This window comes from Lithobates pipiens, unplaced genomic scaffold, assembly GCF_037356315.1.
Source record: "Lithobates pipiens isolate NorthernLeopardFrog02 unplaced genomic scaffold, aLitPip1_a1.2 Scaffold_18, whole genome shotgun sequence".
Taxonomy (NCBI): Eukaryota; Metazoa; Chordata; class Amphibia; order Anura; family Ranidae; genus Lithobates; species Lithobates pipiens.
The window spans coordinates 407,697,596-407,769,684 of NW_027507758.1; positions in this window are offsets into that span (position 1 = coordinate 407,697,596).

Consider the following 72,089-nt stretch of genomic DNA (forward strand, 5'->3'; position numbering starts at 1 on the left):
CCCTCAGTCTACAGAAGAGGAAAGGGGGCATCCTTGACGTGTGCCATTAGCAATGGAGAAGGCATTTCACAGTCATCCGTTTACTTTGATCCTGGCAGTAGGGGAAGAGTACAGGCCCATGATCATTTGTATGCAGCGTGCAGGAAGTCCCATTGCTTGTAATGCAGCAGACATATAGTTCCAGGCTACCCTGTTGAACGCCTTCTCCATGTCCAGTGAGAGAAAGAAACCCTTAGTGTTAGTTGAGGTTAGCCAATGGTGTATATTGATGGCCTTTGTGGAGTTATCCCTTGCTTCCCTGCCAGGGATAAAGCCGACTTGGTCAATCGAGATCAATTTGGGGAGCAAATTGATTAAGTAGAGAAATGGGGTGATAATTTGCAAGTACTGTGGCGTCTTTACCTGGTTTCATGATTAGTGTAATGTGAGCTTCCAATATATCTTTATTATTTGAAGGGGATGTGAGAAAATCATTGAAAGCTGTTACAAATTGAGGTATCAATATGTCAGATAACGTTTTATATTAGCTTGTCGTAAGGCCATCTGGGCTCCGACTTTTGCCTGCCCTCAACTGTTTCAGTGCCTTGAGAGCCTCCTCCATAGAGATAGGTAAGTCTAGAGTTGACACATCATATGGGTTAAGTGGATATGGGCTGTATTCTGTCTTTCGTGTGTACTTTGGGTATATAATTCATTTTGGAGAAATAGGTCACAAAGTGGCTTGCAATCTCTTCTGAATTGGCTATACTAGTTCCAGATGGGGATTTAATTGAATGTATGGTACCAATTGATTTTTTTCTTTTGTAGGGCTCTTGCCAGTAGTTTACCCGCTTTATTGCAAAATTTGTAAAATAATTTATTAATTAGGGCGTATTTACGTTTTAATGTCTTCTGCAATTCTTCTAATAATTCTTCCCTGGCTTTCAGCAGGTCAGCCAGTGAGTTATTGGCTAAGGGCCAGTTCACACCAGACGCAGTTCCATTCAGTTCTGTGTGCTTTTTTTCTGCACTAAAAATGCATGCACAGTGTTTTCCATGTATTCCAATGGCTCTAGTTCACACCATGCAGTCAGTTTCTGGTCAGTTTCTGTTGCAGCGGGAGCTCTCAGCTCAAGCATCCATCTTCCTGCTCGGTCAGGCCACGCCCCCCTCCACTGTGTACAAAATTAGTAACAGTTCATATAACTTCTTCTGGTGTATCTAGTGCCCACCACCTCCAGATAAAGTGCCTGCTCACCACCAAAACCTGACCCCACTACAGAGTCATATTGGCCTTAATACACCCTACTCTGGCATAGCAAAACTCCTTCTACTCCCATCAAAATTTGGGCTGAAACCTGACCTGAAACTGTGAACCAGGACGCACCTGACCCCTGATGTGAGCTGCATGTGGCTCATATGTGAACCCATCCTTAAACATGTTCAAGGTAACCACGCATGCAGTTATAACCGGTTCTGACTGCTTTGTTTATTAGGCGGAATCACAGTCTTGTTATTTTAAAGACTTCCCTCCTAAATCATTTCACATGGAGAACATATGCATTGAATGTTATGTCTGTTATGAAGAAATATACAACTTTCACTTGTAAGGAAAAGGAACTCCTGGAATAATTGAGATCATCTCCATTTTTATCATCAACTAATAGGCTTGGAATGTGTGTCTATAACTACCAAAAGCTTAGTCTTGGACATGAGCCCCATACAGGAATACAGTTTTGTTACTTCCCATTGGGAAGGCCATGTATTATTCATAGCACTGAATTATTCTTCAAGATGCTAATTAAGCTATACTGCCTTTCAATATCGTCATTCCATGCTAGTTTGTGACTGTGAGATCCTTAAGCTTGTGCTTCAGGCACTGTGTGATTAAAGGTCAATAACTGTTCTTGGAATTGGCTAACTAATTGGGTAATTCTACTGTTGTAGATCAAGTTTGTAGAAAAAATTGAATTATTTAGGCTGTTAGTCCTGTATTTCTTCTTTTAGGGATTTCATTAAAGATATTGAATGTCATGCTTTTGTGCTTTGCTGTTCTTGTCATGTCAGTAAAATGTGGTGCAAAAGTGTCCTGTCTGGTTGCTGAAGTTAATTTTCTACTGAACATGTGCACTGCTGAAATTTTCTTTTTCGTTTAGTCTTTGTTTAATTAGTTAATTAAATTAGTTTTGTCATATTCATTATGTTGAACAGATCAATTTTTGTGATTTATTTAGTATCCTCCTTATTTGTTTTGTATATTAATTTGTATCGAATTTGTTTGAATCTATGAAGTATAGCTAGTTGTAAAGAAGCGGGCATCTGCCATGTAACAACCATGCTATCATTAAGAATCAACTAACTGTGTGGGAGTCAACTCCCCAATCATACCAAGCCCTTGGGGTCTTTTATGGATTTTAAGTGGGACCTCAAGCTATACCAGACCCTTATGCAAGCAACAAAACAAAAAAAAAGAAAAGAAAGGTCAGCATGCAACACTTGCCTCCTGGTGACTGACAAGTCTGCTTTTCACCAACAGTAAATAAACATAGCTTAATTCTTAACTAAAACAATGTACATTTTAGGACATCCTTAAAGAGGGAGTCCACCTAAAAAAATTTTTTATTAAAAGCCAGCAGCTACAAATACTGCAGCTGCTGACTTTTAATAAATGGACACTTACCTTTCCAGGAGTCCAGCGATGTCGGCAGCCATAGTCGAGCAATCGCTCAACTCTCGGCTGCTCCCGGCACCATTCTCGGTGAGGGAAATTAAGCGTTGCAGCTTCACTTCCCGGTTCCCTACTGTGCATGTGCGAGTCACGCTGCACGTCGTAAGTGGTCCCCGCTATCTCCTGGGTGTGTTTCCCAGGAGACAGCGGGGGTGCGGGAAAGGGCTGACTCCTGTGGGAGTCTATTCCCGGAAGTGGGTACTCCTCCCCCCTAAAAGGTGCCAATTGTGGTACCGAAGGGGGTAGGAATCAGATGAGTGGAAGTTCCACTTTTGGGTGACTCTGCTTTAATATTCATCTGTTTTCTATATCAATCTTTTAGGGAGCTAGTGAAACAAGTGCTTTCCCTGACATCTGTTTTGCATATATTTGAAACTACTGATATAATATTATGAAGAAATAACAGATAAATTACAGGTTTTTACCCATTTTTTTGTGAACATAACTAGGGTTTTACTTGAAGTAATATCAAGGCAAGAGGAAGATGAGTCATATATAAGGTACAGCCAACCTGACAGGGCCCCCTTCCCCCGGCCGAACGTGCCTGAGGACATAGATTTATCAGTCTCTCTCTCTCTCTCTCTCTCTCTCTCTCTCTGTAGTCTCAGCTGTGCAGTAGAATTAACAGAAAACACTCTGAGGCTTCCTGCTCATTCACAAACTGAAGCATAGTGAACACAGTTTACTATGCTTCGGTGTTAAATGGACACATGGGTGATTGCCACCAATCGCTTACTGTGTTCATTCAGGAATGGAAGGGACCAATAAATTACATATTTACCAGCCCCTTCCCCTGCTCTCCATACTGAAACATCGCCCTGTGTACCCGCAGTAGCTTTCGGCAGGAGAGGAGTGAAGCCGGCAGCACTGCAGGGAGACCCGAGTAGCAGGTGGAAGGATGTGACAGAGATAGTAGTGACATCATGAACCAAATTTGGCTATGGCCATAATTGGTCAACATCACACCTTTTCTACAGTTTATATGATGCATGACTTCCACCAAACGGGGCCAAACAAGCTAAAGTGTGAGTATTCATCCTAGGTTTGCACCGAACTGTCAGCACATCCCTAATCTTCAGCTTGTTAACAATGGAAAATTGTGACACTCACTTTGCTAAATTACTGTAAGGCGGCGTACACACGGGCGGACTGTCTGCCGAAACTAAGTTTGTCAAACAGTCCGCTCAAACTTTTGAATGAACGAACTTGCCCACACACGGCACTTTTTGAGCGGACAAATACGGCAAACTAAGTTCGTCGTACTAAGTCCGCGCAACTTTTGAAATGAACGGACTCGCCCACACACGAGTGAACAGTCCGCTCATTTCGAGCGCGTCTCCAGGTAGGCGGGGTCCGCGACGGAGACGTCGCGGGCTCCACCGCCTGGAATGAACTTAAAGGGGAACCCCAACGCCGAAAAAATCGGCGTGGGGGTCCCCCAAAGTCCACAACAGACCCTTGTCCGAGCACGCTACCCGGCCGGCCAGGCCGTGTGCCCTCAACATGGGGGGTGCCTTGGGGAAGGGGGGGCCGCGCGGCCCCCCCACCCCAAAGCACCTTGTCCCCATGTTGATGAGGACAAGGGCCTCTTCCCGACAACCCTGGCCGTTGGTTGTCGGGGTCTGCGGGAGGGGGGCTTATCGGAATCCGGGAGCCCCCTTATCGGATACCGGCCCCCCACCCTATGTGAATGAGTATGGGGTACAATGTACCCCTACCCATTCACCTGTAAAATAAAAGTACCCCAAAAAAAACACAACACACGAGATAAAATATTTTATTGCACAGCTCCGGGGGTCTTCCGTCTTCGGGGGTCTTCTCGCCGGACTCCTCCGCTATCTTCTTGTAGCTCTTTTGCTAGCGGAGGAGTCCGGCTTTCTTCCTCCCCGCCGCCGGCCTCTTCTCACGACTTCGGGGGTCTTGTCCCCCTCTTCGGTTCTTCTGCCGGGCCACTGCGCCTTCTTATAGCTCTTTTACAGGCGGTGGCCCGGTCTTCTGTCGCCGCTGTCGCCGTCGTCGCCGCCGCCTTCCGTTCTTCTTCTTCTTCTTCATCTTCTTCTTCTTCTTCTTCTCCAGGAGATGTTGACACGTCGCTCTCTCCGGCCAGAATGGCAGAGCCGCGCTGCGCGGCCACTTATATAGTGACAATGGGGCGGTGTCACATGGTATATGTCACATGGGTTGGTCACATGGTGACCCCGCCCCCTTACGATGTCATAGTCCCCATGTGACATCAACCCATGTGACCAACCCATGTGACATATACCATGTGACACCGCCCCATTGTCACTATATAAGTGGCCGCACAGCGCGGCTCTGGCATTCCGGCCGGAGAGAGCGACGTGTCAACATCTCCTGAAGAAGAAGAAGAAGAAGAACGGAAGGCGGCGGCGACGACGGCGACAGCGGCGACAGAAGACCGGGCCACCGCCTGTAAAAGAGCTATAAGAAGGCGCGGTGGCCCGGCAGAAGAACCGAAGAGGGGGACAAGACCCCCGAAGTCGGGAGAAGAGGCCGGCGGCGGGGAGGAAGAAAGCCGGACTCCTCCGCTAGCAAAAGAGCTACAAGAAGATAGCGGAGGAGTCCGGCGAGAAGACCCCCGAAGACGGAAGACCCCCGGAGCTGTGCAATAAAATATTTTATCTCGTGTGTTGTGTTTTTTTTTTGGGTACTTTTATTTTACAGGTGAATGGGTAGGGGTACATTGTACCCCATACTCATTCACATAGGGTGGGGGGCCGGTATCCCCCGATTCCGATAAGCCCCCCGCCCGCAGACCCCGACAACCAACGGCCAGGGTTGTCGGGAAGAGGCCCTTGTCCTCATCAACATGGGGACAAGGTGCTTTGGGGTGGGGGGGCGCGCGGCCCCCCCTTCCCCAAGGCACCCCCCATGTTGAGGGCATGCGGCCTGGTACGGCTCAGGAGGGGGGGGGGGGCGCTCGCTCGCCCCCCTTTCCTGGCCGGCCGGGTAGCGTGCTCGGACAAGGGTCTGTTGTGGACTTTGGGGGGACCCCCACGCCGATTTTTTCGGCGTTGGGGTTCCCCTTTAAGTCCATTCCAGGCGGCGGAGCCCGCAACGTCTCCGTCGCGGGCCTCGCCCACCTTGACACGCGCTCGAAATGAGCAGACTTTTCTCCGGGCGGGAACAGTCCGCTCATTTTGAAAGTACAGCGGACTGGCCCACACACGGGCGGACTGTCCGCTCAAACCAACTTTCAGCGGACAGTTTTTCGGGATTTCCGAAAAACTTTGTTCGTCAAACTGTCCGCTGAAACTGTCCGCTGAAAGCCCACACACGAGCGGACTGTCCGCTGAAACACTGTTCAGCGGACAAAGTTGAGCGAACAGTCCCCGCTTGTGTACGCGGCCTAAGTCACTATGCCAGCTTTTCTTAATCTTTTTAGCCTAGAGGAACAATTACAATAATTTACAGGCCTCAGGGATAACCTGTACAATTATTCAGTTTACAGCTCTTGATACATTTAATTGTGGCACACCCAGAGTATTTGACCTCCCTAATCTACCATAAATTATTCTCAGTGATATTCATACGATGAAATGAACTCAGTGGCCAAAAAAGGACAGACAGTAAAAACTGTTTAGTTCTTGCAGGCTAGAGCTCATTGTAGTGTCCCTTATACCGCATACACACGATCAGACTATCCGGCGGACTTAGTCGGCGGCGAGATTGACACGTCGCTGGCCCCGTCACCTGGTATGGACTTAAAGGGGAAGCCCTACACCGAAAAAATCTCTTCTTGAGATGTTGACTTGTCACTGTCTCTGGCATTAATGACAGGGACGTGTTGCGCGGCGACTTATATAGGGACAATGGGTGGGGTCACTGGGTGATGTCCCCGCCCATTATGATGTCACAGTCCCAGAGGATGCTCCTTGGGACAGTACCGGAGGATGTCACAGCCCCAGCATCCCCTGCGACTGTGACATCATAATGGGCAGGGACATCACCCGGCGATGTCCCTGACTGGGACGCTTGCCACACGCCGTGTCCCAGTCATTGCAGCCAGAGATAGCGACGAGTCAACACCCCAAGGAAGAAGAAGAGAAGAACAAAAGAACAGAAGGTGGCCATAGAAGACCGGGCCACTGCTTGTAAAAGAGCTGGAAGAAGGCACAGAGGCCTGGCAAGAAGAACCGAAGAGGGGGACAAGACCCCCCAAGAGGGGAACAAGACCCCCGAAGTCGGAAGAAGAGGGCAGCGATGAGGAAGAAAGCTGGGCTCCGCTAGTAAAAGAGCTAGCAGAAGATAGCGGCGGAGTCCGGCAAAAAGACCCCCCCAAGACGGAAGAAGACCCCGGAGCTGTGCAATAAATTATTTTTAACCCTTGTTGTGTTTTATTTAATTTTTTTTTGACAGGTGAATGGGTAGGGGTAAATTGTAGCCCATACTCATTCACATAGGGTGGGGGGCCGGTATCCGGGGGCCCCCTTATTAAAGGGGGCTCCCGGATTCTGATAAGCCCCCTGCCCACAGACCCCAACAACCAATGGCCAGGGTTGTCGGGACGAGGCCCTTGTCCTCATCAACATGGGGACAAGGTGCTTTGGGGTGGGGGGCCGCACGGTCGTCCCTTCCCCAAAGCACCCCCCATGTTGAGGGCACACGGCCTGGTATGGCTCAGGGGGGGGGGGCGCTCGCTGGTCCCCACCCCCTTTCATGACCGGCTGGGTAGCATGCTCGGATAAGGGTCTGATATGGACCTAAGGGAGGACCCCATGCTGTTTTTTCAGCGTAGGGCTTCCCCTTTAAGTCCATACCAGGTGGCAGGGCCAGCAACATGTCAATCTCGCCACCGAAGGCGGCGACATTGACCTCCTTCGCTAGTCCCGGCTACCTGGAGCCGCGCTCAAAATGAACAGACTTTTTTTCATTGCGGGAAAAGTCCGTTCATTTCAAAAGTATGGTGGACTAACACACAAACGTCCGTATTGTCCGCTGGACTCACAAATTTTGATGCAAAGCTGCTTTCTAAGTCCACCGGAGCCCACACACGGGGGATTGTCAGGCGGACTCGAGTCTTTTCCACCGGATTGTTTGATCGTGTGTATGCGGCATTACACTGATGGTCAGTGGAAATCTGCTCCCTTAAGCTGGCCATAATAGCCAAGTAGTTTGGTTTTCTTTCAGCCAGTTTAACTTCCACCATCCAACTTGTCAGTTGGTCAGAAGTCAATCCAATGTTTGAATTCTGTCACGTGTGGATGGCTGCACACAGATCAATATATGGCTGGTACCTGCTGAACCAGCTGAATTTTGATCCATCTTTGGTCAGTTGTACACTGATGGTAGGAAGATTTTTTTTTTTCTAACATTGAAACAGTAGGATAGGCTTTGGATTCAGACTGAAATAGATTAAATGAGTTGTTTGCCTGTTTTGCTGAGAGCTGTAAACAAAGTGGTGGGGAAGGTGACTGACATCATTGAACAGATGTAGCCATGGCTATATTAGATCAACAGTTATGGCAATATTTGATCAATGGTTACAGGCACCATACCCACCTCTCTGTTTACTTAGTATATGTCATTAAGTCATTATGGCACTATGTATCCCTCATTGATTCAAGTAGGGGGTTTAGATTGTATCTAGGGGCTCTTTATTAAAGAGGGCTTACTAGATTCCATTAAGCCTGCTTCACGTAGACCCCATAACTACCGGATTGGGGAGGGGGTCCCTTGGTCTCAAACAAGGTGGTTTGCTAAGGGGGCTCCTATCTGACAAGGTATTCCCCCCTCCATGTTAAGGCATGTGGTCTGGTATATATTTGGGGGGTGTATACTCATTTCTCTTCTTACTGACCAGTCAGACTGCATGATCAGGTAAGGGATTTTGTGTGGTGGGGGAGAACATCTAATTTATTTTTTATTTTTCTGCATGGAGTACATCCTTTAAATCCATGCCAGATCCAAGAGTTTGATATGGATTTTAGGAGGGACTCAGTACTGTCTTTTTCTTGTTGTTGCGTGATGCCGCCCCCCCCCCCCCCCCTAAAGTCCATAAGAGACCTTCATCAAGGATATGCTGTAGGTTCTAGATTTGGCGGTGGGGGGGCTACTTTTATTTGCCATTGGAAATAATCATTTACATTTCCCTGACAGCTTTTTTTCTCTTGTTAAAAAATGGCCCCTAGTGGATGGCTTGTTGTTCAGAGAAGGTTGCTTGGTTTTGGGAGCTGGCCAGACTTTTGGGAGCTGGCCATTTGTGAATTTGAATATTTTGTTATAATACATTGTATACATCAGACAAGTATACTACTTCACATGTAGATGTAAGGCACCATACAAGCATGTTATTTAAAGGAATTGGACATTTCTAAAGTAGAATTCCACTGTAATTGACTTTGAATAGATATTTGGGGCCAAGCTGGCCCAAACAAACGATTTCCATTACATTATATAATTAGTGGAATGTATGGCTTCATTCAAAATGGTGTACTTAAGCATATGCCCGTGTGAGGGCCAGCTTGCACAGGATGCAAAGCTACACAGCAGCTGCTGCTCCCAATTTGACACCTGTATGGGTGTGTGTTGGTCAGGGGCGGATCCAGGGGGGGCAACAGGACAATTGCCCCCTCTGAGAATGCGGGTGGCTCCGCAGGTGATCGGGCAGACAGCTCCGTGGGTGACAGCCCGCGGGCGGTTCCGCGGGTGTCGTTCCAGGCGGGCGGCTCAATGGGTGACAGCCCGCGGGCAGTTCCGCGGGTGTTGTTCCGGGCGGGCGGCTCCGCGGGTGATAGCGTCGGCAGGTGAAGGGGGGCAGCTGGGCGGCTCAGTGTTTGAGCAAGGGAGCAGGGAGATGACATCATCTCTCACTGCCCTGCATCTCTGCAGTTCCACCCTCACTGTGTGGGAAGAAGTGGGCAGCAGAGAGGTTACACTCTCTGCTGCCTAATTTCACTCTGGGAACAATCTGCAACATGTGGCAGGCTAAGTGGCAAGTGACAATCCGCAACGTGTGGCAGGCTACGTGGCAAGTGACAATCCGCAATGTGTGGCAGGCTACGTGACAAGTGACAATCTGCAATGTGTGGCAGGCTACGTGGCAAGTGACAATCCGCAACATGTGGCAGGCTACGTGGCAAGTGACAGTCCGCAATTTGTGGCAGATGATGTGGCAAGTGACAATCCGCAATGTGTGGCAGGCGACGTGGCATGTAACAATCTGCAACTTGTGGCAAGTGACAATCCGTAATGTGTGGCAGCTGACGTGGAAAGTGACAATCCGCAATGTGTGCCAGGTGACGTGGCAAGTGACAATGCGCAGTGTGTGGCAAGTGACACCCTCAGGGCTCCCACCGATTCTGCATTATGGTGAGTTTAACCATTTATTTTTATATTACAATGTAATAATAGAAATAATGCGCTTCAATCATCCTGACACCATAACAACCATAGTGCCGTGATGATTGAAGAGCCAATACCAGCCATTTCCCCAATAAATTGCCCCCAAAAAAACATATTTTCTAGCAGTGCCCCTCCCGAGACTAGACTCTGGATCCGCCCCTGGTGTTGGTGTGTGTCCCCAAACTCACACTGTTTACATTCAGGGAAGCACACCTGCATGCACCTACACAGATGTCAAACCGAGAGCAGATTTTGTGTCCATGCAGTCATTGCGTGTCAAGTAAAAGAATGGGACTGCCTGTGCGTGGATGGACAAAACACCTGTGCTTTCCATGCAGGCAAGCATGACCCTCGTACAGGAGTACACGTAGGTACGCCCATGTAAATGGGGCCTATTTGCTGCATGTCGTATCCTCTTTAAAGGGAAATTTGTTTACTGAATTTTACCAGAAAGAAAACATTCTGGTATATTACTGTATGATCATTTGGTTTCCATAGCAATGCCCTGATTATGTGCTGGCACTTTATAGTCTTGAAAGCATACTCTGCATTATATACTTAAGTGAATTTACAGTAAAACGAAATATCTAAGCAAGGCTCTGTTTCAAAAAGACTTGAATAGCAGCAGATGTAGGAATGTGCTTTTTAATGTTGTAGTTTTTCTCCCATACCTGAGTTAGATTTTATGTATAAAGCACAGGGATTTTCTTCAGCAGGAATGCGGGGGAATGCAGCTCTGGCATCTCCAAGATTGAATATATGTACTGGCAAAGGGAGCTGGAGTCTGCCCCAGGATCTTTTGTTTCTGACTGCTGGAGAATCTATTACTGCTAGAGGGGATCTATGTTTATGGAGGAAGGGGGTCTATTGATGATAGGGAGGCCTGCTCTTGCTTGCGGGGGATCTTTTGTTGCTTGGAGTGGGCCTTATGTTGCTAGGGGGTCCGTCATTGCTGGGAGGAATCTGCTGGGGAATCTATTGTTGCTGGTGGGGATATACTTTAGTAGGGAGACTATTGTTGCTGGGGAGGTCTATTGTTGCTGGTTGGGGATCTATCGTTGCTGGGGGTGAGTCTTATGTTGCATGGGATCAATCATGGCTGGGAGGTATCTACTTTTGAGGGAGGGGTCTAATGTTGTTGGCTGCTGGAGGGTCTATTAACTCTGGCGGAGTCCATTGTTGCTAGATCTATGTTACTGCCTTTCTTTTTATCATTAACAATATTTCATACAATATACTTAGAACCACCACAAAATTATACTTGGTTCTGTATTCTATAAAAGGGGTGGTACTGGGAGGTAGATGAGGGTGGAACCAAGGATCGGCTGTCAGAGGTGGATTGGGGGCAGAGTCAAGGAGTGACTCAGAAGGGAGGAGTTCCTGCACCTAGTGTCTGAGAAAAAAAGCCCTGATAAAGCACATCCTGTATTTATTATGTGTTGTATGGGCAATGAACAAGTTACAATGTGACATATTCACTAGTTTGAAAAGACATGTGAAACTGGTTTCCTTCTCCTCTCAACTGGCCTGCCGCCTTTACCACTCCCCTGCTCAATAGAATGAACACCACCAGATTAGATTGTCACTGTGTGTATTAGAAAGAGATTGGTCAAATAAAGTAGATTCATCTCCATTGTGAACATCTTGACAGTTTTAAATATATTGAAGACAGACCCAAATAATGACACATATGGATCCATGGCAATACAAAAGAAAAAGGATGTAGTGATTTTAATTAAATCAGTGACCTCTTCAATTTTTTTATCTTTACAATAAATAAAGGGAATGATTATTATCCTTGTCAAGATTTTATTTCTGCCTGTGCTGTGTAGATATCTTCTTTATTTGTCTTGGTGACTAATATCACCAAGACAAAATGTGTTGAGAAATCCAAAATTTTACAGTTGACAATAGCACAAAAGATAAGATAAATCTCAGCTGGAATATCTGTTTTGGTGAAAAATGAAGGCTTATCATTCATCCCTGTTTCCCGAGGACAGTCCCTGATTTTATTGGTCTGCCCCCAGGAAACAAGAATCCCTGGCACTGGTGCAGTGTAAATAGTAAACTACACAGGCATTGGGGCTGAGTTGTAGAATCAAAAAAGTTGAGAAGGAAAGCCATTAATGTGCAATTGGCTACGGACTTCAGCAGTGCGGTGGCTAAGATGCCTGTTAGGGGCAAATTGGACTTCACCGCCAGGGACGAGAATCTAGGAGGACTTGATTTCAAATGCATTGAAAAAGTCAGTTTATTTAACTAATAGAATGCGGTTACCATTATGCATTGCAGAATTGTGAAAGAAGAACATGACCAAGGATGTTTAGATATAGTCATATAAATCTATACTTTTGTGCATTTCCATAACAGAAAATGCAGTTCTTCAAAGGATATATTATTTGGCTTACTTTACAATTGCCTTGTTCTTTCTCATTCAAGTTAACTGGCCCTTCATACATGTTAATTGTGCCTAAAAGCTGTATGCAATCTCCTATGGTGTGGATGTAGCCTTAGTTGTGCCACCTATTGTAATCACAATTCTGCATTATAATTATAATTGCCTATGTAATTTTCTTCTGAAGTCTTTACAAGATCTACACTGAGCAAAATTATAAAACGCAACACCTTTGTGTTTGCCCCTATCTATCATGAGCTGAATGCAAAGATCTATGACTTTTTCTATGTACACAAAAGGCTTATTTCTCTCAAATATTGTTCACAAATCTGTCTAAATCGGTGTTAGTGAGTACTTCTCATTTGCCGAGATAATCCATCCACCTCACAGGTATGGCATATCAAGATTAGACAGCATGATTATTGCACAGGTGTGCAATAAAAGGCCACTCTAAAATGTGCAGTTTTACTGTATTGAGGGGTCGGGGGGTCCAAAAAACAGCCAGTATCTGGTGTGACCAGTGCAGCACATCTCCTTCACATACAGTTGATCAGGTTGTTGATTGTGGCCTGTGGAATGTTGGTCCATTCCCCTTCAATGACTGTGCGAAGTTGCTGGATATTGGCAGGAACTGGAACACGCATTTGTATACTTCGATCCAGAGCATCCCAAACATGATCAATGGGTGACATACCTGTTGAGTATGCTGGCCATGCAAGAACTGGGATGTTTTCAGCTTCCAGGAATTGTGTACAGATCGTTGCAACATGGGGCTGTGCATTATCATGCTGCAACATAAGGTGATGGTCGTGGATGAATGGCACAACAATGAGCCTCAGGATCTTGTCACAGTATCTCTGTGCATTCAAAATGACATCAATAAAATGCACATGTATTTGTTGTCCATAGCATATGCCTGCCCATACCATAACCCCACCGCCGCCATGGGCCACTCGATCCACAACGTTGACATCAGCAAACCGCTCATTCCCACAATGCCATAAACGCTGTCTGCCATCTGCCCTGTACAGTGAGAACCGGGATTCATCCACAAAGAAAACACCTCTTGAAAGTGCCAGATGTCATTGAATATGAGAATTTGCCCACTCAAGTCAGTTACGATGAACTGCGGTCATGTCGAGACCCCGATGAGGACAACGAGCATGCAGATGAGCTTCCCTGAGACAGTTTGTGACAGTTTATGCAGAAATTCTTTGGTCATGCAAAGCAATAATTGCAGCAGCTGCCTGGGTGGCTGGTCTCAGACAATCTTGGAGGTGAAGATGCTGGATGTGGAGGTCCTGGGCTGGTGTGGTTTCAGGTGGTCTGCGGTTGTGAGGCCTGTTGGATGTACTGCCAAATTCTCTGAAATGCCTTTGGAGACGGCTTATGGTAGAGAAATGAATGTTTCATTCAAGGGCAACAGCTCTGGTGGACATTCCTGCAGTCAGCAAGCCAATTACATGCTCCCTCAAAACTTGCGACATCTGTGGTATTGTGCTGTGTGATAAAACTGCACATTTTAGAGTGGCCTTTTATTGTCGCCAGCCTAAGGCACACTTGTGCAATAATCATGCTGTCTAATTGACATCTTGAAATGCCACGCCTGTGAGGTGGATGGATTTTTTTTATTATTATTATTTCCAAATGATCGTAATTTGAGCCCAAAAAAATCTATGTGTACCAACATCAGAAATAGTGTAATGAGGGATAGGGGGAAGAACCCTCTCCTCCCCCAAAAAAATAGTTCCTGCTCTAAAGCTGAATTTCAGACCCTTACTTCAGGCCTGGCATAGATTTTAAGGGGAAATCAATGCCAAAATTTAAAAAACAAATGGCGTGGGCCTCCCCCCCAAAATCCATACCAGACCCTTATCTGAGCATGCAGCCTGGAGGTTAGGATGAGGGGGACGAGCGAACGCCCCCCTCCTGAAACGTACCGGGCCACATGCCCTCAACATGGGGGACAAGGGACTTTTCTCGACAACCCTGTCAAGTTTTTGACAAATCCTTTATTGTAAAAAAAGCTCTGAGCTGTCTTCTCCCTGCGCCATCTTCTCCTGCCACTGTCTCTTCCGCTGCCATCTTCTCCTTCGCTGTCTCTCCTGGTTCCATCTTTCTGGCCGCTGTCTCTCTCAAGCCATGGGTTTGAATCCCACTAACGATATCACCAACTGAAAACTTGCATTGTACTCTGCAGCATTTTCCAAAAATCATACACTAGTTAACGTGCAGGGCGTTAGTTTACTTTTTTTAGGTTTAATTTGCTTGTGCACTGGAAAAATCAACACAGCTACCTTAGGTGGGTGGTAAGTTGGCTGGGATTTGAATTCATAACCTGAGTCCTTTGTAGACATCAGTGTACACCCCCAAGCCATTGTGCTAAATACACTGAGACCTGCATAATAGTGTAATATACTGGTTACAATTGGCGGCACCTGGCTATTAAAAAATCCAGACCAAAAACAGCGTGCGGTCCCCCCCACCCCCAAAATACAGATGAGACCCTTATCCAAGCATGCAACCCAGCAGTGCAGGAAAGGGAGGGGACGAGTCAGCGCTCCCCTCCTGAACCATACCAGGCCGCATGCCCTCAACATGGAGGGGGGTGCTTTGGGGCAGGGGGGCCATGGTCGGTGGTTGTCAGAGTCTGTGGACAGGGGGCATATTGGAGTCTGTAAGCCCCTTTAACCACTTCCATACCGGGCCTATTCCGGCACTCCTCTCCTACATGTAAAAATCATTTTTTGTTGCTAGAAAATTACTCAGAACCTCCAAATATTATATATGTTTTTTAGCAGACACCCTAAGGAATAAAATTGAGCTCATTGCAACTTTTTATGTCACACAATATTTGTGCAACAATTTTTCAAACAATTAAAAAAAAAACTTTCATGAGTTAAAAAATAGCAAAACAGTAAAGTTAGCCCAATTTTTTGTATAATGTGAAAGATGATGTTACGCTGAGTAAATAGATACACAACATGTCACACTTTAAAATTGCTCACACTTGTGAAATGGCGCCAAACTTTGGTACTTAAAAATCTCCATAGGCGACACTTTACAATTTTTTATAGGCTACAAGTTTAGAGTTACAGAGAAGGTCTAGTGCTAGAATTGGTGCTCTTGCCCCAACACACGCAGCGATACCTCACATGTGTGGTTTGAATGGCGTTTACATATGCAGGCGCGACTTACATGTATTCGCTTTCTGTGCAAGAGCACATGGGACAGGGACCTGTTAAAAAAAAAAATAATTATTGTTTATTTTACTTACATTTTTTTTTTTTTACACTTTCTCTTTAAAAAATTGTGTCACTTTTATTCCTATTACAAGGAATGTAAACATCCCTTGCAATAGGATTGGTGCATGACAGGTACTCTTTATTGAAAGATGTGGGGGCTATAAGACCCCACATTTCTCCTCCAGGCTCAAAAGCATCCGATAAAAAAAATGAACGATCCAATGCTTTCCAGCCGAGATCTCGGCTTTCTGCATATCCGTGGCTCAGACGTGACGTCATAACATTGCACTCGGGCCTCCAGCAGTCACCGAAAATCTCTATGCTCTTCATCTGGCAGTGGCGGATTCTTTCTCTGGGTCCCCAATCGCACGGGAGAGCCCAGAGAAGCACCGGAGAGTGGTGGGAGGGGGAATGTCCCCTCCTGCCACCTGCAACAACGATCAAGCAGCTGCCACTATGATCATTCCTACAATGCACAGAATTGCCGGCTGAAAAAGAAGATATCTGAATGATGTCTGAAGCTGCAGTCATCAGTCAGATTTTCCCACTGAAAGTCAATCCCGTCTTATGATGTCCTTGAGCTGGAAGTGGTTAACAAGGGTACCCGCCATGTGAATGAGTATGTGAGTATGGGGTACATTGTAGCCTTACCCATTTACCAAAAAAAGTAGTGTAGTGTGTCAAAAGACAATAGCCAGTTTTTGACAAGTCCTTTATTAAGAATATCTTCTTCTTTCCCCGCTTCTTCCTTTGGTCTTCTTCTTCCTACAGTCTTCCTCCAGCTTCTTTCTTTGGTCGTCTCCTTCCCCTGCTTCTTCCTCCGGTCTTCTTCTTCTTAATTTTCCTCTGCCGCTGCTGCCCCCACAGACCCGCTGAAGATACAAAAATTACCCTCCTCCGACACTACAGCCTGCTGATCTGTCCACTTCCATGGTGGAAATTTCATATATAACTATGGGGCGTGGCCATCGGAGGGCCTCATCTGCAGACCCCACCCTCTTGTGACATCATAGACCCATCATGCCATGACGGTAAAGTCCCAAGGGGTGTGGTCTCCGAATTACGTCATCCGCCCCATCACAGCATCGGAGGAGGTTATTTAAAAAAAAATTCAGTGGGTCGGTGGGGGGAGGAAGAAGAAGAAGACCGGAGGAAGAAGCAGGGGAAGAAGAAGCCGGAGGAAGAAGAAGACTGGAGGAAGAAGCAGGGAAAGAAGAAGACATTTTAATTAAAGGACTTGTCAAAAACTGACTATTGTATTTTGTCACACTACACTACTTTTTTTGATAAATGGGTACCCCATACTTCCAGACTCCAATAAGCCCCCCGCCCTCAGACCCCGACAACCACCAGCCAGGGTTGTCGGGAAAAGACCCTTGTCCTCATCAACATGGGCATGCGGCCCGGTACAGTTCAGTAGGGGGGCCCTTGCTCATCCCCCTCTTTCCTGACCTCCAGGCTGCATGCTTGGACAAGGGTCTGGTATGCATTTTAAGCGGGACCCCGTACCCATTTAAAAAAAAAAATTACAGCTATATTGCTGGGAGCTGGCATTACATTACAGCCGCAAGCAAGTTTATATGACATTTTTTCCTTTAGAAATGTCATTATTGCTGAGGCATGTTCTACATATGCATGTCTACCCAGTTGAAGCCTTAATTGACTTTAATTGGGCATATTAAAAGTAGAGCGCCCATATTTCCAGAGAATCTTAGTAAATGAACGCCATAGTGTCTTTTTTAGCTTTGCAATGTCCATAACTAAATAACTTGAATGAAGACACTATCTTGAAGCAGTTAACCAATGTAAAACAGAGTTTTCTATACAAAAGGTAGCAACAGCTCTAAGCACAGGGGGGTTTCCTCTAAGGTACAGCCCTGACAGCAGGTCTGGAATGGTCTCTCTCACTCAGAATTTCTCTGTGGAAAACTCCCTGTGATCCTGGCAATCTGAAGGCCTTCTTTCAGCTTCAGTTGATGCTGGCATAAAGTATCACAGGAGGATTCCCTCTGGGTGTTGTCTTGGGTGTTCCTGTGGCTTTAGGGGTGATCCTTCAGTTCATTGGTGAGCTAGAATCATCAAGAACTTCTTAAGGCTCCTCCTAAGCCATAGAAGGTTTAACAGAACTTCCAGGCTGGGTCACTCTCCAGCAGGCAAAGAGCCCTGCTACTTACTGCTCTAGCCCTTAAATACACCCCTCAGCCCCATGCTGGCCATTTTCCCAAACAGGGATTGGCTGTATCTAGGGCTAGCTCATGCTCTACCCTCTCCACCCACTATGTTGCAAAGACTTCTGGAAAGACAGGGGGAGACAGGGAAGCCTGCAGCTGCAGAACCAGAATAGACATAAAGCAATCCACAAGCACTACTGGCTACAGCAGAGCATAAACAACAAAATTTACTTCTCAATACCATAATTAGCACCAGAGTAGGAGGGTGCTAGTATTTCATCCAAGGGCTTCTATTTTCAACTACAAATAGCTATATGATCTATGAAACCCTAGGTAATGTGGACAGTATTTCCTGACTCCACTCACTGTCCACTTGCTGTCTCTTAGAAAAGCATCCCATGTTCAAGCCTGCTGCTGCATAGTGTAGACACCTTTACCCAACTGCTGTCAGGTCCTCTCCACTATAATGATCTTCTAAACATCAGCCACTTTGAGTTATGCCCACCGCCTCCATTTCTATGCATTCTATGCATCAAGGAGAAAAACCTTCTGTGCTGCAGCTCCCCCCAGACCCCCCCCCCCTTATTTTTACCTGAGCCTGATCGGTTCCAGCGATGTGCATGAGCATAGCGGCCCTAGCCACTGTCAGCCTCCTCATTGGACAGATTGATAGCAGCGGGAGCCATTGGCTACAGCTGCTGCCAATCAAAAGCTGTGACATGGGAGCAGGGGGTGGGGTCAAGTCCAGCTCTTTGTGTCAATAGACGCAGCAGCTGGACTAGAGAGCAACCCCACACGGGTACTCCCATGGAAAGCGACTTTCCATGAGGGCACCCCAATGAAGAGGAGGGGCCTGAAGCACCGGCGGGGGACCCCAGAAGAAGAGGATTGGGGCTGTTCTGTGCAAAACCATTGCACAGAGAAGGTAAGTATAAGCATGTTTGTTTGTTTTGTTTTTTATCGAACGTTTACAACCACTTAAATGTTAATCGCGTTGTATGCTAAATTATGGTATTACCATTGCTAATCTATTTTATGGTAGCCTTGTTAACTATACTAAACTATATTAGGTGACAATATATTAAGTTTGCCTTTATTACCTGGCTTGGTGCCTGTTTTCTTTGACATAGTCTTACTATTGATTACTAAGTATTACTTTCAGTGATTGCCTGTGATATTGTATGTTTGTACACTCAGCCTGGGGTGTCAGAGGGACTGGGGTTCTTGAGGAGGTCAAAGCAAAGAACAAAGACCTAAGGCCTACTGGGCATTATCCAAAGTATTATTTTATTATTTCATTATGATGAGGTGTCATTACATTTGGTTGAGCAAGAGCCTAGTATCTACATTTATCCACATGGCACATGCTACATAAGCATTTGCATGACATTGCCATGTAAAGCAGAGTGCTACATGCAATGAACAGAGCAAATTATACTTCAAATCATTATGCAAAATGCAGTAATCCATGCAGCCAAATAGAAATGATCTTTCATTTTTCTGGATAATCCTAATTAAAAGAAAACAAATTGGCTATGGTAAATAACTAAGAATTATTTCTTAATGACACCACAAAGCAACTAATCCCCTCCCTGGTTATCTCTCACATCACCTATTGCAACTGTGTTCTTATTGGCCTACCCCTACTCAGCACACCACCTTCAGTCTATCATGAATGCTGCTGCCAGACTCATGTGCCTTACTAATCAATCTGTGGTTGACATGTCCCCCTGCCAATCCATCCAAAAGATTTTACTAGCCCAAAAAAAGTATGTTTGTTCTAAATTTCTTAAAGTGATTGTAAAGGCTTGTTTTTAATTTTTTTTAAATAGCAAACATATACTTACCTCCACTGCACAGCTCGTTTTGCACAGAGTGGCCCGATGGTCCATTTCTGGGATCTCCCGGCGGCTCTTGCTGCTCCTCCCCGCATCAGATAACCCCATAGGAGAAGCACTCTCCCGGGGGGGGGGGGGTTACCTTGCGTCCATAGACACAAATGCAGGACTTGCTCCCCCCCTGTGCCCGCACCATTGAATTTGATTGACAGCAGCGGGAGCCAATAGCTGCACTCCTATCAATCTATCCAATCAAGAGCCGAGACCCTGTGAAGAGAGGAAAATCATGTCCCGGCCATGGGAAATACGGGACTCAGGTAAATAAAACAGAGGGGCTAGTGGGATGGTCACTGCCAGGTGTTTTTTCACCTTAATTCATATAATGCATTAAGGTGAAAAAACTCAAGGCTTTACAACCTCTTTGAGCTCTTTTCAAGCTGACACCCAGTCATGTTTAAATCAACACTGTTAGCCAGCTGTTCCAAACTGCTGCCTTAAGAATTATTCCAATTATTTCCACTGTCAGCGTGACTTCCCTGCATTTCAGTCTAGCTTATATGCGCCTGTAATGCACTCACATTGATTTTTTCCCTTCTATCTGCTGACTGTACAGTCTGAATTAGAGTTACCCCAGAGTCAAGGTTAAGATTTTATTTCCTCAATAAACAAATAAGACAGCAAACAGGGAAAAACGAAGGGGTGAAATATATGTAGAAGAAATACCGGAGCAGAAGTATTTGTGCCCATTGGGCATACAGATAAAGTAACAAATAAACTTTGTTCTACTGAAAAGTTATTACAAACGCATTAAGTAGGGTATCAGGGATGGAGAACGAGAGGAAATGAATACAGTTTCCTCAGTGGAAATTGCATTTTTATTCTGAATTTAAATATATGTTAACATATTCAACACCTTTACACCTAATAACTCCCACACCATGGTATTTTCTTGTTGTTTATAGTATAATATAAAACAGAAACAGTACAGATTAACCAGTAGTACCAGGGAAGGTTCTATTAAATGAAGAGGCTTAAAAGAAGTGAAAACAAATGTACCGTATATACTTTTAACATATGAGAGTAACAATTGGACTATCACCTAGGACAAATAAATCAGTCAGTGTACCTGGCAACCCTGTAGGAGGACACACTGGGAGGTACATGTGTCATAATGCATATTATGGCAAGAATCCCCACTGAACTTTAGTACCACGTTAAAAAGGACCTGAACTATGACAATTGTGAACAGAACATGCATGCAGAGGGTTAAAGCCTTGCAATGTGGCCATCTTTGTGAAGGTAGAGCTTTGTTTCCTCATGTCATAGCTGCCCCCTGACGATTGATGATCTCATTGTGAGGTTTATCCACTCCTGGCCTTACCAGAACAGAAATTTTACAGCTTGTGTGGCAACAATATGACACACTGACAGCACATGAGGGGGGGCAATCTGTGGCATTTCCTCACAGGGGAGATCTGCACAGATAACCAGGGCACTGATGATGAGTGCCCTGATTATCAGTGCAGCTCCAACAGTGCCCAGCAGTGATACCAATCAGTGACCATCAGTGATGCCAATTAGTGCCCATTAGCGATGCCAGTCAGTGCTGCCTTTCAGAGCCCATCAGTGCATGCTCATCAATGCTGTTCATCAGTGCCACCCGTCTATCAGTGCCCATCTGTGCTGCATATTAGCGCCTCCTCATCAGTGCCATCTCATCAGTGCTCTTAGTGCCATCTCATCAGTGCCACCTCATCAGTGCCCATTAGTGCAGCCTATCAGTGCCCATCATTGCAGCGCACATCAGTGAAGGAGGAAAATGACTTATTTACAACATTTTATAACAAAAACTAAGAAAAAACATTTTTAACAATTTTTTTTTTATTTTTTCATGTTTTTAGCAAAAAAGAAAAAACCCAGCAGTGATTAAATACCACCAAAAGAAAGCTCTATCTGTCTAAAATAAATGATAAAAATTTTGTTTGAGTACAGCGTTGCATGACCGTGCAATTGTCATTTAAATTATGATAGCTCTAAAAAACTGAAAATTGGCCTGGCCAGGAAGCGGGTGAAAGTGACCAGTGTTGAAGTGGTTAAAAATCAATTAAAGGGGAACTTCAATCAAAAGGGGAAGTTACACTTTTTTGCATCCTCCCCCTTCACTGCCACATTTGGCCCTTTTTTTGGGGGGGGGGGGAGCCTGTACCTAGTTTTGACAGGTACCCACTTCCACTTCTAGTCAGATGTCCTACGGTGATCTGAGCTGGAAGTTTGGCCCCCCTCCTTTCTGCGCAGTGCACATCACAGGTCCCAGAAGACTACGGGACCATTCACAAGGCACAGCACAACTCATTCTTGCTCAGTAGGAAACCGCCTATGAAGCAGCAAGGGTTGTTTCCCTACCTTGAGGTGCTGGCACCTTCACCTGAATAGGGATGGGTGAACTGAACATTGGTTGTTCGGGTGTTCTGCAGAACACCGAACAATGTGCCGCGTTCGGGGCAAATTCGAACGCCACTGGTACACCGTTAAAGTCTATGGGACATTAACATGAAAAATCAAAAGTGTTCATTCTGTCATAAAAAGTGTTTTGGGACCCGGGTCCTGCCCCTGGAGACATGTATCAATGCAAAAAATAGTTTTAAAAATTGAAGTTTTTTCGGGAGCAGTGTTTTTGATAATGCTTAAAGTGAAACAATAAAAGTGAAATATTCCTTTAAATTTCGTACCTGGGGGGTGTCTATAGTATGCCTGTAAATTGGCGCAATTTCCCGTGTTTAGAACAGTCCCTGCAAAAAATGCAATTTCTAAAGGAAAAGCAGTAATTTAAAAGTACTTGCGGCTATAATGAATTGCCATCCCAGCAATACAGATAAAAGTCATTGAAAAAAACAGCATGGGATTCCCCCAGTCCATTACCAGGGCCTTTGGGACTTCTATGAATATTAAGGGGAACCCCGAAACAAAAACAAAAAAAAAAATTGCGTGGGAGTCCCCCCAAATTCCATACCAGGCCCTCCAGGTCTGGTATGGATATTAACCACTTCAATACCAGGCACTTAAACACCTTCCTGCCCAGACCAATTTTGAGCTTTCAGCGCTGTCGCACTTTGAATGACAATTGCGCGGTCATGCTACACTGTACCCAAGTGAAATTTTTATCATTTTTTTCCCACAAATAGAGCTTTCTTTTGGTGGTATTTGATCACCTCTGCGGTTTTTATTTTTTGCTAAACAAATAAAAAAATACCGAAAATTTTGAAAAACAAAAATGTTTTTTTTGTTTCAGTTTGAAAACTTTGCAAATAAGTAAGTTTTCTCCTTCACTGATGGGCACTGATGGGGTTACACTGATGGGCAATGATAAGGTGGCACTGATGGGCACCGATGAGGTGGCACCAATGAAGTGGCACTGATGAGGTGGCATTGATGGACACCGATATGTGGCACTGATGGGCGGCACTGATGGGTGGCACTGATGGGCAACACGGATGGGCACTGATAGGTGGCACAAATTGGCACTGATAGCTGGCATGGATTGGCATGGATGGGCATGGATAGGTGGCACAGGTGGGCATGGGTTAGTCGGCACAGGTGGGCATGGGTAGGCGGCACAGGTGGGCATGGGTAGGCGGCACAGGTGGGCATGGATGGGCACTGATAGGTGGCATGGATGGGCACTGATAGGCGGCACAGATGGGAACTGATAGGCGGCATTGTATTATAATATATTGTACTAATGGATGCCAATCAGTGCCAAACAATAATGCATGCCAATCAGTGATGCCCATTGTGGGCACTGATTGGCATCCATTATGGGCACTGATTGGCATCCATTGTGGCACTGACTGGAATCCCTGGTGGTCTAGGGTGGCATACCTTGTCCTGGGCATCCCTGGTGGTCTGGTGGCATCCCTGGTGGTCCAGTGTGGGCATCCTCGGGGGGGCTGTGCTGATAATAGATCAGCACAGGCCCCCCTGTCAGAGGAACAGCCAATCGGCTCTCCTCTACTCTCGTCTGACAGACGCGAGTGAGGAAAAGCCGATCACCGGCTTTTCCTATTTACACTGTGATCAGCCGTGATTGGACACGGCTGATGACATGGTAAAGAGTCTCCGTCGGAGACTCTTTACCAAGATCGTAGTTGCCGGGTGTCAGACTGACACCTCGCAGCAACGATCGCCGCGATGCGCCCCCCCGGGGGCACGCAGCGGCTCATAATCCTGATCACGTCATATGACGTCCGATCAGGATTATGCAACCACTTTGCCACCGTCAATTTGTTATAGGGCGGGCGGCAAGTGGTTAAAGGGGAACCCCGCGCCAATTTTGTTTTTTAAATGGTGTGGGGATCCCCCTAAAAATCCATACCAGACCCAGCCCTCTTTAGCAAGGGGACCCCGAGATCCTGGCCTCCCCCGTGTGATATGGTAACGGGGTACAAATGTACCCCATTTCACAAAAAAAGTGTCAAAATGGTACAAAAGACAAGACACAACTTGGGACAAGTCCTTTATTAAAAAATAAAAAAACAAAAATGTCCCACGAAATCCATTCATCTTCTTCTCTCGCTCCACCAAAAAAGAAAAAAAAAACAACATGGGAGGCACCCGCCATATGACACATCCTCGCAGGTGACAGTTCTTTTATAACTGAGGGCGGGACCACATGGTGACATTCCCGGGTGACCCACGGGTACTTCCCCATGGCTTTTCTGGGGCATCAGAGGAGAACGGGGCACCCTGACCATGTTGGGGGCATGTGGCCTGGTATGGTTCAGGGGGGGCACTCTCTCCTCCCCCTCTTTTCCTGCGGCCTGCCAGGTTGCGTGCTCGGATCTGGTATGGATTTTTTGGGGGACCCCCACACCATTTTTTTATTTTGGCGCAGGGTTCCCCTTAAAATCCATACCAGACCTGAAGGATCTGGTATGGATTTTGAGAGGGACCCCCACACCTTTTTTTAAAATTTTGGTGCAGGGTTCCCCTCAATATCCATACCAGACCTGAAGGGCCTGGTATGGAATTTGGGGGGACTCCCATGCAATTTTTTTTTAGTTTTGGTTCGGGGTTCCCCTTAATATTCATACCAGTCCCAAAGGGCCTGGTAATGGACTGGGGGAATCCCATGTTGTTTTTTTCAATGACTTTTATGTGTATTTCCGGGAACAACAATTCATTTTAGCCGCGAGTACTTTTAAATTACTTTTTTTCCTTTAGAAATGTAATTTTGTGCAGGGACTGTTCTAAACATGGGAAAAATGCGTCACTTTACAGGCATACTATAGACACCCCCCAGGTACAAAATTTAAAGGAATAGTTCACTTGTATTGTTTCACTTTAAGCATTATTAAAATGCTATTATTAAAATTATAAACTTTTTTTTGCATTGATACATGTCCCCTGGGGCAGGACTCAGGTCCCCAAAAACTTTTTATGACAATACCATGCATAAAAGCCTTTAAAAATTCGCACTTTTGATTTCTCCCATAGACTTTCTCCCATAGACTTTTAAAGGGGGTTTCACGGCTTTTGAATTTGCCGCGAACACCCCAAATTGTTCGTTATTCGGCGAACAGCGGCCTCATCCCTACGCGTGACCAACACCTAAGACACTGGCGAAAAAAGTGAGGTACTCCCAGTAGCGGGAGGGGTTATACAGGGAGTGGACTTCCTTTCTTAGGGTGTGCCAGTGTCCATCACCTAAAGGTGGCCTATAACCCACATAGTAATTACTACGGTTCTGTGTCCCGTGATGTACGATCAAGAAAAACGTCCCTCTCCATTGAAATAAATGGAAAGCTCTTGAAAAGCCTTAGGTTGCATGCTGAAGATATAATGGCACAGGAAGCGCACTGCTATTTTTCTGGAGGAATTCAAGACAAAGGTAACATTTTCAGGGTATTGCTTGTCAAAAAAAATGTTTGTGCAAACTCTAATAATTATGAATAAACAGAACCAAAATGCTAAACAATTTATGCTGTATTAAAATACACCAACAGAAAAAAAAAATTACATAAACATTTCTGTTCTGTTAATATATGAAAGCAGCAAATCTATGGCATTGATTACTAAGAAATGCAAAAACAAGGCTTTACTTTGTCCTGGAAATATATGACTTGTTTCTGTATGATTTTATAACAATTGTCTCTAGTGCAGCATGCAGCCAAGCACGTGACTGTCTCAGTAATAACATCATAGCAAATTAAATTTTTTACTACGTTTGTGCCAAATGTTCTGTGTGTTCACTTGTTTGTAATTTGTTTGCAGGAACAATTTGCTTTACATCTGTAGTGGAAATCATGTGGTTGCCATGTGTGCCGGAGATAATTTATTCAAAGCTAGTGCTCTTCATCTTGGCCGCCTTTAATGTCTGAAATGTACAGTAATTGTTTTCATGTTCTTCTAGGAAGAAATAAGACTACAAATTTTTATGCTTTGTGGTTCTGTTGGTTGCCTGTTTCTAGGATTGTATGTCACATCACAGCATGCAATATAAACAGTTGTATTGTACAGTAATTTCTGTGTTTAGTTCCTCCCCAAAAAAAGTTTTGCTATAGCAATTCTGTTATTTTGAAGGAAAAGTTTATCGTTGGCATATATCCTAATTCTGATTAATACCGGTCAGTCCCAAAAGAGTGAATGCAGTGCTGTACTGGGGGGAAGCAGCTATTTTATCCAAAGTACTCTGCAAAAACACTTAAAAACAACAATAAAGCTTGATTGCTATGGGCTGCACCACTTGGTATTACTCTTTTGTTTTCCTGAATATGCCTTCCATGCTATTCATAAATAAACAATGTCACAGCAGGCACTATAGGATTACATCACATTGCATTTTTTTCATGATAATTCAAAGATTGTCAAAGTTTAGCTTATACTGGCTATATACTGTTAGTTTTATTTTTGACCAAATGGAAAAAAAAAGATTCTTCCATCCACACAAACAAGCTGGATGGCGGAACCACCTTCCCATCGACAGGACATTGTATTTTGACAGCAGCTCCCACTGCTGTCAGAACTCACTGATCAGTGGCTGCAGCCAATTGCCCACAGATGCTGATCTAGCAAAAGTTTGAAACATACCAATGTGAAAGAAATTGATCAAACAAATGACTTATGTCAAATAGGTAAGGCCACACACTCAGAATTCAGCTGGTCCGTGCCGAACTGGCCAAGTTTTTATGTTGTGTATGGTCAGTTTTGGGCTCACACTGCTGCTCTAAATTTTGGATGCAGCGTAGGAGTTTACGTGGTTTATGTGCATTTTACATAAATGTTTAGCTGCGGTCCCGTTTTTTCTGAAATCAAATTTAAGATGTGGCATGCAGGACTTTTGGTGTGCTGTCATAAAAAGCAGCAAAAACACATGATCTAATAGAAGTCAATAGGACTGTGGCTAAAATGTACATAAACTTGCGCTGTGGCGAAAACACAGCTTACCAGTGTGAATCTGGCCTTAGCTGCAGAAAAGAAACCCCAATGCCTATACTGAAAGCTAATAGACATGAAGACAATATCTGTGTATTTTCATAAATAAACACATCTGACCTATTATCTGATTCCACACAACTGTAAGCAGATCAGATCTCTGGAACTCAACTTTATATCCATTATATAAGAGATGAGCCATGAAGGAAAGCATCAAACTTTCCAATATCATTGCCGCCAACATCCCAAAACGTGTAAATAGAAAGATCCTCTAACAAAGGGATCACAGTACCCCCCGGTACAGCGGGACTTTTAAGGCAGACCAAAATATATGTAAAAAATATATTCCAAATTTATTCACAAAAATGATACACAAAATCGTTTTACAGAACAGTATAAAAATCCATACATATATCAATGCATGGAATCATACATATAAATATATAGTCTGCACTAGGGATGGCCTTGCGGTTCGCCCAGCGGTCGGTTTGCGGCAAATTTTTGCGTGTTCACGATTCGCCAAACCGGCGGACTTCTGGCACTGTTCGCGCGGTGGACATATGGATTTACATTGTCAAAGAACTTTGACCTATGATGACACATTCATCATGGGGTACAGGACAGCCAATTGAGACATTTCAGCACATGGACAATTGGACATTCCCTCTACCTTATAAATAGACCTGATCTGGCGGCCATTTTACATTCTGTCTTTTGTCAGTGTAGGGAGAGGTTGCTGTGTGGACCAGGGACAGACTGTAGTGACACAAATCGCTAGCTATTAGGTCCACAAAAGTCCTTTTAAGGACTGGTATAGGTGTACAGTATATAGGGTTCTGGCGCACTGCTGCTGACTGCTGTGCTGCTGATTGCTGAGTGCACTGCTGACCGATTCTGTAGCTGTCTTTTGTCAGTGTAGGGACAGGACGCTGCGTGGAGCAGGGACAGTCAGTTTAATCACTAGCTATTACTATTAGGTCCACAAAGGTCCTTTTAAGGACTGGTATAGGTGTACAGTATATAGGGTTGTACACGTATATTATATACTTTCTTTCAAATATAGAAAGTCTATTATACTTGACTGCTGAGCTGAGTGCTGACTGATTCTGCAGCTGTCTTTTATCAGTGTAGGGAGTGAGGGACAGTCTGCAAATCACTAGCTACTAGATCCACAAAGGTCCTTTTAAGGACTGGTATAGGTGTACAGTATATAGGGTTGTACACGTATAATATACTTTCTTTCAAATATAGAAAGCCTATTATACTTGACTGCTATGCTGCTGAGCTGATTGCTGCCCAATTCTGCAGCTGTCTTTTATCAGTGTAGGGACTGAGGGACAGTTTGGTGTTTGGAGCAGGGACAGTCTGCAAATCACTAGCTCCTAGGTCCACAAAGGTCCTTTTATAGGTGTACAGTATATAAGGTTGTACACGTATAATATACTCTTTCAAATATAGAAAGCATATATAGTGCACTGCACTGCTGCTGAGTGCTGACCGATTCTGCAGCTGTTCGTTTCTCAGTGTAGGGAGGGACAGTTTGGTTTTTGGAGCAGGGACAGTCTGCAATTCACTAGCTACTAGCTAGCTACTATTAGGTCCACAAAGGTCCTTTTAAGGACTGGTATAGGTGTACTATTTGGTGTGCAGTATATAGGGGTGTAATACACGTATAAAATACTTGCACATATAGAAAGTATAGTGCATTTCCACTGTGCAGCATTGTGACTGCTGAGCAGTTCTGCAGCGATACTACAAAGAGTGACAAACGCAATTTAAAAAAAGTATTATAACTGGTGTGATAGACCAGTGGCCCCCAAAAACGACAGATTGAAGCGGGGTGTTATATACCTTCTTCCACATACATACTGCACTTCTGTAGAGACTTTTGTCACAGGGTCATTTAAAAAATGTCAGGCAGAGGAAGAGGCAGGCCCTTCCGCAGGTGTGGTAGGGGTAGGGCAGGAGCAATAGGCTTGAGCCAAAGTGACAAATTGCAGAAGGTGGGTGCGATTACATCAAAGGACGCACCAGACTTGGTTGAGTGAATTCACGCAGCCTTACTCTTCTGCACCCTCCTCATCCTCTCAATCTGCACCCTCTTCACTCTCTGCTGTGTGCACCACCAAAGACACTACCACCAACACCACCACCACCATATACCTTCCGCTTGAGTCACAGGAATTATTTTACGATCCATCACAAGACATTTCCGATGAGCAGCCATTCTTGGCATTGGATCAGGAAGAGGAGGTAGCAACAACCGCCACTCAGCAGTCTGACAACAGTACCCAGATCAGCCCAAGGAGGAGGTTGGTCCCCGGTGTTGCTGCCTACTCCGAGATCTCTAATTATAGCAGTGGGGAAGGTGATGTCGATGATGATGTGTCTAGTGATGTCACGTGGGTGCCCACAAGAGAGGAAGAGGAGGGGAGTTCAGAGGGAGATATGGACCAGCAGATAGGGAGGAGAAGCAGGCGGAACTTAGATTGCACAGGAGGGACAAAGCAGACTGCTAATGTATCAGGAGCAAGGCATCAACCATGTACGGTCACATCTGGCGCTCCCAGGACACCGGCACATGGCTCCGCAGTGTCCGCTGCTCACAATAGTGTTACCATCTGCAATAGTTGCAGTCAACGCATAAGTCGCGGTAAGCCCAACACTCACCTAGGGACGACCGCCTTAAGAAGGCACATGAGCTGCCATCTCTGAGTCCAGTGGGAGCAACGGAACCCACAACGCTATACTCCAGGCTCCCACCGTCCAGCCTCGTCTTCTACTTCTTCTCCTCTCTCCTCACAATTGTCCTCCACTCCACCTTCCATCATGCCGTCCTCACAAAGGCAGGCTTCCGTGGGCTAAATGTTCGAGCGTAAAAAAATGATGACGCTGGATAACCCTCTTGCCCAGCGGTTGGCGCTGGCTTGTCAGAACTGATAGCCGCCAACTACTGCCATATAAACTGGTGGACTCGGAGGCCTTTCGAAAATTTGTGGCCATTGGAACACCACAATGGAAGGTCCCAGGAAGGAAGTATTTCTCACAGAAGGGCATCCAAGAGCTATATGGCCATGTTCAGCGGCAAGTGAATGTATCTCTGGCACACAGTATCGGTGCCAAGATACATCTGACTACAGACACGTGGTCTAGCAAACATGGGCAGGGAAGGTATATCACTTTTACTGCCCACTGGGTGAACCTTCTCACGGCCGTCAAGCATGTAACCCATGGCACCCGTGTAGATTTGGTTTTACCGCCATGGATTGCATGCAGGCCTGCCTCTTCTTCTCCTCCTCCTACTCCATCCTCCTCCCTCTCCTCAGCTGACTCCTTCTTTTCCGCTGCTAGCGTCTCTTCCGCTGCGCCGCCCAAGATCCCCAGAACCTATTCGACATGCCAGGTGAGACGTTGCCATGCTGTGCTGCGTCTGTTGTGCCTGGAAGCCAAGAGCCACACTGACCCTGCACTCCTTTCAGCTTTGCGTTCACAGGTAGATCAGTGGCTAACACCGCTCAATTTGACAGTTGGTAAAGTGGGGTGTGACAACGGTGCCAATCTGCTTAGCGCATTGAAACAGGGCAAAATTACACACGTGCCATGCATGGCACACGTCTTAAACTTGGTCATGCAGCAATTCGTTGTCAAATACCCTCTGGTCCAGGACATCTTGCAGCAGGCAAGGAAAATCTCGGTCCATTTCAGAAGATCTTACATGGTCATGGCTTGCCTTGCTGACATTCAGCATATCTGCCAGTCAGACGTCTTTTTTGCGATTGCCCGACGCGATGGAACTCAACCATCTATATGCTTGATAGGCTGCTCCAGCAGAAACGTGCAGTTAACGACTACCTGTACGAACTCTGCTGCAAAACAGGTTCTGGGGAGCTTAGTTTTTTTTCACAGCGCCAGTGGCTGCTCATGCGCGACGCATGCAGACTTCTGCAGGCATTTGATGAGATCACCAAACTGGTCAGTCACAGCCATGGCGCCATCAGTGACATGGTACCTTATGCCTTCTTTATGGAGCGTGCATTGCGTCGTGTCATTGATCAAGCCATGGAGGAGCAGGAGCAGAAAGAGGAGGAAGTCGCAATGCTGGATGAATTCCCAGGGGGGGCTACTCTATCTGAGACAAGTCAACAAAAGGAGTCTGAAGAGGAGTCAGAGGAGGATGGTGTCGGGGCGGATGAGGAGGAGCAAGAAGAGCATGCTTTAAACCTTTCTGGGATCCCTGTTGTTGTGCGTGGATGGGGAGAGGAGAATGAGGAGGACAACATTATCGTGGATGATGAGCAGGAGCCAGGCCACCACACCGCTTCCAGTTTAGTGCAAATGGGGGCCTTCATGCTTCAGTGTTTTAACCGGGATCCCCGTATAAAAAACATAAAGGTCAAGGACCAGTACTGGGTGGCAACATACTTAGACCCCTGGTACAAACACAAAATGGTAGAAATGTTACCACCATCACAGTCACAGAGGGCTGTCAGAATGGAGCACTTCCAGGCCTTGCTTCGAGAAATGCTGCATTCTGCTTTTGCATGCGCTGGCAGAGGAGGAATTCCCACTCCCAGAGAAAGAGTTGCGGGTACCAATCCAACAGCGCCTGCAAGAAGAGGGAGGTTTGAAGATGTTAGATGTATACAATAACACTGCGCAATAGTCTACAACAGAAAAAAGCTGAGAAAAGAAAGTTGAATGAAAGGCTGCCAACACGCTAAAACTGGGATCTTTTTAGCTCAGAGAACGCGACAAATGTAAAGTGTAAGTGCCAAGCATATGTGAATGTGACTTTTGAAATCAGCAAAACTTGAAAAATAAGACAAAACACTACTATATACGTGTACCTATAGCGAATAAATACAACGTGACCCCAAATATGGGGATATCACAACATATATGAGAAACCAAAATGGTGTATATATATAAACATTAAAATCTATATATCACTAAAACAAAAATGTGTGAATATATATTCTAATAACGAAAAGAAAAGTCCCAATTTACTGTGACATAACCCCGAAAAAGGGGGTAACAAAAAAAATGTGCAATAATTGTCAACATAAGTATATAAATAAAAAGAAAAAACAACATTAAAGTTCATAGATTAATGAAACAAAAACGTGCAAAGTGCAAGTCCCAATAAACTTCGGTGTCCACAAAACGTCCCACTTTACTGTGACCAAAGGAAATTTCACCCAGTGTGGCTCCCACCACCTTAAGAGGCAAAGGCTTACCAGATGGATATGACCCGAATAGACGTATGCCTAAGGGGTCAGTAATAGCTTGTAATCCCAGCTACTGCAACTTTGGATTCAGCATTCCACCATAGGGGGAGTCCCAACACAAATGGTTCATTCAGTATGGCAAGCTGTATGTAATCACCGTTTTTATATATATAGACAGCTCCGGCAATAGTTCAGGCATGAAAGTAAAAAGGTAGAGTCGACATAGCGTAATAACATTTTTCAAAAAATTTTGCTTTAATAAAAGTAAAATATCAAACTCACATTTCCATTAAGGTCAATAAGCATGTCAGAGGAAAAAATAGGCAGTGGCGGAGTCCTCCCGACGCGTTTCGACCTACAGATGATGACCTGTAGGTCGAAAACGCATCGGGTGGACTCCGCCACTGCCTATTTTTTCCTCTGACATGCTTATTGACCTTAATGGAAATGTGAGTTTGATATTTTACTTTTATTAAAGCAAAATTTTTTGAAAAACGTTATTACGCTATGTCGGCTCTACCTTTTTACTTTCATGCCTGAACTATTGCCGGAGCTGTCTATATATATAAAAACGGTGATTACATACAGCTTGCCATACTGAATGAACCAATTGTGTTGGGACTCCCCCTATGGTGGAATTCTGAATCCAAAGTTGCAGTAGCTGGGATTACAAGCTATTACTGACCCCTTAGGCATACGTCTATTCGGGTCATATCCATCTGGTAAGCCTTTGCCCCTTAAGGTGGTGGGAGCCACACTGGGTGAAATTTCCTTTGGTCACAGTAAAGTGGGACGTTTTGTGGACACCGAAGTTTATTGGGACTTGCACTTTGCACGTTTTTGTTTCATTAATCTATGAACTTTAATGTTGTTTTTTCTTTTTATTTATATACTTATGTTGACAATTATTGCACATTTTTTTTGTTACCCCCTTTTTCGGGGTTATGTCACAGTAAATTGGGACTTTTCTTTTCGTTATTAGAATATATATTCACACATTTTAGTTTTAGTGATATATAGATTTTAATGTTTATATATACATCATTTTGGTTTCTCATATATGTTGTGATATCCCCATATTTGGGGTCACGTTGTATTTATTCGCTATAGGTACACGTATATAGTAGTGTTTTATCTTATTTTTCAAGTTTTGCTGATTTCAAAAGTCACATTCACATATGCTTGGCGCTTACACTTTACATTTGTCGAGGTTTGAAGATGTGTTGGTGACTTCTGATATGAGGTCATTCTTTCAGCCGACCCATCGACAGGTCTCATCCGGATCCAGCATCAGGGAACGCCTAGACCGACAGGTGTCCGACTACATTGTGTTAATGGCCGATGTGGACGCTCTGAGGAGTGATGAATCCCTGGACTACTGGGTGGGCAGGCTTGACCTCTGGCCAGAGCTTGCCCAATTTGCAATGGAACTGTTGGCTTGCCCTTCATCCAGTGTCCTGTCCGAAAGGACGTTCAGCGCAGCAGTGGGGATCGTGACCGATAAGCGCACTCGCCTAGCTCACGACAGTGTTGACTACATCACATATATAAAAATTAATGAGGCATGGATCTCGGAGGAATTCAACACATGTGACCAGTAGACCATGTATATGCATAACTCTAAACGATTTATTTATTCAAGCACACGGACCTTTTTTCTACCTTTGGCTCACTTCCTTGTACAAAAAAAGCACACCGTACTATATGCCCGTATCCTCCTGCTTGAAGAGGTTGAGCGGTGTCATATTTTTGGGTCCCACAGCGAGTTGCTAGTATCAGTGCTGCTGTCAGTGCTCTCTATCTCGGTGCTGGTGGCAGTGCTCTCTCTCTATCTCGGTGCTGGTGTGGTCTCATTGCTCTCTATCTCGGTGCTGGTGTGGTCTCAGTGCTCTCTATCACAGTGCTGGTGTGGGGTCAGTGCTCTCTATCTCGCTGCTGATGTTAGTGCTCTCTCTCTCTATCTCGGTGCTGGTGTGGTGTCAGTGCTCTCTATCTCGGTGCTGGTGTCAGTGCTCTCTATCTCGGTGCTGGTGTCAGTGCTCTCTATCTCGGTGCTGGTGTCAGTGCTCTCTATCACGGTGCTGGTGTCAGTGTTCTCTATCACGGTGCTGGTGTTAGTGCTCTCTATCCCGGTGCTGGTGTCAGTGCTCTCTATCGCGGTGCTGGTTTCAGACAGTGAGGGAGATAGCAGCGGAGAAGCCAATCAGCAGGCAGTGCCAGCACCATGGCTGAGGATCAGCACTGGACTGGCACCTCCGGACCACCGCAGTGGAGCCCTGCATAGGTGGGGATAAGGGCCGGGCAAAGGGAGGGGCTCAAGCACAGGTTGGCACACTGGGACACTGGGACAGGACTGTGCTGCCTTGACTGTGGCACTGATTATCTCCTGCAACCCCTTCATAGCCTGCCCTCACCTTGCCTCTCCTCCATGGCCTTCATGCACTCCTGAATTTCAAAATTCAAACTTTCACAGATAAAAAAAGAATGCTTGTCGATCCCAGATTCACTTAATACTTTTGTTATGTCAGTGTCCATGTTGTGGGACTATGTGTGCACAGATAGTAAGTATTTTGTGGCTGAAAATATGACCTGGAGGTTTTTAAGATTCGCCTGCCATTAAAGTCAATGGGGTCCGCCGCGAACTTTGCGGTTCACAAACTTTTGGCCGCGTTCGCGAAACGTCCTGGCGGAAGTGCGTCCATCACTAGTCTGCACAACATCAAAGGTTTCATATATGGTTTTATAATGTGAACTCCAAAATGCCTGACATGTTTCAGGAAAACATTCTCTTCTTCAGAGGCATATCTAAGGAGAACAAATAGCTGTAGTCATTTATTTGTAAATGAACAAAACATCTGAGAATAAATCTCATATCAAGAGTAAATAGTTGTGTGTGAGTATATATATATAAATGTATATCAAAGATGTTATCTGCCAGAATTATTGATAGATCGCCCCACGGAGATACACAGCCAGAAAGTGCTAGGGACCCATAGGTGGCCCGCATCAAACCCGCACATAGGTCTTATATTATGCTGTTGGGGGAACAAACAATCTCCATGTGTGGTGTCTAGGCAGTTGAACAGCACCTGATGATGCGGGCCACCTATGGGTCCCTAGCACTTTCTGGCTGTGCATCTCCGTTGGACGATCTATCAATAATTTTGTCAGATAACATCTTTGATATACATTTATATATATAAATACTCACACACAACTATTTACTCTTGATATGAGATTTATTCTCAGTTGTTTTGTTCATTTACAAATAAATGACTACAGCTATTTGTTCTCCTTAGATATGCCTCTGAAGAAGGGAATGTTTTCCTGAAACATGTCAGGCGTTTTGGAGTTCACATTATAAAACCATATATGAAACCTTTGATGTTGTGCAGACTATAGATTTATATGTATGATTCCATGCATTGATATATGTATGGATTTTTATACTGTTCTGTAAAACGATTTTGTGTATTATTTTTGTAAATAAATTTGTGATATATGTTTTACTTATATTTTGGTCTGCCTTAAAAGTCCCGCTGTACCAGGGGGTACTGTGATCTCCTTGTTAGGGGATCTTTCTATTTACAACGTTATATCCAATGCACAGGGCCGGTGCTAGACTATTTTGCACCCTAGGCGAGACCAGCTACTTGCGCCCCCCCCCCCCCAAAAAATGTCAATAACTTTAGCACCAGAACTGGTCCAGGTGGACAAGATAAGGGGGTGCAGCCAGGTGGGGGGAGGGATATAGCCAGGTGGACAGGAAAGGGGGGGTGCAGCCAGGTGGAGGGATGGAGTGAGGTGGACAGGAGAGGGGAGGTGCAACCAGGTGGGAGGAAGGATGAAGCCAGGTGGACAGTAGATAGGGTGCAGCCAGGAGGAAAGGAGAGGGGTGCAGAGGGGTGCAGCCAGGTGGACAGGAGAGGGGAGGTGCAGACAGGTGGAGGGAGGATATAGTCAGATGGACAGGAGAGGGGGTGCAGCTAGGTGGAGGGATGGAGCCAGGTGGACAGGAGGGGGTAGCCAGGTGGAGGGATCGAGCGAGGTGGAGGGATGGAGCCAGGTGGACAGGAGATGGGGTGCAGCCAGGTGGAGGGAGGATATAGCAAAGTGGACAGGAGATGGGGTAGCCAGGTGGAGAGATAGAGCCAGGCGATGGTATGGAGCCAGGTGGAGGAATGGAGCCAGGTGGAGGAATGGAGCCAGGTGGAGGAATGGAGCCAGGAGGAGGAATGGAGCCAGGAGGAGGAATGGAGCCAGGAGGAGGAATGGGGCCAGGCAGAGGGATGGGGCCAGGCAGAGGGATGGGGCCAGGCAGAGGGATGGAACCAGGCGGAGGGAGGGAGCCAGGTGGAGGGAGGGAGCCAGGCGGAGGGATGGGGCCAGGGGATGGGATGGGCCAGGCAGAGGGATGGAGCCAGGTGATGGGATGGAGCCAGGTGATGGGATGGAGCCAGGCGATGGGATGGAGCCAGGTGGAGGGATAGAGCCAGGGGATGGGATGGAGCCAGGGGATGGGATGGAGCCAGGTGGAGGGAGGGAGCCAGGCGAAGGGATGGAGCCAGGGGATGGGATGGAGCCAGGGGATGGGATGGAGCCAGGGGATGGGATGGAGCAAGGCGGAGGGATAGAGCCAGGTGGAGGGATAGAGCCAGGCGGAGGGATAGAGCCAGATGGGGAGGGATGGAGCCATGCAGAGGGATGGAGCCAGGGGATTGGATGGAGCCAGGTGGAGGGATGGAGCCAGGCAGAGGGAGGGAGCCAGGCAGAGGGAGGGAGCCAGGCAGAGGGAGGGAGCCAGGCAGAGGGAGGGAGCCAGGCGGAGGGATGGGGCGAGGTGGAGGGATGGTACCAGGGGATGGGATGGAGCCAGGTGGAGGGAGGGAGCCAGGCGGAGGGATGGGGCGAGGTGGAGGGATGGTACCAGGGGATAGGATGGAGCCAGGCGGAGGAAGGGAGCCAGGCGGAGGGATGTGGCCAGGGGATGGGATGGGATCACACACCAAAGATAAGCTCTGACTGTAAGCCTTCATCCCCAGCGCTTCCCCCCACCACCTGACAAGTTCTTACCTTAGTGCACTTCTTTCTCGCTTCCTCCACATGTCAGGCAGCGGGCGGCAGTCCGTGTCATGTCCATGAGACCTCCTTCAGCTCCACCCCCGTTCAGCTGATCCACCCCCCCCCTCCCCCGCTCCAGCGGCGGCCGCGGAGAGGCTGGATGAGCTGCAGGAAAAGCTTTGCTTTTTAGTCCTCGCTCCTCCAAGACAAGTGGCCCGGCAGCCTCGGCCCTGCGTTTGTCCTATAGCTAGTCCGGGCCTGGGTGGATCCATGCCGCCCGCCCTGCTCCTCCAATGGCTGCACATCAACCAGGGAGGGAGGCGGGGCGGCCAGAGAGCTGACACCCATGGCTGCTGGACATCCGCATGGTCATCCCTGGCTTAGTCCGAAGGGTGAGATCTGCCTGCTCCCCCGCCCAGCAACTCTGCAGCCGGCCATATGGAGCCACCTCCTGCTACAGTCTGCACCACTCGCCAAGGGGGAACTGATCCTCTGGAGCGGACCAAGGCTGTGGCTGCGCCCCTAGGCGGCAGTGCGCCCTAGGCGACTGCCTAGTTCGCCTAGTGGGAGCGCCGGCCCTGCCAATGCATCAGTCCTGCTGGCTAACTAACTCTTGGATGTCTTTAAAGCAGAGCTCCACCCTAAAGTGGAACTTCCGCTCATTGGAACCCTCCCCCCCTCCGGTGCCACAATTGGCACCTTTCAGGGGGGAGGGGGTGCAGATACCTGTATAATACAGGTATTTGCACCCACTTCCGGGCATAGATAGCCACAGATTCTGCCGGTATTTACACAACTTCTTGCGGGGCCCCCGCTGTCTGCTGGGAAACACACGGATCCCAGAGACAGCAGGGACCGTCCTTATTGCGCAGAGCGACTCACGCATGCACAGTAGGGAATCGGGAAGTGAAACCGCAAGGCTTCACTTCTTGATTCCCATACCGAAGATGGCGGCGGCAGCACCCGAGAGCCGACCGAGAGATCGGCTTCGGGTGCCAACATCGCGGGCCGGCTGGGCGGGTAAGTGTCCTTATTTTAAAAGTCAGCAGCTGCAGTATTTGTTGCTGCTGACTTTTAAAAATGGTGGAACTCCCGCTTTAAAGTTGAACCCTAGGTAAATATAAAGGGCCCCAATTAAGGCAGCTATGTATTTATAAATACTGTACTCATTAAATCTATATTTATATGCAAGCAGTGTAGGTGCCTAAATTTGACCTGGTATTGCCCTCCTGCAGTCCCTTTACAACAAAGCTGGAGACTTTGAGGGAAAAACTGTTAAAAAAAAAGTAAATTTTCTGCCAAAACATGCTGATAGGAGGAGAAAGCAGAATGACAGAGAGATGATGTCACCACTGTGCCGCAAATCCTTTTACTGGCCAGTCACAGGTTTAGGCAGGTGCAGAATGACATTGAAAAATCACTGTAGAGGAAATTCCTGGATTAAAGCTGAACCAGCAAAAGCTATTTTTTAATTTAATCTTTTTAACCGCTTGCCGCCTGCCATCTGTCATATGACAGCCAGGTGGTGCGGCTCTCATTCTGGGCGGGCGTCTTATGATGTCTGCCCATTTAAACAGGAAATGCACGCAATCGTGTGCGCTCATCCCTGTACCTTTGGTGGTAGCGTGACACGGAGACACCGCTCACCACCGAGGGAGGTGAACAGCCATTGGGCATAGCTGTTTACCAGGTAACGGCCGATCACAGATGGTTCCACCCCACTGTGCACGGTGCATGCACGCAATCGCGAGCACGCTGCGCTTGCACGTCGGTTGCGGCGTGTTCCCGGGAACACTGCTCATCACCGGCGCTGGTAAACAGGCATTGGCAGGCGGCTGTTTACCACTTGATCGTCTGTTATCCTTTCACAGCCGATCACTAAATGTAAGCACAGAGCGGTAACTAGCTGTTACCAGCTCTCCCCTCCTCACGCACCGTTTCCAGTGTGAGGAGAGAAGAGCCAGGAGTAGTTAGTTACCGATCTGTGTCTATATTGTACTGCACAAGCACAACACTTGTCCCATCGGCACCCATTGTCATCTGTCACCCAACGGTCACCCCATAAAGTGCACCTGTCACATAAGAAACTACCATCAGTGATCGTCAGTGGTGCACCCATCAGTGATCGTCAACTGTCACCATCACCCATCAGTGACCGTCAACTGTCACCATGACCCATCAGTGACCGTCAACTGTCACCATCACCCATCAGTGACCGTCAACTGTCACCATTACCCATCAGTGACCGTTAGCTGTTACCATCACCCATCAGTGACCATCATCCATCAATGACCATCACCCATCAGTGACTGTCAGCGGTGTACCTGTCACCCATCAGTGACCGTGCCCTGTCACCTGTCACCCGTCACCCTTCAGTGACCATCAGCCATCACACATCACCCATCAGTGATCGTCAGCCATCACCCATCAGTGACCGTTAGCGGTGCACCCATCACCCATCAGTGACCATGGCCTGTCACTCATCAGTGATCACACCATCATCACCTATCAAGTAAACATCACCTGCCACCCATTGCACAGCCCATCAGTGACTGTCACCTGCCACCTGTCACACAGCCATCAGCATCATGTCCAAAAGATTTTATACTAGTGAGGAAGCTTTCCAGATCCTCTCCATGACTGATGAGAGCAGCGGGGAGTTCTCATCAGATTTCGACATTTGGACCGAATGAGAATAGTGAATCGGCAAAAATGATTCGGAGGAAGAATGGGCCTCTCTTAAAAGGTCATGGCACTCTGGAAACCAGGCAGTTGCCATCAACCAGGATTATATTCTCAGGCCCAGTACCAGCGCTTCCGCCAGCAATAGGCCCCAATAACAAATTCCCAGGCCCAGTACCAGCGCTGCCGACAGCGATAGGCCCCATGAACAAATGCCCAGTACCAGCGCTGCCACCGGCGATAGGCCCCAGGAACAAATGCCCAAGCCCAGGACCAGTGCTGCCACATCACGCCTGAGTACCAGCACAGGGAATTCAAATCCCTCAACTACTGGAGTGTCATGTTCCCCAAGCCAGGGCCTCTGCATACATGCCAGATGGTCTTGCCTTCCGACTCGGCATCACCAATTATTCCCCCTTTCACAGCACAGCCAGGTGTGCAGGCCAACGCTCCAATTTTCACAGCAATTGATTTTTTTTCTCTGTTTTTGCCTTACACTTTGCTGCAATTCCTTGTGGACCAGACAAATGTATATGCCCAGCAGTATATTGCCAAAAACCCCCAATCATCATACGCCCGGCCGTTTGAGGGGAGAGATCTGAATTTGGAGGAGTTGAAATTGTTTATGGGCCTCACCATAAACATGGGGATTACAAAAAAAAGAAGGACATGCCTATTGGTCCACCAATCCCATCCACCACATGCCCATTTATTCTGCCATATTGTCAAGGTCCCGATACGAGATGATAATGGGCTTTATTAATTTTAGTGACAATACCCAGTGCCCTCCCTGCAATCACCCAAATTACGACAAGTTATATGCCAACTGATAAATTTATTTTCCCAAAAATTTGCAGAACTCTATGTCCCTGATCAGAATATATTTGTCGATGAGTCCCTGGTACCCTTTTCAGGGTACCCTTTTGCAAGGAATAAAGCAATATATCTCCAGCAAAAGGGCCAGATACAGAGTAAAATTTTACAAGCTCTGTGAGAGAACCACAGGATATCTGTATGTGTTCCGCATATATGAAGGAAGAGATTCCCAGCTTCGGCCCCCTGAGTGCTTGGCCTACATGGGCACAACTGGAAAGATTGTATGGGACCTGGAATACCCACTTTTGAACAAAGGATATCACATATACCTTGACAACTTCTACACCAACCTGCCCCTTTTCAAACACTTATACAACACAAAAACCCTGGCCTGCGGAACCTCCAGAAAGAATAGGAAGGGCTTCCCACAATCTCTAGCAAACAAAAAGCTGCGAAGGGGGGGAAAGAGCAACATTGAGATGCAACAAAGTGCTGGCCTTGAGGTGGAAGCATAAAAGGGATGTGCACATGATGTCCACCATCCATGACGACACTACAATTGAGGTTCAAAGAAGACAAGGTCCCATTGAAAAGCCAACATATGTCCAAGATTATAATCTCTACATGTTGGGGTGGATTTCACTGATCAAATGATTCAGCCCTATTTGTCAATAAGGAGGTCCAGATTCTGGTACAAGAAGGTAGCAATTTATCTCATCCATTTGGCCAGTTATAATTCTTACGTAGTCTACACCAAATCCATGGAAAGCCCCGTCCCCTTCCTAAAACTCATGGAAGTTGTCACGTCCCTCATCTATCAACAAAGACCCTCCCCCCCCCCACAAGACCTTCGCTCTGATGCTGTTAGCCAACTTCATGAGCGCCACTTCCCCTTCCACATTCCACCATCGGAAGCAGGCCGAAGACGGCAAACAAAATGTCGCATGTGCAGCAAAAGAGGATTTCAAAAAGATATCAGCTACCATCCCCAGTGTCCCTCCCATCCCGGCCTTTGCATTGGTGGATGCTTGAAACTTTATCATACATCACTAAAATATTAGCCCATATTTTTAACCATTTCCATCATCTGTGCTGACCATTTCTCATGCTTCCCCAAATAACCATGCCACTGCCTTCCATGAGAACTGACCCTGGCCTGTTTTTTGACTATGCCTCTGCCTACTGTTTGGACTGCTTCCACATGAACTGACTCTGGCCTGTTTTATCAACTACGCTACTGCCTACTGCTTGGACTGCTTGCACGTGAACTGACCCTGGCCTGTTTTATGGACTATGTGTTTGCCTACCGCTTGGACTGATCTGTTGACCTGCTACTGTATTACATAGGGGTCTCACATATGTGAGGGGCTCCAGAATTGTTTTTCAATTTTTTTTTGTTTTCTCCGGGTTTCAGAATTTCTGGATTAGGGTCTGGAGTCCGGTGAGATTTGGGTGGGTCGAAGCCTCTACCCCTGTGCCCCTGTGTACAGGTCTTACCTAATTGCGACCCTCAGCCTGCTGCTGATTTACTGCCATCATGCCTCTGCCTGCCGCATGAACGGACCACACTGCTACCTGGACTATGCAAATAATTAGCTGTAGCAAGAGGCAGTACAGTATGTTTATGAAGGGCTGGAGAGTGGTACAATAATGAGAGTCTGCAGGTAACAGTGTACCAGGACTAATATTATGGCTGTGCTGGCTGTCATTGCCTGGACAATTTCTATAGATTGTGCTGTGCTGACAATATCCTTGTGCTGACTATAGACAATATTACTGCCTGCTGCCTGAATATTGATGTCGCTAAGCACATCCCTGCCTGCTGCCTGGACCAGTGCTCTCCTCTGTGGATACTACTAACAGCACAGGTAATGCTTTTCTTTTTTTTTTTTACCCTTTCCGCCATAGAATTTATTTTGGATTGTAATTTTTGGTATGTACATGCTATGTGTTAGAAATATGAAGGAACTTCAAAAATTATAGGTCACCAGGAAATTATATATGTCATTTATGCTCCTAGAATGCCTGATGGTGCTACTTGGATGTTGGGCCTCTGTATGTGGCCAGGCTGTGTAAAAGGCTCACACATGTGGTATTGCCATACTCAGGAGGAGTGGCAGAATGTATTTTGGGGTGTAATTTTTGCTATGTATTTGCTATGTGTTGGAAATATCTTATAAATAGACAAGTTTGTGAAATAAAAAAAATTGTTTCCACATTTTCCAAAAACCTCTGGAAAAAAGAGAACAGCTCAAAAGACTCATTATGCCTCATAGATTATATGTTGGGGTGTTTTCTTTCCAAAATGGGGTCATTTTGGGGGAACTTCCATTGTCCTGGTGCTCCAGGGTCTTCAAAATTGTAATAGGTGGTTGAGAAATTAGATGTGTCATTTATGCTCGTAGAACACCTGATGGTGCTACTTCAATGTTGGGCCATTGTATGTGGATAGGCTGTGTAAGTCTCACACATGTGGTATTGCCATACTCTGGAAGAGTAGCAGAATGTATTTTGGGGGGGAAATTTGTTGTATGCATATGCTCTGTGAGAGAAATAACCTGTTAATATGACAATTTTGTAAAAAAAAAAAAAAATCTTAATTTTGCAAAGAATTGTGGGAAAAAATTACAACTTAAAAAAAAAACTCACCATGCTACGTACTTAATACCTTGGAATGCCAAAATGTCTACTTTCTAAAAAGGGGTAATTTGGGGGCTATTTGTACTTTCCTAACTTGTTAGTGTCTCAAGAAATGAGATAGTCCTTCAGTACATCAGGTGTGATCAGATGTGATAAATTTTCAGTGATTGGCACCATAGTTTGTAGACTCTATAACTTTCACAAAGACCAAATAATTTACACTAATTTGGGTTATTTTTACCAACGATATGTGGCAGTATAAATTTTGGCCAAGATTTATGAAGGAAAATTACTAATTTGCAAAATTTTATGACAGAAACCAAGAAAAAGGCATTTTTTCACAAAATTTACGGTCTTTTTTATTTATAGCACAAAAAATAAAAAACCCACTAGTGATTAAATACCACCAAAAGAAAGCTCTATTTGTGTGAAAAAAGGACACAAATTTCATATGGGTACAGTGTTGCATGACTGAATAATTGTCATTCAAAGTGTGAGAGCGCTGAAAGCTGAAAATTGGTCTGGACAGGAAGGGGGTGCACTGTATTGAGGTGGTTAATGGGCCATTCATTTTTCTCATGAAATGTATGTTCGGATGTTATCTTTCATTGAATCACTATAGTGAAAAAGTAGATTTGAATAAAAAGAATACCTTTAGCAACAGAAAATAGAAATTGCAGTGATACAAGATAAAGACATCAACTTATAGGCAGAGAGGGAAATCAAAAACCAAATTGGTAAATGTGGAAAATTAAATGCTGAAATATGTGAAATAAGAAATATACACTTTAAGTTTAAAAGCTTTTTGAACATGTTTACTCTGCTGTAGAGTGTTATGCTTTTAGTAGAGTATTTATGTGGTCTTGACTGGATCCACAACTCTTAAAACCAATGCAAAACAGGTTTCCAGTACTTATAGAATTCTGCTACACTTTAACAAAATTCACAAAATGTTTGCTCTCATCAACAAAACATTTTAGTATGTTGAGTATCTAATGAATACACCAGCACATACCTGACATAATTGACAATTCTTAAAGTGAACAATTCCGGATTCAATAATTAATTATACTGTCTACAACTACAGATTACTACTTAATGCAAATTTCTCAAAGCAGAAAGACTAGTCCCTGGGCTAGAACTTCACTGCCAATGATGCTGAATATGGGTGGGTTGACAAGAGTGATTTGACCCATATTGTGCATTCTCTCCGTTAATCACAACTGGGGACTTTTATTGGTAACAGGCACTGTGAAAGATTCCCTTTAAATAGAATTTACAGAAATCTGGAAATGACCCTGTGTGCCAAGGCTATAAATGCACTACTATCAGCCCGCCCCCACATGCCAAGGTTATAGGTGTAATCCTTGACTCTGAACTATCCTTTCAGCCCCATGTGCAATCATTGTCCAAATCTTGCAGCCTCAACCTCCGCAATATCTCCAATATGCCCCTTCCAAACCAAAGACACCACAAAGCTGCTACTTCACTCCCTGGTCATCTCCCACCTCGACTATTTCATCTTCCTCCTCACAGGATTACCTTTACATAGGCTATGCCCCTTCAATCCATCATGAATGCTGCTGCCAGGCTCATCCACCTTACCAACCGTTCAGTGCCTGCTACTTTTCTCCATCAATCCCTCCACTGGCTTCCACTCAGCCAACAAATTAAATTCAAAATACTAACAACAACTTACAAAGCCATCCACAACTCGGCCCCCAGCTACATCAGTAACCTAGTCTTAAAATACCAACCTACTCATTCTCTTCGTTCCTCCCAAGTACTCTTGCTCTCTAGCTCCCTCATCACCTCCTCCCATGCTCGCCTCCAGGACTTTTCCTGAGCCTCTCCTATCCTATGGAACTCTCTACCCCAATCTGTCCAACTATCTCCTACTCTGTTTGTTTTTGGACAATTCCTGAAAACCTTTCTCTTCAGAAAAACCTATTCTGCCCCTACCTAACAACTGTACTGTTTTATTTTCTCAATTAGTTCATCATCCACAGTTATTATCTTTTGTATAACTTGACCCTCCCTCCTAGATTGTAAGCTCTAACAAGCAGGGCCTTCTGATTTCTCCTGTTTTGAATTGTATTATAACTGTACTGCCTCATGTTGTAAAGTGCTGCACAAACTGTTGGTGCTATATAAATCCTGTATAATAATAATAATAATAAATGAGATCCCACTGGAAAAAGGTATTACAGTGCAGAAATATAACATAAAAAATATTTTTATGTTGTCTGTCACATGCAGGTATTGGAGTTGAGCATTATTTAAGAGTGTGGTCTATGGCAAATTGAATTTTCTTTTTTCTTGGAAAATCCCTTTTAATGTTCTGGTTTCAGATTTGGCTGACTTAAGTTAAGCTCCGCATTTGAACTAACTTACATAAAGCCATAATCTGTCCCCAAGTCAAACAGACAGCACTCAAGCATTATGAATTCTAAGAGCAGGTATAGGATGCCCATGTAATTAAATAGTTGATTGAATAGTTTGAATAGTTGAATTGGATATTCAAAACTCTGTGCAAATAGTAATATGTTAAATGCTCTGATGACCATCACTATAAAACATTAATTATCAAAAGCACAGCTAGGAGAGAGGTTTAGATAGACGAAAGAGTTATGAAGCTTGCACTGTCATATGATCTCATGTACAGCAAACAAATATTATCTGAATGTGAATCCTAGCAACAGACACTAAGAAATATCTTAAGAGCCGGTTCACACAGGGGCGACTCAGATCCGACTTCAGGTCGCCCCTAGTCGCCTTAAATCACTCTACGTGTAAAAATCAATGTAAGTGAATGAGAGCCGTCTTAATGCACACTACTGAAGTCGCTCCGACTTCAGAAAAGGTTCCTGTACTACTTCTATCCGACTTGTAGGCGACTGGTACCCATTGATTTCAATGGAGGTCGCCCCCAAGTCGGACCTCCGTCTATACGGAGGTGACTCTCACAGAATTATCAGCTCTCAAGGGGGAACTCCACGCCAAATTTATTTAAAAAATTTGGCGTGGGTTCCCCTCCGAGAGCATACCAGGCCCTTAGGTCTGGTATGGATTTTAAGGGGAATACCATACATGACCCTTATCCTAGCACGCTACCCGGCCGGCCAGGAAAGGGGGTAGGGACGAGCGAGCACCCCCCTTCTGGTTCCGTACCAGGCCACGTGCCCTCAACATGGGGGGGTGCCTTGGGGAAGGGGGGCCGCGTAGCTCCCCCCACTCCAAAGCAACTTGTCCCCATGTTGATGAGGACAAGAGCCTCTTCCCGACAACCCTGGCAGAAGAAGAGAACAGAACAGAAGACAGCGGCAGTGGTGACAGAAGACCGGGCCCCTGCCAGTAAAAGAGCTAGAAGAAGGCACGGTGGCCCAGCAAGAAGAACCGAAGAGGGGGACAAGACCCCCGAAGTCGGAAGAAGAGGGCGGCGGCAAAGAAGAAAGCCGGGCTCCTCCGCTAGCAAAAGAGCTAGCAAAAGAGCAGAAGATAGTGGAGGAGTCTGGCGAGAAGACATAAAAAGACCCCCGGAGCTGTGTAATAAACTATTTTAACCCTTTTGTGTTTTTTTCTGTACATTTTTTTCACAGGTGAATGGGTAGGGGTACATTGTACCCCATACTCATTCACATGGGGGGGGGGGGGCCGGGATCCGGGGGCCCCCTTATTAAAGGGGACTCACAGATTCCGATAAGCCAACTGCCCGCAGACCCCGACAACCAATGGCCAGGGTTGTCAGGAAGAGGCCCTTGTCCTCATCAACATAGGGACAAGGTGCTTTGGGGTGGGGGGGCCGCGCGGCCCCCCTTCCCCAAGGCACCTCCCCATGTTGAGGGCACGTGGCCTGGTACAGACCAGGAGGGGGGGCGCTCGCTCGTCCCCACCCCCTTTCCTGGCCGGCCGGGTAGCGTGCTCAGATAAGGATCTGGTATGGATCTGGGGGGGACCCCCACGCCGTTTTTTCGGCGTAGGGGGTTCCCCTTAAAAACCATACCAGACCTAAGGGCCTGGTATGCTCTCGGAGGGGGAACCCACGCCAATTTTTTTAAATAAATTTGGCGTGGAGTTTCCCCTTGAGAGCTCAATCTCTGATTGGCCACGGCTAAAGTCGCCTGGCCTGGGGCAACTTAAAGTCATGTTGTAAGTCGCACCAAGTCATGTTGAAGTCGTGTCCAAGTTGCCTACAAAAGTCATGTTGATAGACATGTTGCCCCTGTGTGAACCGGCTCTAAAAGTTTTTAAAAAACAGACTTTGGAAAAAACCCACAATTGACTCTGCGATGATTCCGCGTCGTGAAGTCACCGACGCTGAGATGCAAACATAATTCATAGAATGCATTAAGGTGAAAAAACTTTTACCTTTACAACCCCTTTAAATATTTTTTGAACATCAGACATGTAGCAACCAGCAAACCTTTTTATGTTACAATAACTCAGAGGTAAAACTAGATGATAGAGGGAAAAAACCTTGCTTAAATGCTCTGGAGTAGGCCTGGCATTAAAGAGGTCCTGGATCATCCTATTTGCAGCTGGCAATGCACTGGCTCCTCTCTCCCCTATTTGAATTAATAAACTCCTCCACAGTAGCAGGTAAGTGCAGGGTACTCTAGGCTGTGTGCTTACATGTGTTTTTTTTAACCGCTTCAGCCCCGGAAGATTTTAACCCCTTCCTGACTAGAGTACTTTTTGCGATTCAGCACTGCTTCGCTTTAACTGACAATTGTGCGGTCGTGCAATGTTTCACCCAAACAAAATTGATAGCCTTTTTTTCCCCAAAAATAGGGCTTTCTTTTGGGGGTATTTGATCACCTCTGCATTTTTGATTTTTTGCGCTATAAAAAAAAAGAGCGACAATTTAAAAAAAAACGCATATTTTTTACTTTTTGCTATAATAAATATCTCCCAAAAATATATAAAAAAAATTGTTTTCCTCAGTTTAGGCCGATATGTATTCTACATATTTTTGGTAAAAAAATCTCAATAAGCAAATATTGACTGATTTGCGCAAAAGTTATAGCATCTACAAAATATTGGATAGTTTTATGGCATTTTTATTTTTAATTTTTCTTTATTAGTAATGGCGGGCGATCTGCAATTTTTATTGGAACTGCGACATTATGGTGGACACATCAGACAATTTTGCCACTATTTTGGGACCATTGTCATTTATACTATGATCAGTGCTATAAAAATAAACTGATTACTGTGTAAATTACACTGGCAGTGAAGGGGTTAACCACTAGGGGGTGATGAAGGGGTTAGGTGTGTCCTAGGGAGTGATTCTAACTGTGGGGGGGTGGGCTTCAAGTCCCATGACAGCGATCACTGCTCCCGATGAAAGGGAGCAGTGATCTCTGTCATGTTTACAAAGGCACTTCCCTGTTCTGAGGCTCCGCGACATGATCGCCGGGAGACCAGCGGACATCGAGTCCACCGATCCCACGGGCATGGTCACGATGTATGCTGTGGGCACACACCTGCTATTCCCACCTCTTAAAGGTGACGTACAGGTACGCCCATTTGCCCACTGCTGCCATTGTGCCAACGTATATCAGCAGTAGGCAAGTGGTTAATGTTGATTAGAATTGATCATAAGATGATGATTAAAATGAGTTTAAGGGTACAGAAACTGGTAACATGACATCATGTTCAAAAGTGTGTAATAAAATAAATTCTAGGTCAATGTTTATGGAAACGTGGAATATCTATATTCTAAACACTTAAAATATTTTTTTATAGATTTCTGTCAAACCTTTTAAAATATACATTGCACATATAATAATTTAGGACTCTGAAAGAAAGCACCTGGCACCATTCTGCAGCAATGTGGTTTTTGGTTTGACTCCCACCATGGACACCATTTGCATGGAGTTTTTGTACTCCCTCTCTGTGTATTTCTTCTGTATGCTCTGGTTTCTTGGCACAGTCCAAAAACCTATTTATAGAATAACTGATTTCCACATAAATTGTTCCCAGTTAAAGAGGAAGTAAACCCCTTTAAACCACTTTGACCTACAGGTAAGCCTAGATTAAGGCTTACCTGTAGGTCCAAGCAATATCTCCTAAACCTATATGGTTTAGGAGATATTTGCCCGAAAATGGGCACCGCTGTCTACGGCGCATGCGCCGTAGACAGCGGCGCGCAGGCGCACTAAATGCGGCAAATCCAAGAATGGATTTGCCTAATTTGTCGACTCCCGTGCGCATGCGCGGGAGTGACGTCATCGCGGCTTCGCCGAATGGCAGAGGCGGAGCTGCGAGACGCGACTCCCGTGCGCATGCGCGGGAGTGACGTCATCGCGGCTTCGCCGCTGTCATTGGTCGGAGCTGCGAGACGCCACCAGCAAGATGGATGCGGCGGACTACAGGGATCAGTGGCGACTTCGCTGGCTCCTGTGTCAGGTAAGTGACACATAATGAGCTACTATGCGATGCATAGTAGTCCATTATGCTTTACCTTTGCAGGGAAAAAAAGAGGAAGTAAACCCATCAGGGTTTACTTCCTCTTTAAAAGACTTTCTGTTTAATAACAAAGGAAATTACACTGATGGTCAGGTAGGGTTATTTCAATGCTGGGCACTTTTGCCCCTTTTCTTCCCAGGCTCAGTCTAATTATGTCAAAGTTCTGGTTTCTGTACCAGTTCAGCTGGGTTGTGCTAGTTTCCACTTGGCTGTGGGTGTCGCTGTCACCACCGGTAAGTGTTGGAAATGCAACAGGCTGAATGCATTGGGTACTCCTTTTACTCAGAAATAGCCCAGTGGGAGCTGTGCATTCTGGGTAAGGGTACTTAAGGTACATGCGCCATAGTTTTGGGGTTTTTTCGTTATCCCGACCTCATGGCCCTCCTAGGTGTGTGTTGCCTGTCTCTATGTCTCGGGGCCGGCTGGCCCGAGGCTTTGTAACTGAAAGGGTAGGCCCAAAAGTTTTGGGGCCTACTGATCCAGGGGTGGTCTTGTGCTGTCTTGCCTGCGGGGAGAAGCCAAAGCGACTGGAGGATCCATGGGAGGACTTTTTCAGGAGAGGAGCGATCAACAAGGCTGGTATTTCTGAAAGAGCCTGGAGACTCAGTTGGAGGATGCATCCCGGGTCACCTATCACACAGTATCGTCGGACTGGCTGAAAGAAACTGGTACTGTGTGGCAACTCTTTAATTTCTCAAGTTGCTGGTTGTGCTTTCCTGTGGCAGAGGATTGCACAACGATTCCGTTATATTGACAAGTCTGTGGCAGAGACTTTGTTCAAGCATCTCACTGGCTGATAGGTCAGTGAGAGAAGCCTATCCGGTGGTTTCTAGATCCAGCCTGTGGAAGCTGTTTGTCCTCTGGATCAAGGAAATACCTCTAACCCACAATTAAAAGGTACCTGAACTCCCCTTAACCCTCTATCCCTCTATTGCAAAGCTTCATGTTTCTTTTAAAATAAATCTTTGGACAAGGGACTAAATGTCGGAGCTAACATTCTTTAATCCACTGTACAATGGGACCCCTGAGACAGACACAGTGAGCAAGTGAGGTAACAGTAAGCCCAACAAAAACCAGCAGCTCCTTCAGGGGTCAGTGCTACATACACAAATGATCATGTACAGATGTGAGCAGATGATCATGGACATATGTGTGCAGATGATCAGGGGCATTGCTAGGTCTACAAAAGATCTGGGGCTAGAGCCCATAGCTGCATAGTAAAAAAAGTCATACGCTTGGGTGGGCATACACATAATATATGTGTGTGTGTCTATATATCTCCAGAGAGCCCCCCACTTACATCAGGGTCCCCAGAGAGCCCCCTACTTACATCAGGGTCCCCAGAGAGTCCTTACTTACATCAGGGTCTCCAGAGAACCTTCCCTCCCCTTGGGGACACCTGCAGAGACTTGGAGCTATGGGCCCCAGATTCAGGGCTATAGCCCCAAAAGCCAACCCCTAGCAACGCCACTGCAGATGATGATATGATTTTACTGTTAAGTATGTGAGGGACAGGTGTTGTTACTGTGTGGGGACATGTGTGGAGACATGTGGGTGGGTACAGTGTTTTGGGGACACTATTTTGGGGACATTGTGATTTTACATTGTGTGGGGACATGTGTGGGGACACTGGGCCAGTGATCAGTGTGAAAAAAGCTTTAAAAACAGCTCATACTCACTGATCATCGGCTGGCTTCAGTGATCCGCTCTCCTTTCCTCACTGACAACTTCTGTGTGAGGAGAGGAGAGTCAATGGCCTAGCAACTGGCTCTCTATTTACATCACATGATGGCTGTGATTGGACACAGCCATCATGTGATCAGGAGGGCCAATCACAGAGCCCTCCTGCCATTCGGAGATGCACCATGTCTGGGTGACATGAGCGCATCGGGATCGCACTGCTGCAGGGCACGCGCGCACGATCTCCCTCCTTCTGAGGGACGTTCCTGAACATCCACTCTGAAGGAGTAAGTGCCCACCCGGCCACTGCACATATATACGGCTGGGTGGGCACTTACTCCTTCAGAGTGGATGTTCAGGAACGTCCCTCAGAAGGAGGGAGATCGTGGTTAAATTAGAACTATGGCCTCCCATTAACAAAATTGTGCTTCAGCAGGTAAATAAGTTAGAAACCTCTGAAAGGAAAAATGAACAAAGCATATCATCATATAATGTGTACCTGCCTTAGGTCCTAGCACTTAGTATTGATACTGATAGTACCTGTCTGCTCTCCCCTTATTCTGATGTAGCAGGTACCTCTCAAAGCTAATTTAATCCATGAAGGAGAGAGCTGCCTGCTAGCAGCGGCATAGGCCTTTCAGCCCCCCCCCCACCCCCCTTCCTCTCCTCACACACACACGGAGGCTAGTCTGTTCCTCGCCTGTGTTCCTATTGGCAGGAGAAAGGAAGCCAATTGTAGGAGCAGTTACAGATGAACCAAAGAATGGGGCTTTAACAAGCAGCAGCTGAAAAATAGTGTGGAATATGAAGTTCCAGCACAAACCTGCTTACTGATTTTTAAAGTTACAGAACTACAAAACCCAGCCTGTATTGCATGAAAAGCAGAGGATGATGGGAGAGACTATAAAAATGATCTTCCGATAAGTGCCAAGCGTGGTTTCTTCCTGGATCCCATTGCGAGATCAACATCCTGTTGAATGTTTAGGGATTGAGGCCTATCAAGGGGCACACAGCCTACAGCTCCATTCCAGAGGGTTAAGACGCCTTCTGCTTTCAGAAGGATGCTCTGCAGCAATGCTGTATGCTACAGAATCGGCCGATTCACCAGGCCAGCAGACTGAACTCCATTGCAACACATCTGCGATTGGGAGAATTGTTTGATCTCTCTTCAGAGGATCACGGAATGTGTACAGGATTGGTGAGAGGGCTCTTGCCCAGGAATCTCATTGCCTTTTGTAAATTACACATTTGAACACTGTGCACAGACATCTGTTACCCGGATTGTGTAGAAGAGTGTTATATCTCAAGACAGCTATCTTAGCCTGTTCCTTATCACTCTTTTACATCAAAGGACCCTTGTTCTTAGAGCTCCAACGTGTTGGTGAAGATAGTGTGAGGCCTCACTCTTAGCACACTTTTATTTACTGCTCTTAAAGGGGACATGCCACTGATACCTATAGTGTATTATTCCCAATAGGCTTTGAAGTATTATAGGTTGGCCTAAGGTTTAATATCTACAAATATCATTAGCGTTCTTAAAGATTTGCTTATTACTGTTTAACACTGTACTCACTGGTGTTACTTTTGTTGTTGCTAATTGCCATTTATTGCTTTAACAGACATTGTTTCAACCAAGTCCTGGCTACTTATACAGGACTTGGCTGACTAATATCACTTTAAACCTTGCTCTGGTCCAAGTAAACTTGAGAGAGCAGAACTGTGTCTGTATGTTATTACTGTGTTATTCCCTTAATCACATTGCTAGTGATTAAGGGAATAACACAGAGGAGGGGCTGGGGAAGTTCTTTGGGGTTGAGAGGCAGAGTAATGGACTGAACAAACAAAAGCAGCTTCTTTGGGGTTATCACTGCTACCTGCATGAGTCCTTTCTGACAGTTTTCTAGATACCATACAATCCTTGGAGAAAGTCATTCTGCAGTTGCATCTACCAATCTGCACTTACATGTTTCCATTAGTGGTCAGCCTGCAAAGTGCCACAAATATTTTTGGAGTCTACCAGTGCAGTCCACCTAATGCACCTTTTTTCATGATAATGTGGCAACAATATTAATGCTCTGATGCAGGCTGTCCCTTTTTTGCACTATAGTGGGATTAAAAAAAAGTTGCACCTTGCCACACCTAGCACTACCCATTGCTTTCTTGACTGATAGCACTGCTTTCCACATGAAACTGCAGCATCTGGAAGGGGAAGCATGTGAGATACAAACAAACAAAAATTTGACTCCGCCATGGAAGGGAAAGAATGTTTTTGGTTTACTTTATGAGTCTATACATCACACAGTAACTGAATTTGGTACTTTTTTACACAGTCGCACGGGAGCCTTTAGTTAAACTTAAAATCTAAAAAACCCTTTACATTAGTTATATACAGTGCAGGAATGTAAGAAAACATTGCTATGGATTTTTTTTGCTTTTGCTAAGCCATTCCAGCTCACTAGATTAATGTTCCATTTGCTTAGAATCTGACCTGCGTCACAATTTTAAAATAAATTACCGAATAGGACACTGTTAGTGCAGGACTGCATACATGTGATCTAAAGCTAGTGAAACGCCTCCTAGGAGAAGTATTTAGCAACTCATAGGAACAGGAGGATGAAAATTCCAGGAAACCCAACATATATCCTAAATTGTCTAAATTGGCCTAAGTGTGTGTATGTATGAATGTGAGTTAGGGACCTTAGATTGTAAGGTCATTGAGGGCAGGGACTGATGCAAATGTACAATATATATTTAAAGCGTTGCATAAGTTGATGGCGCTATAAAAGTACTTGTAATAAATGAATAAATATAAACTGGGGTTCTTTTATTAAAGGAGTAGAAGCTGTTCACTTAGCAAAGTGAATGGGCAAGAAGGTTATTACATTAGGCTAGACTTTTCTTTCTCTTGAATTTCTTTTTTTTGTCATTTGTAGAAATTCATGTTTTAAATTGAAGCAAAAAAATGTACCTTTATATAATATGAAATTGCTAAATGACTTGCATAGCAATTATACATTACATCAATTTTTTTTAGGGAACATGAAGTTTTCCTTTAATTCCAAGCAGTATCTAAATGCAATGCAGACAAGCATCACTAATGACTATGGCATTCCCATTGCAAAATGTTCTCATGGTTCAATTTAGATAGAAGAAAATATGAAATTCTTAGCAGCTCATCTTGATACATTGTCCGCTGAGAATGTGCAGTGAGATAAAATTCTGTTCACAAAGTAGAATTTTGTCTGATTGTTATATGGCCTACTGTGCTCACACACTCTGGGGACTTAAATGAAAATCAATAACATAAAAGTATATTTTAAGACTAAGAGCTGAAGCCCTTGCAGGTTACTTTATTTCAAGGTTCTCTTTTATCCCCTATGAAATAAAGTTTGAAAATAAGAGTGCCTTTTCCATTTTATGTTTCTGATCGTTAACCATAGGGTTATGAAAAGGTTGTAAAAATCTGTAAAATTACAGATAAAAATCAGTAATCAAAGATGTTCTCTATAAAAATATGACCAAGACACCCCTGTCAGGAGCCAGTCTCTGCTTATTGGCGCCAGAAGTCAAAAAGAATACTGAGGACTGTTTGCAGGGCTGTTATTACCATAATGTTTTTTTATATATATATATTTTTTACAGAAAAATGCTTTATTGAAAATTCCTCCTTTACCATTACATCAATATAATACATCTGATACACAAGGAGGTTTATTTAATAAATCTGGAGAGTGCAAAATAAGGTTCACTTCTGCACAGCAACCAATCAGCTTCCATATTTTATTGCCAAAGCTTAATTGAAAAAGTTGAGTTTAGAGGCTGATTGACTACCGTGCACAGGTGCACCAGATTCTGAGTGCAGCAGTTTTAGTAAATCTCCCCCATAGATTCCAACATGTATCTCCACATCATAGTTCTTGACAATATACTCATATGCTAGATATAACACATCAGATGCATAAATACAAAGTGCAATACTAATTCTCCATAAACAGAACTGCTTTCCAAACAAGGGATAATTATGCAATCTTTATGGGAGTCTATTTGCTACCAGATCTAGGGAACTCAAGCCTGGTCACAGGTGCTACAAGTACTGTATAGCTTTCTACAGTATTCACTGAGAGCCTGCTCATCCTTGAGCTTGCCCACCTTTTTTGCTTGCTGTAACTTAGACAAAGTGGAAATTTGACTAAGTGTTGTGTTTAAAACAGGAGATTATAACAGGAGTCTTCAAGCCTGTAATTAATGTCTGAAATGTCCTTTTAGTACATTGGGAGAAAGATTTGGGAAGATGGAAAGAACCAGAGGACTGGCAGGTAATGAAAATAGCTCTCTTGAAAAAGCTCCAAAAATGTTCTCATACTGGGGAATGCCTACAAGGTGTTATATAGATGGTATTATACGCCAGCTAGATTGGCCTGACTCATTCCATCTAATTCTCATCTTTGCTTCCGGGGCTGTACGAAGGAAGGAACTATGGCTCACATTTTGTGGACATGTCCTAAGGTGTAGTGATGGACGAACTTCCGACGGGACGTTTCGCGAACGCGGATGGCGAACGCGGCCGATAGTTCGCGTACCGGAACATTCGCGGCGGGCCGCATTGACTTCCATGGGAGGCGAACTTCGCAAATCTACAGGTCAAATTTGCAGCCACAAAATAATTAATAGCTGTGCAAACATAGTCTCACCACATGACCAATGACATAACACATGTATGCGGTGAATCTGGGATCGACAACTACAAGCATTCTTTTTTTATATGGGAAATTGTTGTGAGAATTCAGGACTGTGGAGCACATGAAGGCAATGGAGGAGAGGGTAGGCAAAGAGGGTGCAGGAGATAATCACCAGTGAATACAGCAATGACACCAGCACCGTGATATACAGCACTGACAGCAGCACCGTGATAGAGAGCACTGACATCAGCAGCATGACATAAAGCACTCACACCAGCACCGTGATATACAGCACTGACAGCACCGTGATAGAGAGCACTGACATCAGCAGCGTGACATAAAGCACTCACACCAGCACCGTGATATACAGCACTGACAGCAGCACCGTGACAGAGAGCACTGACATCAGCAGCGTGACATACAGCAATGACACCTACACCGTGATAGAGTCATCTGACAACAGCACCGTGATAGAGAACTCTGACATCAGCAGCGTGACATAAAGCACTAACACCAGCACCGTGATATACAGCACTGACAGCAGCACCGTGATAGAGAGTACTGACATCAGCACCATGATATACAGCACTGACACCTGCACCGTAAGCAGCCCCAGGAGGAAGTCAGCATAGCACAGGGATGGTGGGAGCCCCTCATAATGAGCATAGCACAGGGATGGTGGGAGCCCCTCATAATGAGCATAGCACAGGGATGGTGGGAGCCCCTCATAATAAGCAGCCCCAGGAGGATGTCAGCATAGCACAGGGATGGTGGGAGCCCCTCATAATAAGCAGCCCCAGGAGGAAGTCAGCACAGCACAGGGATGGTGGGAGCCCCTCATAATGAGCATAGCACAGGGATGGTGGGAGCACCTCAAAATATGCACAGCAGAGGTACAGCCCCAGGAGGAGGTCAGCACAGCACAGGGATGGTGGGAGCCCCTCATAATATGCACAGCAGAGGTACAGCCCCAGGAGGATGTCAGCACAGCACGGGGATGGTGGGAGCCCCTCATAATAAGCAGCCCCAGTAGAAATATGACACCGCTCAACCTCTTCAAAGAGGAGGGTATGGGCATATAGTACTGTGTGCTTTTTTTTGGACAAGGAAGTGAGCCAAATGAAGAAAGAAGGTCTCTGTGCTCGATTAAAAAAATTGTTTATAGACATATACATGGTCTACTGGTCACACGTGTTGAATTCCTCCGAGATCCATGCCTCATTCATTTTTAGAAATGTGAGGTAGTTAACACTGTCATGAGCTAGGCGAGTACGCTTATCGGTCACGATCCCCCCTGCTGCGCTGAACGTCCTTTCGGACAGGACACTTGATGAGGGGCAAGCCAACAGTTCGATTGCAAATTGGGCAAGCTCTGGCCAGAGGTCAAGCCTGCCCACCCAGTAGTCCAGGGGTTCATCACTCCTCAGAGCATCCACATCGGCTGTTAACCCGATGTAGTCGGACACCTGACGGTCTAGGTGTTCCCTGATGCTGGATCCAGGTGACACCTGTCGATGGGTCAGCTGAAAGAATGACCTCATATCCGAAGTCACCAACACATCTTCAAACCGGCCTCTTCTTGCAGGCGCTGTTGGATTGGTACCCGCAACTCCTTCTCTGGGAGTGGGAATTGCTCCTCTGCCAGCGCACGCAAAAGCAGAATGCAGCATTTCTCGAAGCAAGGCCTGGAAGTGCTCCATTCTGCCAGCCCTCTGTGACGGCGGTAACATTTCCGCCATTTTGTGTTTGTACCGGGGGTCTAAGTACGTTGCCACCCAGTACTGGTCCTTGACCCTTATGCTTTTTATACAGGGGTCCCTATTAAAACACTGGAGCATGAAGGCCCCCATTTGCACTAAAGTGGAAGCGGTGTGGTGGCCTGGCTCCTGCTCATCATCCAGGATAATGTTGTCCTCTTCATTCTCCTCTCCCCATCCACGCACAACAGGGATCCCAGAAAGGTTTAAAGCATGCTCTTCTTGCTCCTCCTCATCTGCCCCGGCACCATCCTCCTCTGACTCCTCTTCAGACACCTGTTGTTGACTTGTCTCAGATAGAGTAGCCCCCCCGGGAATTCATCCAGCATTGCGACTTCCTCATCTTCCCGCTCCTGCTCCTCCACAGCTTGATCAATGACACGATGCAATGCACGCTCCATAAAGAAGGCATAAGGTACCATGTCACTGATGGCGCCATGGCTGCGACTGACCAGTTTGGTGATCTCAAATGGGCGCAGAAGTCTGTATGTGTCGCGTATGAGCAGCCACTGGCGCGGTGAAAAAAAACCCAGCTCCCCAGAACCGGTTCTGCCGCAGAGTTCATACAGGTAAACGTTAACTGCACGTTTCTGCTGGAGCAGCCTATCAAGCATATAGAAGGTTGAGTTCCATCGCGTCGGGCAATCGCAAATAAGACGTCTGACCGGCAGATTGTGTCGCCGCTGAATGTCACCAAGGCGAGCCATGGCCGTGTAAGATCTTCTGAAATGGGCCGAGATTTTCCTTGCCTGCCCCAAGATGTCCTGGACCCCAGGGTATTTGACAAGGAATCGCTGCACGACCAAGTTTAAGATGTGTGCCATGCATGGCACGTGCGTGATTTTGCCCTGTTTCAATGCGCTAAGCAGATTGGCACCGTTGTCACACACCACTTTACCAACTGTCAAATTGAGTGGTGTTAGCCACTGATCTGCCTGTGAACGCAAAGCTGAAAGGAGTGCCGGGCCGGTGTGGCTCTTGGCTTCCAGGCACAACAGACGCAGCACGGCATGGCAACGTCTCACCTGGCATGTCGAATAGGTTCTGGGGAGCTTGGGCGGTGCAGCGGAAGAGACGCTAGCAGCGGAAAAGGAGGAGTCAGCCGAGGAGGAGAGGGAGGAGGATGGAGTAGGAGGAGGAGAAGAAGAAGAGTCAGGCCTGCATGCAATCCGTGGCGGTAAAACCAAATCTACATGGGTGCCACGGGTTACATGCTTGACGGCCGTCAGAAGGTTCACCCAGTGGGCAGTAAAAGTGATATACCTTCCCTGCCCGTGTTTGCTAGACCACGTGTCTGTGGTCAGATGTATCTTGGCACCGACACTGTGTGCCAGAGATACATTCACTTGCCGCTGAACATGGCCATATAGCTCTGGGATGCCCTTCTCTGAGAAATACTTCCTTCCTGGGACCTTCCATTGTGGTGTTCCAATGGCCACAAATTTGCGAAAGGCCTCCGAGTCCACCAGTTTATACGGCAGTAGTTAGCGGGCTATGAGTTCTGAAAAGCCAGCCATCAACCGTTGGGCAAGAGGGTTATCCGGCGTCATCATTTTTTTACGCTCAAACATTAGGCCCACGGAAGCCTGCCTTTTTGCAGAAAAACGTGAGCTTGGCATGATGGAAGGTGGAGTGGAGGACAATTGTGAGGAGAGAGGAGAAAGAGAAGTAGAAGACGAGGCTGGACGGTGAGAGCCTGCAGTGTGGCTTTGTGTGTTCCATTGCTCCCACTCGGCTCGGTGATGGTTGCTCATGTGCCTTCTTAAGGCGGTCGTCCCTAGGTGAGTGTTGGGCTTACCGCGACTAATGCGTTGACTGCAAAGATTGCAGATGGCAACGCTATTGTCAGTAGCGGACACGTTAAAAAAAGCCCAAACTGCGGAGCCATGTGCCGGTGTCCTGGGAGCGCCAGATGTGACCGTACATGGTCGATGACTCGCTCCTGATACATTTGCAGTCTGCTTTGTCCCTCCTGTGCAATGTAAGTTATTGCTGATTCTCCTCCCTATCTGCTGGTCCATATCTCCCTCTGAACTCCCCTCCTCTTCCTCTCTTGTGGGCACCCACGTGACATCACTAGACACGTCATCATCAACGTCACCTTCCCCACCGCTATAAGTAGAGATCTCGGAGTAGGCAGCAACACCGGGGACCAACCTCCTCCTTGGGCTGATCTGGGTAATGTCGTCAGACTGCTGAGTAGTGGTTGTTGCTACCTCCTCTTCCTGATCCAATACCAAGAGTGGCTGCGCATCAGAAATGTCCTCTTGATATGGATCGTAAAATAATTCCTGTGACTCAAGCGGAAGGTATGTGGTGGTGGTGTTGTTGGTGGTAGTGTCTTTGGGGGTGCACATAGCAGAAAGTGAAGAAGAGGGTGCAGATCGAGAGGATGAGGAGGGTGCAGAAGAGTAAGGCTGAGCGAGCCACTCAACCAAGTCTGGTGCGTCCTTTAAAGTAATTGAACGTACCTTCTGCAACTTCCCACTTTGGCTCAAGCCTGCTGCTCCTGCCCTACCCCTACCACCCCTGCGGAAGGGCCTGCCTCTTCCTCTGCCTGTCATTTTTGAAATGACCCTGTGACAAAACTCTCAGTCCCTATACTGATAAAGGACTACTGCAGCAGTAGGGCAGCAGTCAGCAGTAGTGCACCTCAACCCTATGTATTGTGGACCTATACCAGTCCTTATAGAATGGCAGACTGTACCTCACTCAACCCTATGTACTGTAGTACCCTATACCTTACCAGTCCTTATAAGGACCGTTGTGGAACAAGTAGGTTGTGTGTGAGTGATTAGCAGACTGTACCTCAGTCCCTATACCGATGAAGGACTGCTGCAGTATAGGGCAGCGGTCAGCAGTAGTGCACCTCAACCCTATGTATTGTGGACCTATACCAGTCCTTATAGAATGGCAGACTGTACCTCACTCAACCCTATGTACTGTAGTACCCTATACCTTACCAGTCCTTATAAGGACCTTTGTGGAACAAGTAGGTTGTGTGTGAGTGATTAGCAGACTGTACGTCAGTCCCTATACCGATGAAGGACTGCTGCAGTATAGGGCAGCGGTCAGCAGTAGTGCACCTCAACCCTATGTGTTGTGGACCTATACCAGTCCTTATAGAATGGCAGACTGTACCTCACTCAACCCTATGTACTATAGCACCCTACACCAGGTTATTACCAGTCCTTATAAGGAGCTTTGTGGAACAAGTAGGTTGTGAATGATTAGCAGACTGCAGCAGAAGGGCAGCAGTCAAATATAATATTCTTTCTATATTTGGAAGAAAGAATATTATACGTGTACAAGCCTATTACCATACCACTGATACCAGTCCTGAAAAGAACCTTTGTGGACCTAGTATACTAACAGCTACTGATTAAACTGACCCTCACTGCCTCACACACTGATTCCTGCCTGTCCCTATATAAACTGACAAAACAGTGGCTACTGGAACAATAACTGGAATAGCACTTTTGTGGACCTGATAGTAACAGCTAATGACTAAACTGACTGTCCCTGCAGCAGACACACCGTCCTGTCCCTTTCTCTAAACTGACAAAAGACACTCAGGCTGCTGCAACAATCAGTAGCACAGCAAACCTATATACACCTAACACCTATACCAGTCCTGAAAATAAATTTTGTGTACCAAATAGCTAGCGATTTGGGTCACTGCAATCTCTCCCTGCTCCACACAGCAACCTCTCCCTATAGTGACAGAAGAAAGAATGTAAAATGGCCGCCGGATCGGGTCTATTTATAAGTTAGGGGGAATGTCCAAGTGTCCATGTGCTTTAATGTCTCAATTGGCTGTCCTGTACCCCATGATGGATGTGTCATCATAGGTCAAAGTTCTTTCACACAGTAAACACGGAAGTCCGCCAGGCGAACGGCGCCAATAGTCCGCCGAACGGGCGGACCGCGAACAGCCGAAATTCACCGCGAAACGACCGCCAGGCAAACCGTTCGGCCATCACTACTAAGGTGTGCAGATTGTGGGTCAGTGTTTATACTCTTCTTCGTAACATGTTTCACACTAACCTCAAAAGAGATCCCTACGAGGCTCTCCTTTGTAAACCAAATTTAGAACTGCTGCGTCCTGAGTGCCAACTGGCTCTGCATCTTTTTACTGTAACTAAGTTGACAATTGTGAGAGCTTGGAAAATCCCTGTGCTTAGCTTTGAAGCAGTTAAACAGAAAGTAAACCCTGATCGGTTGCTTTTCTGAACTGTAGTGTTCTGTTGCAGGTTTTTCTCTTCTTAGCATCTGGAGACAATCGGAAAATACAGGAAACGTGCTTGATGTCTTACTTGCCATTCAACATCTTATGAGAATAAGTAATGTGACTCTAAGCATACCCTTACCCAACACGTCCCAACATTGAGGCTAGGTTCACACTGCCATGCAGAGCGGCTCAAAGCAGCGGGCCAGCGCATCCCTGTTCACTGTTTCAGGTCCGATTTTGGTCCAAATTTTTGGATGAATTCAAACCTGAAATAGACCAGAAGACTAACAGGACTTCTGTGCAATTTACTTCACAGCTGAATTTGATGGGACTAAGAGGCTGCATATGATGTGCACAAGTGGCTGCATATGATGGTCACAAGTGGCTGCATATGGTGGGCACAATTGGCTGCATATTATGGGCACAAGTGGCTGCATTTGATGGGCACAAGTGGCTGCATTTTACGGGTACAAGTGGCTGCATTTTACGGGTACAAGTGGCTGCATGTGATGGGCAGAAGTGACTGCATTTGATGGGCACAAGTGGCTGCATATGATGGGCACAAGTGGCTGCATTTGATGGGCACAAGTGGCTGCATTTGATGGGCACAATGGCTGCATGGGATGAGCACAGTGGCTGCATTTGATGGGCACAGTGGCTGCATTTGATAGGCAAAGGTGGCTGCATATGATGGGCAAAAGTGGCTCCATATGCCGGGCACAAGTGACTGCATATGATAGGCACAGTGAGGCTGCAATTGTTTTCCTTATTTTTCAGCTTGTTTGTGCCCCCCCAAAAAATGTGAGCACCAGCCGCCACTCCTGTGAATGCAGGTACTGCTACAAGCACCCAGGCCAATATTCTGCTGGATGAGCTGGGTCGGGACACAGATGCACTCGAACAACCTACCCTGTGGCAAGTCTTAAAGGCAACTTCAATAGACACCATGAAGGAAAACCAGGGCAGCTGAGCCTGAAAGAGTATTTCTGATGTGTCAAAAGCTTCAAAAGATTAGAGAACAACAACGGCAATGAGGGTGGAGAGCTGCTTAAGTAATATGGGACATACGCTAGCTGCACTTCCACTTCTCAACTAGCAATGACAAATAACCAGAAGAATGAGGATATTGAGAATAGGTTTAGCAGGAATAACATTTGAATTGTCAGGCTACCAGAACAAGTGGATTGCATAAATCCTACTGACTTCTTGGAACAATGACATCTGAAGCTGTATAGTAGGGAGTCCTTCACTCAACTTTTCTCCATAGAACAAGCTCATAGATACCTATGTGCCCTAACATCCCTGTCGGCCTATGCTGGCACATGTCCTGAGCTACAATGATAAAGACATAATACTGCACCTTGACCAAGTGTCAGAGCTGTGTTCAGCCCTTCCTTCTCTGAACTGGCCACTCAGCTGTCGGCTAATTGCCAGCTCCTATCTCTCCCCAGTGACTCACCTGTTAATGATATCCTGCTTGTCAATCCTGCCTACTTAAGCCGTCTAGTCTAGATGATCTCTGCCTTCGCCTTGGTCACATCTTTGGAGACGCTCTTCTGTGTCCCTGTTAAAGACTTGCTTGGCTCCAGATCCTGCTTGCTGTTCTACTACGCTGTTCTCTGGCTCCCTGAAGTTTTGGCATGTCTGACTATCTGTTCCAGTTCCTGTACTCTGGATAGGTTTTGACTATGTTTACGCTATTTACCTTTTTTTATTATTATTATTAAACAAGTGTGATTTAACTGTACTTTAATTTCTGTCTCAGTTTGATTCATGGTTTCTGACAGTAGGAGTAGGCCATGAATTCAGAAGATGCAGTCAATCGATTTGTTGGTAATATTTTTTCCAGATTGGATTACTGCATGTATCAGTTTGCCATGGCATTACAAATGCTCCTGAGTCGCACGGCTTACCTTGAATCTCCAGCTGTGGTTGCTCTGGTATAACCTGTGTTGCAGGCTGTCCCTGCTGCTGCTCCAATCTCTGTGCAGGCACCTGCCTTGAGTATTACCTCTATAAGAGGTATGTCTTGTTCTGCTCTGCTTCCCCAGCGATTTGAGAGCGATACAGTCATATGCAGAAGGTTTCTCAACCAGGTTGAGATCTACTTTGAGATGCTGCCCCAGGTGTTTCCCACAGATAGAAGCAAAGTAGGTTTTGTGATATTTTTGCTTTCTGAGAGAGCCTTGGCCTGGGAAAACCCTTTATGAGAGACGCAAAAACCTGTTGTCTTGAGTTACCCTGAGTTTGTGGCTTCTTTTAAAATGGTATTTGAAGTTCCTTCACACTCCACTTCTGCTGCCAAGTGCCTCATGTCCATCAAAGAGAGTACGAGAACTATTGCCAATTACTCCATTGAATTCCGTACTCAGGCAGCCGAGGTTGCATGGAACAATAAAGCCCTCATGGCTGCTTTTTCTCATGGTCTCCATTGACTCCAGACTCAGAGATGGCATTGTTTCATCCCCAGTTATCCTGAAGGATAAGCCCCTGGTTTTGGTTACCCTTTCTTGGGCTGAGTCGTTCATCGAGTTACAGGCTCTAATCAACTCTGGAGCTGCAGGTCTATTCATTGATGCTGCCTTTGTATCGAAACACTTGATTCAGCAGCACTTGCGTGACACTTCACTTGCCATTGAGGCTCTTGACATGAGACTTCTACAGCCTGTCCATGTGGCTCATGAGACTGTTCCTTTGTCCATGACCGTAGGGGCTCTTCACCATGAGATAATCCAATTCCAAGTTATTTCCTCACCCAAGTTTCCACTGGTTATTGGTTATCCTTGGTTACAGAGGCACAACCCCTCTTTTGATTGGCTCTAAGCTGAGCTCTCCTGGTCATCACAAGGCTGTAAGATATGCTTCCAAAAGGTAGCCAAGGTCCTGAGCAATTCTTGGGCATCAAAGAAAATGCTATGTCTGGCACAAACCCAACACATCACATCACTCAAAGAACACCATCCCCAAAGTGAAACATGGTGGTGGCAGCATCATGTTGTGGGGATGTTTTCAGCAGTTTGGACTGGGAAACTGTTCAGAGTTGAGGGAAAGATGGATGGTGTTAAATACAGAGATACTCTTGAGAAAAACCTGTACCACTCTGTGTGTGATTTGAGGCTAAGACAATGACCCCAAACACACTGCTAAAGCAACACTTGAGTGGTTTAAGGGGAAACATGAAAATGTGTTGGAATGGCCTAGTCAAAGCCCAGACCTCAATCCAAGAAAATCAGTGGTCAGACTTAAAAATTGCTGTTCACAAGCACAAACCATCCAACTTGAAGGAGCTGGAGCAGTTTTGAAAGGCGGAATGGGCAAAAGTCCCAGTGGTAAGATGTGGCATAGAGACTTATCCGAAGTGACTTGGAGCTGTGATAGCTGCAAAAGGTGGCTCTACAAAACATTGACTTTAGGGGGGTGAATACTTATGCACATTGATTTTTTTTGTTATTTTGTCCTATTTGATGTTTGCTTCACAATAAAGAAAAAAAATCTTCAAAGTTGTGGGCATGTTCTTAAATTAAATTATGCAAATCCTCAAACAATCCATGTTAATTCCAGGTTGTGAGGCAACAAAATACAAAAAATGTCAAGGGTGTGAATACTTTTGCAAGGCACTGTATGTTATCCACGGCTGCCAAACCTTGAGAAATTTATTATGAGTATCCGAGGCAAAGGCCATCAGTTTCTCTTTTATCATGATATTGTTCATACGATTCTTAAAGCGGAGTTCCACCCAAAAATGGAACTTCCGCTTTTTGGACTCCCCCCCTCCGGTGTGACATTTGGTACCTTTCAAGGGGGAGGAGGGAGCAGATACCTGTCTAATACAGGTATTTGCTCCCAGTTCCTGGAATAGATCACCGCTGCGTTCACAGTGACCTACGCCACTTCCAGCGCCTACTCTGTTCTGTACACAGGTCCCAGAACACAGTAGGGACCAGTGAGGACACGCAGCGTGACTCGGGCATGCACAGTAGGGAACCAGGAAGTGAAGCAGCATGGCTTCACTTCCTGATTCTCATACTGAGGATGGCGGCGGTAGCCGCCGAGAGCCTGCGGACAGATCGGCTTCAGTTGCCGACATAGCGGGCTCCCTGGGCAGGTAAGTGTCCATATATTAAAAGTTAGCAGCTGCAGTATTTGTATTTGAATTTTTTTTTTACGGACCTCCGCTTTAACCACTTCAGCCCTGGAAGATTTGGCTGCTCAATGACAGGCCATTTTTTGCAATTCGGCACTGCGTCATTTTAACTGACAATTGCGTGGTCGTGCGACACTGTACCCAAACAAATTTGACGTCCTTTTTTTCCCACAAATAGAGCTTTCTTTTGGTGGTATTTGATCATCTCTGCATTTTTAATTTTTTGCTCTATAAACAAAAAAAGAGCGATAATTTTGAAAAAAACATATTTTCTACTTTTTGCTATAATAAATATCCCCTTTTTTTTTTTAAAAAAAAAAGCAAATTTTTTCCACAGTTTAGGCCGATATTTATTTGTCTACATATTTTTGGTAAAAAAAAAAACGCAATAAGCATATATTGATTGGTTTGCGCAAAAGATATAGCATGTACAAAATAGGGAAAGATTTATAGCATTTTTATTGTTATCTTTTTTACTAGTAATTGCAGTGATCAGCAATTTTTATCAGGACTGAGACATTATGGCAGACAGATCGGACACTTTTGACACATTTTTGGGACCATTGGCATTTATACATAGATCAGTGCTATAAAAATGCACTGATAACTGTGTAAATGTCACTGGCAGGGAAGGGGTTAACATTAGGGGCAATCAATGGGTTAACTGTGTTCCCTCGTGTGTTTTCTAACTGTAGGAGGATGGGACTGACTGGGAGAAATGACAGATCGTGGTTCCTAGCTAGTAGGAACTGATGATCTTTCACATCTCTCCTCACAGAACACACACACGTCCCTGTTCTGGCTCTCCTGCCTGAAATCTCGCATGGTCAGTGGTCATCGAGATCGCCAGTCACGCGCAACGGCACCCCCGCAGTGCAGCGGGTGCGTGTGCGCCTGCTATTCCCCTTAAAGTGACTGACGTACAGCTACGATGGTTCGTGCCGACCTGCCAAAGTATAATGATGGCGGCTGGTTGGCAAGCAATTAAAGTGGTTGTAAACACCCCTTACCTATTTTTACATATAGTTAAACCTATAAAAAGGCTTACCTATATGTACTGAAAATATCTCCTAAACATGCATCATTTAGGAGATATTTCATGTACACTGCGCCTATGATGTCATTGGTGCATGTGCAGTAAAGAAACAGCCCTCCAGGCCATTTCTTCCCCAGTGTGTACCATGGCTGGTGGCTCCCTTGCACATGCATGGGAGTGACGTCACATGGCTCTGGCCAGTCACAGAGCCAGAGCCTGCATCCCTGGAATGAGGACTGGAAAAGATGGATGCTTTCACCAGCGGGGACATCGCAGGCTTCCTTTGCAGTCAAGTGCCACATACTGAGCTAGTATGCAATGCATACTAGCCCATTATGCTTTTACCTTGCAGAAATAAATAGGAAGTAAAATTGATCAGGGTTCACTCTTCACTTAATGAAAAATTGATGTTGAAATTCTGATTGAATACTACAAGCGAAAATTACCCTTTTGTTCTAATTTCCTTGTCTAAAATTTAAACAGATACCGTTTTAATCACCCCTAAAGGCTGAAGTGAAAAGCACATACAGTTACTAGGATCTTTGTCGAATTTTCACTTTTTTTCAAACTGGAATGTAGCAAAATACCGTGCCCAGATTTTTCTGGTTCCGTATCTAAAATCAATTCATTTGATTCTTCTGCCTGTGCTGCAAATGGAAAGGTAACACTAAAGCGATTGGCCTACTTACACAGCTACTCTAAAGAATACTAAAAAGGATTAACATTCATAGCAGAAGGCTTATGACCCTTAGAGACATTGGAACCTGAAATAACCTTATTATCCTGTCAGATTGTGTTACACACTGACACACAATGGACGTATAACACTCCCTATGTGATGTTCATGAGCCCAAACATATAGTTAAAGCATTATTTTAAGGAGATGCAGCATTAAAATGAATGGTTATTTATAGGAAAAATGATGGCCTCTGTCAGGATTATTATTTTACATGTCTATCTCCATGTTATTAATGAAACCAAACCCATGAGGGCCCCATTACACTAAAGTGATCTTTTGTGGCGTGCTAACGCATGCAGGTAACGTGTTGTTTTGCACATGTTAAAGTGTGTTGTGTTAGGGCAGCCCATTCATTATGAATATGCTCTCAAAGCACCACAACAGACAAAAAAAGTGCATGACCTTTTTTCCAAAACACATAGCACCACAATGCACAATATGTTTATTGTGGTGATCTGTGTCATGCATTGCATTCAAAACCAATGAATGGCACTGTAATGCAACCATATAGAGCAGATACATTGGCATGTGTTGTGGCAACATGTGTTAAAACATACACTTTAGCATGTACTGTCACAATGCATGTGTGTGAATGGGACTTTAATTGTTTCCAACAGGCTATATCAACAATCACTGACACTGCCGTTTCACAAAATTATTCGACTTGTTTTTTCTCTCTGTGAGGTTCAATTCGTATAGCATTATATTTAACAATAAACTAACCAGTTACCTAAAACTTAAATTTGGGCTTTAAAGCATTTGTTACCTCTTGTGTAAATTTTATTCTATAAAATGTATGTGAACACTTTATTCTAGGATGTGTGTTTTATAGATTGTCATCCCTTTTGGATACATATCTGCTTTAACCACTTGAGATCCGCGCTATAGTCAATTGACGGCTACAGCGCAGATCTCCTTTTCCGGGACTACGTCTATTGACGTAGTCCCGTGCACGAGCGGCCTGCGCGCCCCCTGAGGGGCGCGCGCGGCGCGTTCTGTGATCAGCGAGTCTACGAGACTCGCCTGATCACCGATCCGTGCAAGGGGTCGATCCCGACCCCTTATCACGTGATCAGCTGTCAGCCAATGACAGCTGATCATGTGATATAACGGAGCCGGTAATCGGCTATTATTCCTCCTCGCGCTGTCAGCGCGAGGAGAAAAAAAAAAGCCGATCACCGGCGGCCGTGATCGGGACATCAGTCCCGATCATGGCCAGCACTGCTAGTGCCCACCTGCAACCCTGTCAGTGCCCACCTGCCCCCTGCCAGTGCAACAACTAAAAAAGTAAGTGTCCCCCATCAGTGCCACCCAGCAGTGCCCATAGTGCCACCCAGCAGTGCCCACAGTGCCACCCAGCAGTGCCACCCAGCAGTGCCCACAGTGCCGCCCAGCAGTGCCCACAATCTGCCATAACAAAGGTGCTGCACCCGTGCCACATATCCGTGCCCATCAGTGTCATCTACCAGTGCCCAGCAGTGCCGCCCATCAGTGCCCAGCAGTGCCACCTATCAGAGCCACATATCAGTGCCACCTATCAGTGCCTATCAGTCCCATCTATCAGTGGTACCTATCAGTGCCCATCCGTGCCAGCCATCCGTGCCACCCATCTGTGCCACCCATCCGTGCCATCTTATGTGCCCATCTTTGCCCATCAGTGCCGCCTTATCTGTGCCCATCGGTGCTGCCTTATCTGCGCCTATTTGTGCCACCTTAACTATGCCTATCAGTGCCCACCAATGCAGCCTATCAGTGCCCACCAATGCAGCCCATCAGTGCCCACCAGTGCAGCCTATCAGTGCCGCCTCATCAGCGCACTTCAATGAAGGAGAAAAATGACCCGTTTGCAAAATTTTATAACAAACTTTTAAACATGATTTTTTTTTTTTTGCATTTTTTTTTGTTTGTTTAGCAAAAAATAAAACTCCGAGCTGTAATTAAATACCACCAAAAGAAAGCTCTATTTGTGGGAAAAAAATGATAAAAATTTAATTTGGGTACAGTGTTGTATGACCGCGCAATTGTCATTCAAAATGCATCAGCACTGAAAGCTGAAAATTGCTCTGGGACTGAGGGGGGTTTAAGTGCCCAGTAAGCAAGTGGTTACTAAGAGGACATTGGTATCTGCCTTGTCGGTGTACTCGTACCGTATATTGACAACACCAGTAGCAATGTCCCCGCAGATTGTCTCAAGCCTGTAAGAAACAGTAGAATGAGCTTACTAGATACTGTTTACTTTAAACAGTATTGGCTGGGCTGAATGCTGACTAAGAGGGGGCGTGTGCACTTCCTTCCCCTTTCCCTCCTGTGAGTTCCCTCCCCTTTACTGTTTGTCATTTCCTGTGATGTCATTTTGTACTGAGGAAGGGATTGGCTGTTGTGGGCAATCACTTCCTGTTTGTCATTCTTTTGTGTCCTGATTCTACCTGGTGCTACGAAGTACTTAAATTTCCTTGTACCAAAGAGCTTGATACATACGTGCTTTTAAGCACAAATAAATTGTTTTGTGCTTTGTGTGCATTTAGACACGGGAAGTGCACATTTTGGCGCAGTGTGGCGCCACAACATTTAGGCTAAATCAACAACCACTGACACTGCTGTTTCACAAAATTATTGGACTTGTTTTTTCTCCACCTCTATGTGAGGTTAATCAATACATATAGCATTATATTTAAGAATAAACTAACCAGTAACCTAAAACTTAAAGCTGGGATTTTAAAGCATTTGTTACCCCAACACTTCATATTCCTGATATGGGACTTCTGTACCATGCACTTGTATGAGAAAGTTTCTTGTTCTCTTTGTATTGCTTAATTTATGTGAAATCCCTGCTAGTCCCCTCGCTTTCCTATTAAAAAACTGACCGTACTAGGCAGGAAAGGACAGCACGGTCAGTTTTCTAGCTTTGTTGAAAACTAAGCATGCTCTCCTCCAATGTCCTGACACGCTACTGCTGCATAGCCATTAACTGGCAAGCTCAATGTGCTGCTGCTTCTCCTCTCCCCAGCTCGTATGCAGCTGAAAACAGAGAGAATGGGATCATTTATAAAAAATTAAAAATAAAAGTTAAAAAAGTATTTATTAATACGGCTAAACCTGGGAGGGCACCTGGACCGGATGGCTTCACTCTCCCGTATTATAAGACATTATTCCCCACCCTTAGCCCTCATATGGTGACCTTTTTTAATGACATAGGGAACACAGCCACCTTCGACACTGATACCACTCGGGCCCATATCACGGTCATCCCCAAGGAAGGCAAGGACCCCATGGCCTGTTGTAGCTACAGACCAATCTCGTTGTTGAACACGGATCTTAAATTATTCACCAAGATATTAGCAACCCGGTTGGCCAGACACGTACAGTCCCTAGTCCATCAAGATCAGGTGGGTTTCATTCCCACGAGGGAGGCCAGAGACAGCACAACCAAGGTATTGAATTTGATGCACATCGCGAACCAGAGCCCCACTCCTTCCGTTTTCCTAAATACAGATGCTGAAAAAGCCTTTGACAGGGTTAACTGGACGTATATGTTCACTGTCCTCCAACATATAGGCTTAGGTGAGAAAATGATTAGGTGGATAGCCCAATTATATGCTGCCCCAACGGCACAGATTAAAGTGAATGGGATACTGTCGGAGCCCCTGCTGATTAAAAATGGAACCAGGCAGGGCTGCCCATTGTCACCCCTTCTTTTTGCCCTTTCCTTAGAACCCTTTCTATGTAAAGTTAGGAATAACCCCGATATCCAAGGCATTGTTGCGGGTGATGCC